This window comes from Lactuca sativa, chromosome 5 (genome assembly GCF_002870075.4).
Source record: "Lactuca sativa cultivar Salinas chromosome 5, Lsat_Salinas_v11, whole genome shotgun sequence".
NCBI lineage: Eukaryota > Viridiplantae > Streptophyta > Magnoliopsida > Asterales > Asteraceae > Lactuca > Lactuca sativa.
In genome coordinates this window covers 148,148,955-148,221,043 of record NC_056627.2, presented here as the reverse complement: position 1 = coordinate 148,221,043, position 72,089 = coordinate 148,148,955, and the positions used below count along the sequence as shown (strand labels likewise).

At 34.0% G+C, this 72,089-nt stretch overlaps 1 protein-coding gene and 2 long non-coding RNA genes across 8 annotated transcripts; 2 read left to right on the top strand and 1 right to left on the bottom strand.

Annotated features, from left to right (window-relative positions):
• The first annotated feature begins 26,951 nt into the window (after window positions 1-26,951).
• LOC111909148 (uncharacterized) lies at window positions 26,952-28,840 on the top strand. 6 transcript variants are annotated; one of them, XR_002856107.3, is made up of 4 exons: window positions 26,958-27,336; window positions 27,598-27,921; window positions 28,010-28,108; window positions 28,576-28,840. It is a non-coding gene; the product is annotated as an uncharacterized LOC111909148 (long non-coding RNA). The 6 variants fall into 6 exon arrangements; XR_002856105.3 differs by lacking the exon at window positions 28,010-28,108; XR_008224367.1 differs by having other exon boundaries at window positions 28,010-28,840.
• An 11,979-nt stretch (window positions 28,841-40,819) lies between these two features.
• Window positions 40,820-58,407, top strand: LOC111909147 (pollen receptor-like kinase 4). The gene is made up of 2 exons (XM_023904937.2): window positions 40,820-41,630; window positions 58,112-58,407. The coding sequence occupies exons 1-2, from the start codon at window positions 40,961-40,963 to the stop codon at window positions 58,249-58,251; spliced, it is 810 nt and encodes a 269-aa protein (XP_023760705.1). The 5' UTR covers window positions 40,820-40,960; the 3' UTR covers window positions 58,252-58,407.
• An 8,499-nt stretch (window positions 58,408-66,906) lies between these two features.
• On the bottom strand, window positions 66,907-68,077 carry LOC111909146 (uncharacterized). Its single transcript, XR_002856099.3, has 2 exons — window positions 67,775-68,077; window positions 66,907-67,707 (listed from the first exon to the last, which is right to left on the bottom strand). It is a non-coding gene; the product is annotated as an uncharacterized LOC111909146 (long non-coding RNA).
• Between the last annotated feature and the right edge of the window lie 4,012 nt (window positions 68,078-72,089).

Sequence of the window (72,089 nt, the reverse complement as noted above, 5' to 3'; positions counted from 1 at the left end):
TCAACATTGCTAATAAAAGAAATATATAAACACCAAGTTTCCATAAATTCCATTGCAAGGAAACACAAAGTAAATAAAGAAATTTTATTAATAATCTTTCTAAATATTCATAAGCAATCTATCATAACTCCTAAGCAACAGCTCAAAAGTATGATCCTCAAACCATGCGATCGAAATTCATCTCTTCACAATCAGATTCAACATGCTCTTCTTTTAAGCTTCCTTATTTCTCTTTGATCCTACAAAACATCAAAATGCAATTTTATCACATCATGTATTAAGAATCTATAAATAGGAGCTTAATAGAGTTAGATAGGAGATATACCTGAAATAGAGTCATACAATCTGACTTTACCATCCTTGCGATCTTTCAGGTAGATACAACAGCTTCGCATCCAATTCCCCTTTTCTTGGCAATAGAAACAAGTGGACTCCTTTGGAATAGGAAGATAAAACTTTTCTAGACTTCTAATGTTGCCACTGTTAATGTTCATGGAACTTTGGGAGATTGATCCTTCATAATCTTTTGCTTCACCAGTGCTCTTCAGCATTTCTGTTTCAATAGCAATAACCAATTCCGTTAGATCAATAAGGGTCACGTCGTGATCTGTCATATAGTATTCCTTAACAAAATGACCATATGAATCGGGAATTGATTAAAGAACCAAGTCAACAACCAACTCCTTTGAGAAAACAACACCTAACATTCCCAGTCTGTCAACGTGCGATTTCATGTTTAGAACATGTGCACATACAGAGTTTCCATCTTTATGTTTGCATGCCAATAGGGCTTGAGTAACCTTGAACATTTCAATTTGACGGAAATGTGGGTCAGGGAGGATCATTGGAGGAGGTGGAGGAAAAGAAGTATGATTTCCAGTTCCACCAATGCATGAAGAAGGGAATAACCTTTCACCTTGTTCGACATGTGGAAGATCATCTTCAGATCGAAAGCTTTTTCCAAAAGATTGAGGAAGACCATAGTTTTCAAAACTAGACATCTACAAAAAGGAGAAATTCAAGTTAGTTGATTTAATCCTTGATATATCACCCAAATGAAATATGAAGGCTACGACCCAACAGAATAATTTACAATTCAGAAAAGGGATGTCATAATCCAATTGCAAATTATTTGAAGGTAGGTAAATGACGATTTACCAATTCCACCATGAAAACGAAATTTTAAATGAATTAGGTTTTAAATGAAATTCCTAGATCTTTTTTAGATTCATTGAACTTTTCAATGACATGTTTAATCTAGATTATGTCCTTCAAGTTTGTGACTTGGATACCGAGGATCACAAACAAGGTGTGAATAGCCATGCAAATTAGCTTGGTACTTTCGATGTCATTTATCACCTAATCAATGTGACGGTTAACCACACACGCTCCATTGATCAACGATAATTTACAAGAAACCCATTGTCATCCTTCATTACTCCACATTAGTGTGTCGGTTAACCACACACACTCCACTAACTGACCAATAATGTGCATTGTGCAATTTCATGGGTTAGCATCAAATTCATATTTTCCTAAAGTAAGCAAGACTTGAGAATTTATAAAAGCATTTAGTTACTTTATTATACTTTTAATGAGATATTAGTGTCCTATCCTACACGTTCGGCTAACGACCCTCCACTAGTCAAGAGTACGGTCACTGTTTTGAAAACCGGACCGGACCGGCCTGTTCGACCCGGAACCGGTTAGGTTACTGGTTTTTTAGAGGCAAAAAACAGTTTTTAAACAAACCGGAAAAAACTGGCGGTTCAACAAAAAGTTGGATAAAACCGGTCTAGTCAAACCGGAATAAAAACCAATTTATTAAAAAATTAAAAAAATTTTAAAAATTATACTAAGAGACCACTTTGTAGCTGGTATCACGAAATACAAGGATACCACAACGTGGACCAAAGCTTCTTCGAGACGTTGATGCTTGGGCTTTTGATACGCTCCATTGGTTTCTTTATATACAAAAAACTTAACCCTCATTTTCTATACACGAGTCGATGTGGGATAGGCTTCTCAAATCAATATACATCCTCTCTTCTTGTTCAATATTTCATTGTCAATTCTCAAATGAATTAACTTTTATGCTTTTACACCCATATATATATATATATATATTGCGCAGAAACACTTATATAGTTGAAGTCTTTATAATTATATGGTTTTTTGAATATAACAATAACGTTGTTGTTAAATTTGATATAATAATTTCTATATACTATATTGATATAATATATTTATTATTTTGAATTATATGATAATACATACATTTATTATAACTTCATAATCTCAATCGTTTGAATGACTTCTACCCGCAAGTTACACATGAATAAAATTAAATATAATATATGATTTGATGTTATTTATAGTTGTTTTTATTGTTAATTACTTTTTTAAAATTTATTTGCTTAATGTTTTAATTTCTATCATTATCATTATTTAAAACATCAAACATTGTTTTTTATTTTAAGCTAACAATATAATCATTTATATAGAGTTGTTTTTAACTATTGTTATTGTAAGTTATTTTAAGCTACTTATTTGGAACCTTTTAACGATTATAAAAATATATTTAAGAAATATTTTAGTTAAATTGAAATTACAATTTAGTTTTTGCTTTTATCACTACAATTTATCACTTTTAACTATTTACAAAATATTCTTTAGTTTTTTTTAATGGAACTGAAATTTATATTTGAATTGACATTGTAATGCGTAGAAACACCTATATAGTTGAAGTCTTTACAAATATATATTTTTTAAAATATAACACTAACGTTGTTGTTAAATTTGATATAATAATTCGTATATTAATTTCATATAATATATTGGCTATTTTGAATTTTATGATAATATATAAATATATTATAACATCATAATCTCAATCGTTTGAATGACTTCTACTCGCGAGTTACACATCAATAAAATTAAATATTATATATGGTTTAATATTATTTATAGTTGTTATTTTTAACTAATTTTTTAAAATATATTTGCGTAATGTTTTAATTTCTATCATTATAATTATTTAAAACATCAAACATTATTTTTTGATTTTAAAGGTAACAATATAATCATTTATATAGAGTTATTTTTAACTATTGTTATTATAAGTTATTTTAAGCTACTTATTTGAAATTTTTTAACGATTATATAAATATATTTAGGAAATATTTTAGTTAAACTGATATTACAATTTAGTTTCTTGCATTTATCACTATAATTTGTCACTTTTAACTACTTACAAAATATTATTTGGTTTTTTTAGTGGAACTGAAATTTATATTTAAATTGACACTGTAATCTTATATTTAAATTAACAATTTAAGTATTTTGTCTAAACTGTTCAAAAATTGTAGCTTTAAACTGCTAATGGTTTACATGCAACAACATTTTTAATCTAATAAATTAAGTATAATATGTTAAAATTTAATGAAATAACTTTATAAATATAAGTAAAGATATTATTTTAAAATTGAAATTTAGTCTATTTATGATTACACTTTAGGTTTGATATTTATTTAACCTTATTAACCAACTTACAATCATTATTAGAAAGACACTACAATTTATCACTTTTAACTATTTATAAAATAATTTTTGGGTTGTTTAAGTTAAATAAAATTTATATTTAAGTTGAGCCTATAATGTTATATTTTAATTAATAATGTAAGTACTTTATACAAATTGTTCAAAAATTATACATTTAAAATGATAATGGTTTACATCCAACAATATATTAAAATTAATAAATTAAGTATAATATGTTAAAAGTTAAAAAAACATAATTATATAAGTAGAATTAAAGATATTATTTTAATATTGAAATTTAGTTTATTTATGAATACACTTTAGATTTGATATTTATTTAACCTGATTACCAAATTATAAATATTATTATAAAGAAATTGAAAAGTCATGGGAGTTTCAAATGAATGTGGTGAAAGGAAAAAAGAATGGGGGTTTCAAATGCATGAGATTCAAGAAAAAATGTTAGCTTTATAAGTATACTAGGCGAATGCCCGCGCGTTGCGCAGAAGCATCTATATAGCTGAAATCCTTACAAATATATGTTTCTTTAAATATAACAATAATTTCGTTAAATTTGATATAATAATTCGTATACGAAGTTGATATAGTATATTGATTATTTTGAATTATATGATAATATATACATCTATTAAAACTGCATAATCTTAATCTTTTGAATGACTTCTATCTGCGGTTACTTATGAATAAAATTAAATATAATATATTGTTTAATATTATTTAGAGTTGTTGTTATTGTTAATTCATTTTCAAAATTTATTTGGTTAATGTTTTAATTTTCATCGGTGTATCATTTAAAACATTAAACATTTTTTTTTTAATTTTAAAGGTAACAATATAATCATTTATATAGAGTTATTTTTAACTATTGTTATTGTAAGTTATTTTAAGCTACTTATTTCAAAACTTTTAACGATTATAAAAATATTTTTAGGAAATATTTTAGTGATTTGATATTATAATTTAGTTTTTGCATTTAGCACTACAATTTATCACTTTTCACTATTCACAAAATATTCTTTGGGTTTTTTTTAAGTGGAACTGAAATTTATATGGAAGTTGACCCTATATAGTTATATTTAAATTAACAATTGAAGTATTTTGTCAATACAGTTCAAAAGTTGTAGCTTTAAACTGATAATGATTTACATACTATAATATATTAAATCTAATAAATTAAGTATAACATGTTAAAAGTTGAAGACATAACTTTATAAGTAGAAGTAAAAATATTATTTTAATATTGAAATTTAGTTTGTTTTTTATTACACTTTAGGTTTGATACTTATTTAACCTTATTAAATAATTTATAATCATTATTAGAAATACACTACAATTTATCACTTTTAACTATTTACAAAATATTCTTTGGGTTGTTTAAATTGAACTAAATTTTATATTTAAGTTGATCCTGTAAGCTTATATTTAAATTAACAATTTAAGTATTTTATACAAATTGATCAAAAGTTGTAGCTTTAGAATGATAATGGTTCACATACAACATATTAGACTAAATAAATTAATTATAATATGTTAAAAGTTAAAAACAAACTTTATAAGTAGAAGAAAATATAAATTTTTAATATTGAAATCTAGTTTATATATGATTACACTTTATGTTTGATATTTATTTAACCTTATTAACCAACTTATAATAATTATTAGAAAGAAATTGAAAAGTAATGGGAGTTTAAAATGAATGTGGTGAAAGGAAAAAAAATACTTGGGAGTTTCAAATGAATGTGGTTCAAGAAAAAATGCAAGTTTTATAAATATATAATGATATGATATGATATGATATATACTCTTCGTTGTTAAACAAAATCAAGTATTTATTTATACCAATATATACTCTTTGTTGTAAACAAAATCAAGACTTTATTAGTTCTTCATTGTGCAAATATACTCATCGTGTTCCATATTATTATTATTATTATTATTATTATTATTATTATTATTATTATTATTATTATTATTATTATTATATATATATATATATATATATATATATATATATATATATATATATATATATATATATATATATATAGTCTGGTTTTAATGGAGTCACAAACACTCAACACAACAAGGATGAGAAGGAGAGAAGAGAATTCGGTCAGGGTTCTTTCAAAGACAACGATTGGCTGAAAATCCCAAAGAGAGGCCTTATTATATACTTGCGGTATTAGGGTTTTCAAGTGGAAACCTTAATTTCCTTGCTTAGGGCCAAAGAAACTCCTGGACACCCCATTAGAAGCCCTTGGATGATATCCCAAATAACTGCAGCCCTCTGCTCAGCAGAGTATGCTCTAGAACTAGGAAGCTCGACCAGCTCCTCCCCTTGTCGTCATTACAACTGTTTAAGCTGCCACGGAAACCGTCTCGGTAATGGCTGTAGAGCGCTCGTCGAAATACTCAACCATGGCGGTCTTAATAAACCCGACATCTCCGGAAACTACCCCTGGACAATCTTGATCACTAACACGATCCCCTGAAAATGCTAGCCTATCATGGTTGCCCGATCCCGATCCTAACCTGGATCCGATCTCAACACGTCTCGAATATTCCATACCATAACTGGGAACTGACTCCCAACCCAACCCTAGGGTTGTGACTTCCTTGATACGCATATGGGTCCTGTGGTTTCAGTAGTACGGGCCCATACTACCTTCCACACCTACCCATATTTGTCTCAAGTATCACCACAACACTCTACCATATACATATACATAGCGAGCGATAAATCCTCACTCCTAGAGGAAGGCTAAATATCTCATAACTGGCCTCCCAGCCTCTTACTACCCACCCATCCGTGAAGCTTCCACCAACCCCTGCAGCACTAGTGTATGATAACCATACATAATGTAGGACCCTATAAACTTTCGAATATCCAATCCTACCCTAAGCCCTAATCAATAAGAACAGAACATAAGGCCAAATCAAACATTCTCAGGCTATAAGATCTTAATTATATACAGTTGTGATGTATACACAAGTAACTACAATAATGATGTCAGTCTCACATAAGGAAAACCCTAGGCTAACATGCATCATGTAATCAAGCAATTCTACCATGCAATTCATGAAGATCCCTAGCCTAGTACTAGCATGTTCTTCATATCACAATATCAAATAACCATATGGTATTTTGGGGTCTACTTACTGGCTCCGGCTGATCGTACACTTCGCATCGTCTTTTACTTATTTTGAAAACCATTTAAAATCATTTTGAAAACCTTTCCTTGATTTCAGATTGGATTCACACGAGTGTTCCTCCAATTCACTCAAACCAAGGCTCTGATTCCAACTTGTAACTGAAGGGTTTTGGACATAAGAACATCCTATGTGCTCATGCAAACCCTAATGCTTGGATCTAGGTTTCTCTATTGTACATGCAATTCATCCAAGACTTTAAACCCTAGATCTAGCATGTGATAATCAATATTAACATAAAAATGGGGTTAAATCTTACCTTGATTGTTATGTAGCAATAACAAACTCAAATCCTCCTTGTAATGGCTTTAGAAAGCTTAGAGTCACAAGTGTCACTCCTCTAATGGCTCACAAACACCAAGAGCAAGAGGATGAAGAATGAGAAGAGATGAGGCACCCAAAAACGTGTTGAAACCCTAAGGAATCAGTTAGCCACGTTTTTGGTGCCCTAGGGTTTCTTAAATATGTGAGGCTATTAGGGTTATTTAATAAGGAAACCCTAATTTAACTGCTTAGGCCCTAAGCAACCCATGGACTCCCTCCTTAGAGGCCTTGGACGATTTCTAATGGGTTTCCCCACAGAATTCGCCCACTCCATCCTCTATGGAGTCCATTAGCCCAGTATTCAACTAACACACAATTGACAGTTCTAGTCCCCTTTATTTAATTAATGTCTTTTAGCCATAAAATTAATTCTTAATTAATTATTGACTAATATTAATTAAACAATATGATTTTGCTTTAATATATTATTCTCATAATATATTAATAAATCATAATTAATCCTCTCTCTCCATAATTCATCCTATCAAATTGCTTTGATGAAGGCAACCCAAAAGGACCATGCAGCATCGGGTCAAGTACATACCAAAATAGTTATGGACTTAGACACTAATCCAACAGTCTCCCACTTGGATAAGTTTAATAACTATTCTGCGTATGACTTCAGATCCTGATCCGCAATCGTAGCTTTCAAAAGCCGTTGTCAACTCCGATCTTATCAGATATGCGTCGTTTAGAAAAGGGATCATATATTCCTCCATTCTAGATATCGTATAGACTGAGACATGGATTTAAATCATTCTCTCTGTCTATGTGTTGTTTCCCGATTTCCGATTTATGACTACTGACAACAGACTACAAGTGAACGCATCAACTTAGTCTCGGCTTGGCCAAGTGCTTATGTGTCATCACTAAATCATCGAGGGGCCCACATATATCGCTTTCATCCCACTTTGGATAAAAGGAACGGATAAACTTTGATTCAATGCTTGCTTACACCCACTCATCGAATCACACACAACAATATGTTTTATAACACCAAGTTACTGGTGCGTTTACATATTATCAATGTGTAACCGATTCGCAAGATACAACTCACACATCTCGGTTTCAAGAATATAAGATGTTATCGTCTCACCAATCACTCGTGATAAAATCCATGAAGTGATCCAAGTGAGCATGGGTTTAATCCAATGCTTAAATCATATTCATAAGCACTCATGAACGTTGCAGCAAACATTTGCTTATGTCTAATATGTTGGAATAGTGTCTAAGCCCGTAACTATATTTGGTATGTACTTGACCCGGTTGTGCATGGTCCTTTTGGGTTGCCTTCTCCAAAGCAACTTGACAAGGTAATTTAAGGAGAAATAGAGAATATTATGATTTATTAATATATTATAAGAATAATATATCAAAGGAAAAATCATATTTATTTAATTAGTATTGGTTATAAATTAATTAGGAATTAATTTGGTGATCAAAAGAGATTATATGAATAAAGGGGTATAAACTGTAAAATGTATGATAGTTGAGTTTTGGGTTAAGGAAACCTAATGGGCTTAAGGGGGAACGAAATTATGATGGGTATCCATCATATTTTCATCCAAGGCCTTATTCCAGAAGGTTCCTTGGGCTGCTTCGTGGCTAAGTTGTCCATTAGGGTTTAGACTGAAACCCTAGTAACCTATAAGTATAAATATGATCCCTAGGGCATTGAATTCGGCTACCACTTGATTCTAAGATAACCTTAGGCCGATTTCTAGCCTCTCTCTCCCTCTCTCATATTGCCTTCTTGCTTGTGGGGTTTGTGAACCATTAGAGGAGTTGCATTTGTGACTCTAAGCTCAAGAGAATAAGAAAAGGAAGATCTAAGCCAACATTTGAAGAGGTAAACATCTAGATCTGATTCTACATGTTGTTTTTGTTATTTGTATGCTAGATTAGGGTTTGTAAGTCTTGGAATCAAAGCATGTTCAATAGAGAAACCTAGATCCAAGCATTAGGGTTTGTATGAGCACATAGGAATGTTTCTTATGCATAAAACCCATCAGTGGTATCAGAGCCTTGATTGGTTTCAGTTGTATGTGATGCTTAACTGTTTTGTTTGCTAAAAATTGAGTTTTTGGCCTTTGCCCGACTCAACTCAACGAGTTAGTATCTGGACTCAGCGAGTTGGCCCCTACTCGGCGAGTCCAGGTCCTGACTCGGCGAGTTCGAGCGTCAGACAGAGGGTATTTCGGGATTTAGCTGCTGTTTTGACTTGGATTTGATGCTTAAATTGTTTTATGAAGTTAAAATCCAAATTTTATCTTAATTAAGTGATTATCCTTGCCAAAACAATAGATAATTTCAAATCTTTTAAATATTGGTTGTTTATGTGATAAATATGGATTATTTAAAGTTATTTGGTAATTATCTAATGACTAAAATAAGATTAGGTCAAATATAGATAATTATGAAATTAATTGGTTAATTTGAATTATTTGTTATTTGATCCCTTGTGCTTTGAAAAGTTCAATACTTGCCCTCAAGTTTTGAAATTTGAATTTTTGATTAAAAGTTTAATTTTGAGTAATTTAAATTTGAAACCCTTAGAATTTTACAAGTTCAAAATTCAACCCTATACTATTATATATTATTACAAGTTTAATTAATATATATATATATATATATATATATATATATATATATATATGTATAACTTAAAATGCTAGTCTTACCGTTAGTAGGCCTCATTCACGAAGCCAGTCTATAAGGTGGGTATAAGGTTGCTGCCTATAAAATGGCACTTAATGGGTGTACACTCACATCTACCGCTTGCTTGACTGGTGGAGGATCGTTAGCCGAATGGGTAGGATAGGGCAACCCTCTCCTCATTAAAAGTATAATGTTAGATATAAAGTAACTACATGTTTTATAAATTCCCATTCCTAGTTACTTTAGGGTAAAATGTGAAAATGAATCTAATCCATGAAATTACACTTCGTACCCTTATCAAACGTTGATGGAGCGCGTGTGGTTAACTGGCACATCAATTTGGGGATGACATTGGTAGCGGAGGGTGACTCGATGTTTGTCATAGATCAATGGAGCGTGTGTGGTTCACCGGCACATTGATTAGGTGATAGAGACATTGAGTGCACCATGTTGATTCGCCTAGTTATTCACAAATTTGTTTGCGATCCTTGGTATCCCAGTCGCAAATTTGAAATACATATCGAGATTTAAACTTGCCATTGAAGAGTTCAATGAATCTCAAAGATCTAGGAGTTTTCAATACATTTAAAACCTAAATTGTCCTTTTCGTTTTTCATGGTGAGAATTAGTGAATCGTCATTCACTTACCTTCAAATTATTTACTTTTAGAGTACGGCATCCCTTTCTAAGTTGTAAATAATGTTGTTGGATCCTAGCCCTAATTCCTCATTTGGGTGTTTAATTACGGATTCAATTCTAATCAAACTTTGTTCCTTTCCTTTTTTAGATGTCTGCAAACAACAACAACAACAACGCTTCTGGGTCATTCTCGTTGATGAACTTGTGTCAGAAAATGACATTTGATGGTTCAAACTTCAACGAGTGGATGAGGTATATTCGCATGATCACACGCTACGAGGACAAAGAATATGTCCTCGATGAAAAGCTTGAGAAGATCATCCCAGATGTTGCTACTCATCATTTGCTACTTCATGGGTTCTTGATACAAGGTGTGGTTACCACATTTGTTCTGACATGCAGGGCCTAAAAAGAAGTAGGGAGGTAGAACATGGGAAGATGAACCTGATAATGGGAAACAAAAGATCGTCGCCTGTTACCAAAGTCGGTGTTTATTCTTTAGTGTTAAGTAATGGGTTAGGGATAGATTTAGACAATTGCTGTTATTCGCCAGATATGGCAAGAAACATTATTTCATTTCACGGGTTGTTTAGACAAGGTTTCAGATATTCTTTTGATAATAGTAATGGTTCTATTAACGTTTATTTGAATGGTGTCTTTTATTTCAATGCATTACCTTATAATGGGATTTATGAATCTATGATGATTGTTGATAATTTAGGAAATAATGTTTTGAATATTGATTCGTCTACTAGTCTAGACAAAGCATGCTTGTGGCATTGTCGCCTTGGCCATGTCAACAAGAAACGCATAGCCCAACTCCAAAAGGATGGAGTGTTGGAATCATTCGACCTTAGGGACGATGACACGTGTGAATCTCGTTTACTTGGGAAGATGACCAAGTCACCCTTTACTGGCACTTGTGAAAGGGTTGAGGGTTTATTGGATCTCATACACACCGATGTGTGTGGGCCCTTTAGATCCACCACAAGGGATACTTGCCGCTTCTACGTGACTTTTACAGATGATTATAGCAGATATGGATATATCTACTTAATCAAGCAAAATTCGGAAACCTTTGAAAAGTTCAAAGAGTTTAAGAGTGAAGTGGAGAATCAGCTGGGCAGGAAAATCAAGATGCTTCGGTCAGACCGAGGAGGAGAGTACCTAAGTCTTGAGTTTCACGACTATCTAAAAGAATGCAGAATTGTTTCGCAATTGACGCCTCCGAGGACGCCGTAATTGAATGGTGTGGCTGAGAGACGTAATCGGACCTTGTTGGACATGGTTCGTTCTATGATGAGTCGGACTTCATTACCTATAGCTTTCTGGGGGTATGCCTTAGAGACTGCCGCCCATACACTAAACTTAGTTCCCACCAAGAAGGTTTCCAAGACTCCTCACGAGATGTGGACAGGGAAAGCTCCCTCGTTGGCACATATCAAGGTTTGGGGTTGCGAGGCTTTCGTAAGACGAGAGACTCACGACAAGCTAGAACCTCGTAGTGAGAAGTGTTTTTTCATCGGCTATCCACAGAAGCCTTTTGGCTACCTTTTCTATAGACCGAGTGACAATGTTGTTTTCGTTGCTAGAAGAGGAGTTTTCCGAGAAAGGGAATTGATAAGCCAAGAAGACAGTGGGAGGCAAATTAAACTTGAAGAAATTCAAGATCAAAGCGATGAAGGAGCCTCTGACATTGGCACTCAACTTGAGGAGGAAACTCCTGTTGAACCTGTTGACGAGTCCTTACCTCTTCGATGTTCCATTAGGTCTAGTGTTCCACCCCAGTTTTATGGTTTTCATATTACTACTAAAGGGGATACATTTATTAGTGATAGTACACTAGTAAATTTGGATGAACCTAGAAACTATAAGGAAGCCATGGCAGGCCCGGAGTCTGCGAAATGGAAAGAGGCGATGGACAGCGAGATTCAGTCCATGTACGACAACCAAGTTTGGAATTTGGTTGATAATGTACCAGGTCGTAAGACAGTCTGGTGCAAGTGGATCTTCAAAAAGAAGACGGACATGGATGGGAAAGTGCATACTTATAAAGCGCGATTGGTTGCGAAGGGCTTTACTCAAACCCCCGAAGTTGACTATGATGAGACCTTCTCACCAGTTGCGAAGATAAAGTCTATTAGGGTGATGCTTGCAATAGCTGCATTTCATGTTTTATGAAATATGGCAGATGGACGTAAAAACCGCTTTCCTTAATGGAAAGTTGGCTGAGGATGTCTACATGAATCAACCAGAGAGTTTTGTCGATGTGAAGCATCCAAATAGAGTATGCAATCTTGAGAAATCCATTTATGGATTGAAACAAGCGTCTCGCAGATGGAATCTTTGTTTTAACGAAAAGGTTAAAGAGTTTGGCTTTCTGCGAAGCGAAGATGAATCTTGTGTGTATGTCAAAGCTAGTGGGAATATAGTGAGCTTCCTCGTTTTGTATGTTGACGACATACTACTCATAGGAAACTATGTCCCAACCTTGCAGGAGGTCAAGTCCTGGCTTGGGAAATGTTTCGCTATGAAGGATCTCGGAGAGGCTGCTTATATTCTAGGAATAAGAATACTAAGAAACAGGGAAAAGAGACTGATAGGACTCAGTCAGGATACATACTTGGATAAGGTACTAAAGCGTTTTAGTATGGAAAATTCCAACAAAGGGGAGTTGCCAATCCAAAGCAATACCAAGCTGAGTAAGACTCAGAGCCCGAGTACAGAGGCAGAGATAGCTGATATGAGCCGAGTACCTTACGCTTCCGCAGTGGGCTCTATCATGTACGCTATGACTTGTACTCGCCCTGATGTGGATTTCGCTTTGAGCATGGTCATCAGATATCAAGGGAATCCTGGTGGAGCTCATTGGGTTGCAGTTAAGAATATTCTTAAGTACCTTCGGAGGACCAAGGAATGGTTTCTAGTCCTCGGTGGGAGTGATGACTTATGGGTACGAGGGTACAGTGACGCTAGTTTTCCGACGGATCGGGATAACTTCCGATCGCAGTCAGGCTGGGTCTTTACCCTAAATGGAGGAGCAGTGACTTGGAAAAGTTCCAAGCAAGAGACCGTAGCTGATTCATCGTGCAAATCAGAGTATATTGCGGCGAGCGAAGCATCAAAGGAGGCTATATGGTTGAAGAACTTCATTGGAGACCTTGGAGTTATGCCATCCATAAAGGAGCCGATGGAAATTTTCTGTGATAATGAAGGAGCGGTTGCCTTGACCAAGGAACCTAGAGATCATGGTAGATCTCGACATATCGAAAGAAAATACCATTTTATCAGACATCGGGTAAAAGAGGGACTCCTCGTTGTGAAGAGGGTATCATCAGAAGAAAACCCAGCAGATCCCCTTACGAAGGGACTGAGTAGGGTCAAACACTTGCAGCACGCTAGGAGCATTGGGTTGAAGGATGATATAAGTTTAGATTAGATAGGAAACGCGTAATAGATAGTTTGTACTTGACATTTGATGAATAAATAAAATTGTGTTATTTATGAGTAAAGCTACTATCTTGTGTTGGTTATTTATCTATTATTTCCATTTTTGCATGTTTTGACTTCCTGAATGATAGGATTATTCGAACAGTCCACATTCAGTCATATTTTGGAAGTAGATATGAATGAAGATTGTCATGAATTGTTTGTAGATTGTCTAAAAGGTTTTGGACATAGCAAACATTTGCTGCAAGTTCATGAGTGCTTATGAATATGAGTTGAGCATTGGAATAAACCCGAGTTTGCTGTATCACTTTGTGGTGTTTTACCTTAAGTGATCGCAAAACGATAACATCATATAGTCTTAAAACTTAGAGATATGGTTCTTGTTTGCTGGTTGGTTATACATTGATAATGTGTAAACGCATTAACTTGATGTTATAAAATGCATTATTGTGTGTGATTCAGTTACTAAATAATAGATGCATATGAGTCGAAGTTGATATGTTCCTTTTATTCTATGAGAATAAAAGTGATATATTGGCCACTTGATGATTTGGTTTGACTTATGTGCTGGGCCCGGTCAGGATAAAGTTGATGTGTTCAACTAAATTCCATGTCGAACAAATCAGAAATCAAGGAACTCCTGCTGGACAATAAGCATTGTAAGCATGATATCCAGAACAGAGGATTATACGATCCCTTATCTAAAGGACACATTGATTAGAGTTAACAGTGAAGTATAAGAGCTACGATTGCTAATCGGTTTCGGAAGTCGTATGTGAGATATAGTTACTGGACTTATCCAAGTGGGAGACTGTTGGAATATCGTATAAGCCCGTAACTATATTTGGTATGTACTTGACCCGGTTGTGCATGGTCCTTTTGGGTTGCCTTCTCCAAAGCAACTTGACAAGGTATTTTAAGGAGAAATAGAGAATATTATGATTTATTAATATATTATAAGAATAATATATTAAAGGAGAAATCATATTTATTTAATTAGTATTGGTCATAAATTAATTAGTAATTAATTTGGTGATCAAAAGAGATTAATTGAATAATGGGGTATAAACTGTCTAATGTATGATAGTTGAGTTTTGGGTTAAGGAAACCTAGTGGACTTAAGGGGGAACGAAATTATGATGGGTATCCATCATATTTTCGTCCAAGGCCTTATTCCAGAAGGTTCCTTGGGCTGCTTGGCGGCTAAGCTGTCCATTAGGGTTTAGACTAAAACCCTAGTAACCTGTAAGTATAAATATGATCCCTAGGGCATTGAATTCGGCTACCACTTGATTCTAAGAGAACCCTAGGCCGATTTCTAGCCTCTCTCTCCCTCTCTCATATTGTCTTCTTGCTTGTGGGGTTTGTGAACCATTAGAGGAGTTGTATTTGTGACTCTAAGCTCAAGAGAAGAAGATAAGGAAGATCTAAGCCAACATTTGAAGAGGTAAACATCTAGATCTGATTCTACATTTTGTTTTTGTTATTTGTATGCTAGATTAGGGTTTGTAAGTCTTGGAATCAAAGCATGTTCAATAGAGAAACCTAGATCCAAGCATTAGGGTTTGTATGAGCACATAGGAATGTTTCTTATGCATAAAACACATCATAATACACTTTAGACAATCCACACACCAATTCACGACAGTCTTCATTCATACCTACTTCCAACATATGAACAATTGTGGACCGTTCGAATAATTTGATTATTCTGAAATAATTTAATTATTCATGAAGTCAAAACACGCAAATTGAAACACAAGAATAATACTAATTTCATATGGCCCTAAACTCTGGGTATAAATAAAACATTTTATTTAATCACCATATTGATTACTTATTATTTGTTGTTTCGGGTAATCAACTTCTTACTTGAATTATAACAACAATTGTCCCATGCTCTTAGAATGCACACTATCTTTACCTATGGTCCTTACTTTATGAAATAGTATAATTGAATAACATTTTCAATCACACTCATTTCACAATTGCTAATCCATTACTGTAAGAATACAAAATTATCGCCACTACTAGAATATGTTAGATTCTAACATTTTATGCAACGGTCATTTCGTAATGTCACAGCATAAAAGTCACCATGACTCGGCCAAAAAAATTACAAAATGCTCTATTGGAGATTATTACAAGACAATTCCATAGTCATGAAGTCTCATATTTAAAGTACATTCCTTTGAACATCCTTCTTGCATAAAAGTTTCTAATCTAGACATTGATTCTCGATATCCAACTTGCAATATGGAAATATTTCCATATTTTCCATATGACAACTCATTCTATATAGAATCTTATCTATTCATAATAATGTCAATATGGTTCATCCATGACTATACTTTCAACTGTCCACAAGCGACCAATCCTTGGCGAACCTTAGATTGTCCTTGGCAGTTGTTTAATTATTTTAGTCAAAACCGGTTCTATTTCCTTTTTCCCTCTAAATGCCCCAGACATTTGGAAAATTTTAGAACGGTCGAATACTATAGCATATGCAATTGATCCTATACCCGAAGCGTATGGGATGCAATTCATAATAAAAACATGATACTTTACCAGTTTCTTACTATAATATCGTCATAATATTTCTCTTTGTCGTGCTCTCAAAAATTCGAACTATGAAGAGGGATGTCGTAATCATAATCATATTTTGAGAATGCAAATAATAAATATACACTTGACTAAATACAATTAAATTTCTCGATCTAAGCTTTTAGATTGAAAACGAAGTATAACATTCTCTCCCTTAATTATAGCGAAAACATCTCTTCAACCCCTGCAACCTTGCAAAGTGAAACTTTTGTTTTTCTATAATTAATATTGCCAACTTGCAATACTTAAATAATAATCATGCTCCCACGAACATGATGATTATATTCATTCCAGCATAACCCTTATGCTCATAATAGCTTTGACACATATTTAGGAACCAGCTAAACTTCTAGGAATCAATACTTATTGACTTCCAAGGTTCATTGTTTCCAATACGATATGCTTCGATAAGCATTTATCTAATCTTCTTAAACTCACACACCTTTCCTTAGACAGCTCATATGTGTGTCTAAACTAATTCAGAACTTATCTTACTAAGTCCTAAATGTTTAGACTAATTTCCAAATCTTACAATTCGAACTATGAAAAGGGATGCCGTAATCATAATCGAATTTGAGAATACAATTTACATAGTTGCTATCTCCTTAAAATATCTCTTAGTGAAATCGTTTCCTCACAATCATTTTCATGAAGGAGAGAAACCTTATGACACTTAGATTTTATGGTGTATGTGTTCCTATCCATGTGAATTTGCCATTACCATAATCAAAAGATAATGTTTGTGGCAAATTCAAACTCTTATGGACAGAACTTGTTCATTCTTAATTTCTTGCCATCAAGGGTCCCACCATTGCTTCCAAGTTATCTAGCAGCTCACCTATGCCAGTCAATGTACTTTTATTGAACAAGGTGTTTGCCCTTATGCAACCTATTGAGAACTCGTAGAACTCTTATGAATAATCACTCAGCTAGATTGGCACAGAAAAAAAAATTGTCAACACGATAGGTTACAAACCTTAAGTCGTGTGCTAGTGTTTAATAGGTTTACTCTTGATTAGTTCTTGAACATTTTCAAGTTCTTCAGACTCCCACTAACCTCTTGACATATTAGATTCTCTTATCAAGAAACATTTCTTAATAAACAAATATCTAAGAGTTAGTGTGTGTCTATATCAACACAAAACGTTACACACATATGGTCTTAGTTGGTCTTTGTCTTCTCCAAGACATCATAACTTACCAATTTCAAACGTGCAAGAGTAAGAAAAACAATTTTCTACTTCACGTTTGATGAGTGTGTGTCACTCAATTCACAATCTTGGAATACAATTCTAAGACTTGATTTTGGAACGAAGTATGACTCATCCTTTTGATTTAACCATTTCAACAATTTCTCATTCCTCTTCTTAGCCATACTAGTGCACTAAGATGTCCTTAGAGGATCAATTGTGATATGGTTCTTAATAATTAATATGATCATAAAACCGATACAAAACTACTCTCCCTTCTTCTTAGATTGGAGAAACTTTTATCTTTCTGCCTAATTGATTCTTCTTATTCGTTCTGCCATTAATTAAAACGTTTTCAATGATTCAGAATTCTACTTAATCTTGTAAGCGTAACCACATTTACTAGAATTTTAGTAAATTATGACGAATAGTTTTATTGTTATTTATGGTGGACTTGACTAGTGCACATCATTCACATACTTGTGTGATCAAGGAATTAGTCTTAATTTCCTAAGTACCAAGATTTCCATACATCACATCATTCAATTCATATGATTCCAAGTTTCTGTCCAATTGAAACTTGGGTGATGGGAATCTTTCGTTACTTAGAAAATTTTGACACTACCATAAATAACATAACTAAGAATCGCATCCATTTATAGAAATACACAAACATCAATTTTTTTCACAACGATTTCATTGCAAGGATATACACAAATAAGATAAATCAAAAATTATTTTATTCATAAAATCAGCGGAAAACATGTCCTTGCAATGAAAAATCAACTGAAAAACTATGTAATCAAATATTCCTAACAACTCTATCATAACGTTCTAAGCTCAAAATCTGATCTTTGAATCCATGCGATCGTGATCCATTTCTTCGTGATCAAACTCATCTTGCACTTCCATCAAGCTTCCTCTCTTTTCACTGATCCTGCAATCTTATCACATTATGTATTAAGAATCAATGAATAGGAACTTAATGGAGTTAGATAGTGGAGTTTACCTGAAGTAGAGTCATACGTCTTGACTCTCCCATCTCTTAGATCTCTCAGGCATACTGGGCAGCTTCGTCTCCAATGCCCCTTCTCTTGGCAATAAAAGCAAATTGACTCTTTTGGAACAGCACACGGAACTACTTCAGACTTTGCCTTTCTCTTATGATCAAACTTCTCGACCATGGCATGCCTTTCATTGCCATTGCCTATATCCATAGAGGTATGGAAGGCAGATTCACCAATCAACTTTGCTTTTCCAGTGTGCCAAACCATTGCTGATTCAGCAGTAATAAGCAAATAAGTGAGATCGATGAGGGTCATGTCGTGGTGTATCATATAGTACTCTCTTATGAACTCACTATATGAGTCAGGAAGTGACTGAAGAACCCAGTCAACAGCCAGCTGCTCATAGACAACAAATCCCAACATTCTTAATCTATCAATGTGTGACTTCATCTCTAGGACGTGTGCACACACTGACTTTCCTTCTTCATGTTTACTTGCCAAAAGGGCTTGAGTAAGTTTGAACTTTTCAAGCCTTTGAACTTGTGGGTTAGGGAGAACAATAGGAGGATGTGGAGGAAGTGAAGCATGATCTCGTGTTCCTCGATTGAATCATGGAATATCATCTTCATGTGGAAAGCTTGTTCCACGGGATTTGGGAAGACCATAGTTGTCATACTTTCACATCTACAAAATGGGACAAAATTCAAGTTAGTTGATTGATTGAGTCCTTAATAAATCACCCAAATGAGATATTAAGGCTAGGACCCAACACAATATTTCACAACTTGGGAGAGGGATGTCGTAACCCAAATTGCAGACTATTTGAAGGTAAGTGAATGACGATTCACTAATTTTCCACCATGAAAAACGAAAAAGAGATTAGGTTTTAAATGTATTGAAAAACTCCTAGATCCTTTGAGATTCATTGAAATTTTCAATGGCATGTTTAAATCTCGATATGCCCCTCAATTTGTGACTGGGATGCCGAGGATCACAAAACAGGGTGTGAATAACCATGCAAACTTACATGGTACCCCCAATGTTATAGTCACTTATTCGATGTGCCGGTTAACCACACACACTCCACCGAACTATCACAAAAATTGAGTCACCCTTTGCTACCTTTGCTTAGAACCATTTAGTGTGCCGGTTAACCACACACGCTCCACTAACGTCTTCACAAGGGTATAAAGTGTAATTTCATGGAATTGCATCAAATTCACTTTTGCCTAAAGTAACTAAGATTGGGAATTTTGTATAAAACATTTAGTTACTTTATACTTCATTATACTTTTAATGGAAAGGGTTTGCCCTATCCTACCCGTTCGGCTAACGACCCTCCACCAATCAAGGAAGCGGTGGGTTAGAGTGGACAACCATTAAACGTCCATTTTATAGGCCATAACTTTATACCCCCCCCCCTCTTATAGATCGGCTTCTTGAATGAGGCCTACTAACGGTAAGACTATCAGTTTAAGTTATACATATATAATATTAGACTTTTAATGTTATACATAGTATAAGGGTGTATTTTACACTTTTAAAATACTAGGTGGTCTAATTTAATAAATTATACTTTTAATTTAATTAAATGTAAACCATATCACTATTGATTTATTAACTCTCTTTTAATTATACACTTAATTAATTTAATAAAACCGTAAGTGTGCAATTTGAACTTTTCAAAACTTAGGGTTTTAAAATTTAACATTTTAAAAATTAAACTTTTTAATTAAAATTTAAATTCCAAAACTTGAGGGCAAGTTTTGAAACGTTTCAAAACTATCTAGATCAAAAACAAATAAGGCAATTAAACAATTAATCGGTGATTATCTAGTTTTGATCTAATCCAATTTTATGCAAGATAATTGACCAAATAATTAAAATAATTTAACATTTATCAAATAAGGCAACAATTATCTAATTAGATGACAAAAATCTTTTATTTTGAGAAGGATAATCATAAAGAATCAATAAAAATCGTATTTTATTAATTTGAAACAATTATGGCAATTATCCTAAGTCAAAATAGGCAGAAATCCCGAAAATTCGTCTGTATGACAGCTAAACTCGTCGAGTCCACTTTGGAACTCGTCGAGTTCAACAGGCAGAAAGCATAAAAATCGATTTTAAAGCTTGAACAAATAAACAAGACATCAATACAATAGAAACCAATCAAGGCTCTGATACACTGATGGGTTTTGGCCATAAGAACATCTTATATGCTCATGCAAATCCTAATGCTTGGATCTAGGTTTCTCTATTGTACATGCAATTCATCCAAGACTTTAAACCCTACATCTAGCATGTGATAATCAATATTAACATAAGAATGGGGTATAAATCTTACCTTGATTGTTATGTAGCAATAACAAACTCAAATCCTCCTTGTAATGGCTTTAGAAAGCTTAGAGTCACAAGTGTCACTCCTCTAATGGCTCACAAACACCAAGAGCAAAAGGATGAAGAATGAGAAGAGAGGAGGCACCCAAAAACATGTTGAAAACCTAAGGAATCAGTTAGCCACGTTTTTGGTGCCCTAGGGTTCCTTAAATATGTGAGGCTATTAGGGTTATCTAACAAGGAAACCCTAATTTGACTGTTTAGGCCCTAAGCAACCCATGGACTCCCTCCTTAGAGGCCTTGGACGATTTCTAATGGGTTTCCCCACAGAATTCGTCCACTCCATCCTCTATGAAGTCCATTAGCCCAATATTCAACTATCACACAATTGACAGTTCTAGTCCCCTTTATTTAATTAATGTCTTTTAGCCATAAAATTATTTCTTAATTAATTATTGACTAATATTAATTAAACAATATGGTTTTCCGTTAATATATTATTCTCATAATATATTAATAAATCATAATTAATCCTCTCTCTCCATAATTCATCCTATCAAGTTGCTTTGGTGAAGGCAACCCAAAAGGACCATGCACCATCGGGTCAAGTACATATCAAAATAGTTATGGACTTAGACACTATTGAAACAGTAACACCCATAAAATTCGAACAAAATTTAAAACTTTTTAAATCATTTGAAACCATTTAATTATTACGGCTTGTTTTCAAAATAGTATATACATCAGAGTTCCTAGAAATCAAAATCGTCAATCGAGGAAGTGTACGGTCATGCCTTCGCCTACCTGTGGCCATCCGCTGAACCTGAAACAATGTACTGAAATTGTAAGCCCGAAAGCTTAGTGAGTTACCCCCAAAATACCGATACACATACAATCCACAACAATATCAGCAATATCATAACATAACAAACTGAACAACATGCAATGGGTCCACAACTTTACAGACTGGATTACCTCTGGGCCCACAGTGTGAGTCTGGATTGCCTTCCGGTTACACAGCTCACATCTGGATCGCCACCAAGCCCACAGTACGAGTCTGGCATGCCCTACCCAGCCCTCAGCTCCTATCTGGAATGCTCCTTGCAATGCCTTGAACCACGAAATCATGCTCCTGAAACACTGCCCCAAACTCCAACACATATAACCATCAATGATCCCATTCATAAATATATGCGTACAAATTATCCTCAAAAGTCAAAACGGTCAACCCTTAGTCAAAGTCAAAGTCAACTATCTTGGTCAACAGTCCATGTTGACCTTAATTCATCGAATACCCTCAGCTACTCACCAAGTTTCTGGCATAACTTGCCAACTCGTCGAGTCACCATGCCACTCGCCGAGCCGAAGGCAATCTTCATCTGACTCACCAAGTAATTCATCCAACCCGTCGAGTTCATGACCATCTTCATATGACTCGTCGAGTCTACCATGTGACTCACTGAGTCCCTTCAGTCCTTCATCCATACAGATGCTTTTTAAGCCATGCTAAGGCTCCATACTGCAGATCCAAGTTCCCAAGGCATGCTTATCACGTAAAGTTGCAAACTTTACGTGCATGTAAGGCTCTAATGACTCAAAATGCCAAAACCAATCTTGAAATGGGGTTTTACACTTATGAGGGGTTCATGCTTGCCAATGCTGATAGCTTTATGGATTTACAAATCAAAGAGAGTTCAGATCTGAAGTTACAACTTCAGATCTAAGCTTATACCCAAGAATAGCTTCATAACCAAGTCAAGAAGCCCTAACTTCATCCAAAGATATCTAGAAAGGAATGAGGCTAAGATCAGGAATTGATACCTCAAATGAAGCTAGCTGAGATAGACTTTAGACCCACAAACATTCTTGCCTCCAACTTGTTGATCTTCAAGTTTCTTTCATCAAGGTCTTCTTTCCAAGCTTGAAATTTACACTATTATGGAGCACACACACGAATTAGGATTTTTGGACTCTCAAGAGGCTACAAAAGAACTAAGGGAGGCTAAAGATCCCTTAAATAGGGTGTCGAACCCCGGAAATTAGGGTTTCACCCTCCACCTCCAACTCGTCGAGTCACTCTTCCGACTCGGCGAGTTGGTCACCTAAAAATGTGGTCCAAACCCGTTGCTACTCAATGAGTTAGGCAACCAACTCGTCGAGTAGATCTTGAATTCATCAGAATTTATAACCATAAATTGGTATTCGAGAATTGGGGCATTACAAGGACGGGGTCACATTGGATGTGTATAGACTACCGGGAGTTGAACAAGGTAACGATGAAGAACCGTTACCCACTCCCGAGGGTTGACGATCTCTTCAACCAGCTTCAAAGGGGCATCTTTGTTTTCCAAGATCGATTTGCGTTAAGGCTATCACCAGATGAGAGTAAGAGATGAGGATGTATAGAAGACTGCTTTCCGAACTCGCTACAGTCATTACGAGTTCGTGGTGATGCCCTTTGGGCTCACCAATGCCCCTGCCGCGTTCATAGACCTCATGAACCGCATATGTAGACCAATGTTGGATCAGTTTTTGATAGTCTCTATCGATGACATATTGGTTTACTCCAAGACGCAGGAGCAACACGAGGAGCACCTGCGGGAGGTGTTGGATACCTTGAGGAGGGAGATCTTGTATGCCAAGTTCTCCAAGTATGAGTTCTGGTTATGCGAGGTGCAGTTTCTGGGGCACCTTGTCAACCAGAATGATATTCTGGTCAATCTGGCAAAAGTGGAGGCCGTGATGAGATGGGAGGTTCCAAACTCTCCATCTGAGAGTCGAAATTTCCTCGGGTTACCGGGCTATTATTGGAGATTCATTCAGGATTTCTCCAAGATAGCGGTACCCCTGGCCCGGCTAACAAAGAAGGCTATTGTCTTTCGTTGGGGGCTTGAGTAGCAGGCAGCGTACGAGACTTTGAGGCAGAGGTCCTGTGAGGCGCCGATCTTAGCCCTGTCAGAGGGCGTTGGGGATTTTGTAGTGTACTGTGATGCATCCATCTCGGGTTTGGGTGCAATGTTGATGCAGAGGGAGCACATCATCACCTACGCCTCAAGGCAGCTGAAGCCTCACGAGGCGAATTAACCAACGCACGACCTAGAGTTGGGTGTGGTTGTTTTTGCCCTCAAGATTTGGTCACACTACCTCTATGGGGTCCGTTATACCATTTACACGGACCACAAGAGCCTTAGGTGTCTGATGCACCAACCAAATCTGAACATGAGGCAGCGGCGATAGTTGGACGTGGTGAAGGATTATGATTGTGAGATCCTCTACCACTCAGGGAAGGCCAACGTTGTGGCCGATGCACTTAGTTGCAAGGCATTCTCTGCCTCGATCAGATACATCTGCCTAAGGATGACAGTAGTGACTCCGCTTTTGGAGCAGATCTAGGAGGCTTAGTAGGAGGCTATGAAGGACGAACACTAGAAGAGTGAGCATATCGTGAGACAGATTTCCTCCTTCGACTATGATAGCCGTTGGCTGTTGACACTCCATCGCAGAGTCTGGGTTCTATACGCGGGCGGTGTGCGCCAAATCCTGATGGAGGAGGCGCACAAATCCAGATTTTCCATCCATCATGGGGCGACGAAGATGTATAGAGATCTTCATCTTGATTACTATTGGCCTTGCATGAAGAGGGATGTAGCTTGGTATGTCGAGAGCTGCTTGACCTGCATGAAGGTCAAGGCCGAACACCAAACACCTAACGGCAAGACGTAGTCGTTGGATATCCCTGTATGGAAATGGGAGGATATTACTATTGATTTCATCACAAAGCTTCCCAGGACCGCACGGGGAGTGGATTCAATTTGGGTCATCGTGGATCGGTTGACCAAGAGTGCCCATTTCATTCCGAATCAGGAGAGAATTTCGTCCGAGAAGCTGGCTGACATCTACATCAGAAAACTAGTAGCTCGACACGGGGTGCCAGTTTTCGTGATTTCTGACCGAGATGTACGGTTTACTTCCAGATTATGGACGAAATTTCATGACAAGTTAGGTACTTGCCTGCTCTTTAGCGCAGCTTTTCATCCGCATACGGATGGTTAGAGCGAGCGGACCATCCAGACCTTGGAGGATATGTTGCGGGTGTGCGTTCTTGACTTTGGTGGTAGTTGGGATACCTACCATCCCTTTGCAGAGTTTTCCTATAATAATAGCTACCACGGAAGCGTCTACCGTCCTCCCTTCGAGATGCTTTATGGGAGGAAGTACAGAACCCCGATATGATGGGGTGAGGTTGGATGGAGCGTCATGGGGAGCACTGAGGTGGTGCTCAAGACCACGGAGAAGATCCAGCAGGTCCGGAGTACACTGTAGACAGCCCAGAGTCAGCAAAAGAGCTATGCCGACACACTCGATTAGACCTGGAGTTTCAGGTAGGAGATATGGTCCTCCTGAAGGTGTCGCCTTGGAAATGTGTCATCTGGTTTAGGAAGCTGGGCAAGTTGGGCCCCATATACATTGGTCCGTTTAGGGTATTAGCCCGGGTGGGCTGGGTTGCATATCGACTAGATCTTCCAGCCGAGCTTAGTTAGATTCACAACACCTTTCATGTCTCCCAACTGCGGAAGTGCTTAGTAAATGACTCCGCAGTGGTGCCTTTAGAGGATATTCAGGTGGATGGCAGCCTGAATTACATCGAGAGACTAGTAGACATCCTCGATAGGAAGATGAAGGATCTGAAGAACAAGAGGGTAAAGTTAGTGAAGGTGCAGTGGCAGCACCGCAAGGGCTCAGAATGGTCATGGGAGCCGAAGGATGAGATGAGGGAGCACTGCCTAGAGCTATTTCCGGATGCAACAGACTTCGAGGACGAAGCCTCAACTCGACGAGGTGGAAGCCCCAAACTCCTTGAGTAGAGATGGATTAGGACACGGGTTAAGAAGTCTACTAGACTAGTTAAGAAGCCTCAACTCGACAAGTAGGAATGGAAGAATGAAACCCTAATTTTCAGGGTTTTGCACCCTTTTTAAACACCTTAACCCCCGTAAGTTAGCCTAATATATAGCCTCCATTGTCCCAAACCCTAGCCACAAAACCCTGATTCAGTTTTGAGTGTTTTGAGCCATTTTTATGCATTCTTTGTGATTTTGAAGGAGCAAGAATGTGTAAGAGGAGAGTAGATCCAGAAGTTGAGCTTCATTTCTGGCTCATCTAAGGTATAAAGCTCCTATCTTGTCTATAGTATATTTAGATCTAGTTTTAGGATGTTTTCTCCATATTTTGGTCCAATAATGTTGGTCTTTGCGACTTGGACGTCCCATGTGGGCAAACCTTCCAGATCTAGGGTCTTTAGGGGACTTCATGGCATAAATGTGCCAACTTTATGGCCATGGAAGTCCTATGCAACTTGTGGACCATCTTTTTGGCCTTTTGAGCCAAGTAGTTTATGCATGGAAGTAAAGATAGGAACTTTACATGACCAAGCGGTCCCTAGAGACCCGATCTATGACCCCTTGGTTTTTCTTAAAGTTTTGATGGCTTTTGGAGTTGGATCTAAGCCATTTTGAGTTAGGGTTAGACTTTTAATTTTATATACTAACAGTAAGACTGACTTTTCTTATATATATATATATATATATATATATATATATATATATATATATATATATATATATATATATATATATATATTAGACTTTTAATTTTATATTAGGGATGAGCAGTGGAAGCGGGTACCTATTTTCGGAACCAGAACCGCCTCAAAACTGTTGGTTCTGCAACTGGAACTGCCTTAGGCAGTTTTGGTTCCTATTCCTAAAGTCTAGGAACCGCCTTAAGCGGTTTCGGTTCCAATTCTCATTTTTACAAAACCGATACCCGCTGGATAACTGTCGGTTCCAGTTCCAATACCGGGTACCCGGAACCGGTACCGACGGGTACCCGCCTTTTTATAAAACAAATATATTTAATTTTTATATTTTGGTGCATTTGTATTAAAGAATTAGGGTAAAGAACTTATACCGATTACCTTAGACCTGATTCGTTTTTAGGGTTTATGATTTTCATTCCAAAAAAAACGTCGTCTTCTCTTCTCGTCACTCTCCTCTCTCCCCTCTCAAACCCATCCTTTAGTTAATCGAAGCTTCAATCGCTCCAGACTCCAGTCATCATTCTGTTCAATCCAAGCTTCAATCGAAGGTTCAGTTTGCACTTCAATCTCCAAGCTTCAATCGAAGCTTCAGTCGGCACATCAATCTGTTCCAGAAATTGAAATTCACTTGTCTCCCTCGTCTCTATGTCTCTCAATCGACACTTCAGTCGACACTTCAAGGTGGACCATATCGCTCTGATCATCCATATTTATGCTCTCCCTCGTCTTCCTCGTCTCTCTCATCTTCAAGGTTAGATTCTCAATCATAACTCTAAAATATGATTGTATCTGTTGACTGTGAAATTGGATATCTCGATTATCGATTTCTTAGGTTGTTCAACCTCCATCTATGAATCTCGATTAGATTATTAAACTGTTAGTTTTGATCTTTTTGTTAATTTGTCGAGTCTTTAGGCTGAATCTTGATTTCCATCTGTTAATTTTTTTTTATTTCCATCTGTGAATCTTGATTCACTCTTAATCACAAATTAAATATGTTTGATGTATGCAGGATCTACCGAATTAACATACGGTTGATTATCCAAGTCTCCAATGCATGATGATGAAACTGGTTAGCAGGTGAATCGATCCAAGAGCAGGTGCAGGTGCACTCTCAAGGATGACATTATGCAGGTTGCTTGGAACACCAACAGACCAGTAGGTTACTTGGTGAGATACATATTGATATTTAGATATTAGTTAAATATATACTCATCTTTACTTGATTTTGGATGGTTGACTATTTTTTTGATTTCAGTCATCATATGGGTTTGTGCCTTTGCGGTTTGCTTTGATTGGTGTTTCGTTGTCTTGCTATTATGACACTTAATGGAAGGTATTTGTACATACAAAACCTCGATTATACTTTATGTTCTATTATTTTTATTAGTCATTATAAAAATATATTCTATTCTTGTTATCAGTCATTACAAATTGGCTTTGACAACTTATAATTACATGTTTGGGCGGCTTATTAAAAGTTAACTAGGCATATGCGTGTACCTAGAATGAAGATACAGCAGGTTCGTTAATATGATGTTAATCTTTAAATTATTTGGTTTATGAATTGGTTTGTTATCTGTTTTCTAGTGGACAGATTCTAGTGTCTCACTAGTGATGGTATGTCAAATTGGCAATTGATTTTTGTATTAAATCTAACATTAGTTTATCTTTTCATCCAAGAAGTCATGTCAGAATATCCAATTTCTATATTTTTTTTTACTTTTCAAATGAACCGTTCCAATGTTCCAATCTATGAGATATTGTAATCTCAACAAAATGATTTGTGAATCACATACTAAATCTAATCTTATATTCGTTCAGTTTGAATTGATTTAACTAACAAATAGTCAAGCATTTTTGAGGGTTTATATTAGTATCTGATTGATAAATCTAATGTTATATTCGTTAACTTCTGATGGTGTTCTTCTATTTACCTTTACAGGAATCTTAACAATCACATACTAAATCTTATGTTATATCCATGCAGTATACTGTTCTCGACAGATGAGTCGACAAGATCAATGAATCCAATTCAAGGCTATGATGTTTTTGATGTGTTGTTTTCATGTGGTTGTTTTATGTTTATTGTTCGTAATTTGTCATTTTTGTCATCTCTACTTATTAAATTTCACTTGATGGCAATTGTTTTCTATGACGTTTTTTAATTGTGAGAAGTGTTTTTAAAGTTTAATAGGTGGTTATGTAAAAGATCAAGTTTTTATAATTGTTTTATATTCATAACATTTCTAATTCGGATGTTTGTAAACGTTAATATCCATGCCATGTAATCTATAATTTATAATTAAAAATTTTTATATTTAAGAAACTGGGTACCCGGAACAGGAACCGGTTCCGATGGTTCCGGGAGTACGATTTTCTAGGAACCGGTGTATGCGGTTCCGGTTCCAATAACTTATGAACCGCCGGTTACGGGAGCGGTTCCGGTTCCAGCTAAAATAGGCAGGTATCTGGTTATGCTCATCCTTATTTTATATAGTATAAGGATGTATTTTAACTTTTTAAAATACTAAATGGTTTAATCTTTTAATAAATTAAACTTTTAATTCAGTTAAATTTAAACCATATATGGACTTATCAATTCTCTTTTAATTAAACACTTAATTAATAAAATCCATGAGAGTGTATTTTTTAAACTATTCAAAAAACCAAGGTTCTAAAATTTAAGATTTCAAAATTAAAACCTTTTAATCAAATTTTAAATTATAAAACCCAATGATGTATTTTAAAACTTTTCAAAATATTAGGTTAAATCTAAAATCAAAATAATCTTATTATTATCCAAATTTAACCAAATCTATTAATTTTGATAAGGATATAATGTAATCTTTCAGAAAATTTGATTTTAGGCTTTAAAAAGGAAATAAGGTAATTATCCTAATCAAGACTAAATATGAAAATCAAAATTTTAGGCAAGTGACGAGTCAACTCGTCGAGTTCAGCCTCCAGACAACAAAAAATTGTTTTGTTGTTCTTTGGACGGTTCACTCTTGCATCAATTCAATTGAATAACATCCTAGGCTCCGATACCACTGATGGGTTTTGAGCATATCTACATTGCTATGTGATCATGGAACCCTAATTTCTTTTGATCTAAGTTTTTCTCTATCGAACATGCAAATAGATCTAAGCATTGGCAGAAATTCCAAGTGCTTAGGGGTCTTTATAAAGTTGTGGGTTGCTAGGGTTTCTGGAGGAAACCCTAATTCCTGCTTAAGGCTTAAGCAGCCCATGGACTCTTAGTTATGAGGCCTTGGAGGAAATCTATAGGGCCTCCCTATATTATTTCATCCACTCCTAATTAAGGAGTCCAATAGCACAATTCTGCAACTATCATTGATTAACCCTTCAGTTATTAATCAGTCCCTTTCATCCCAAAATTAATATCAAATTAATTTCTGATTAAACACCAATTAGTAATATGATCTCCAAATAATATATTAATCTTATGATATATTAATAAAATCATTTTTGAGTACCAATTTATTATTTCAAATAATAAATCCTACTCTTTCTCCACCAGTCATAATGTCAAGTTGCATGAGTGAAGGCAACCCAAAAGGACCATGATACAATCAAATCAAGTACATACCAATTATAGTTTTGGGTTAAACACCTAATCCAACAGTGGGAGCATAATTGTTATGTTGATATTGAATGCTAACAATACCATTCATAGGGAACAATGTCTCTAGTTTGTAAATTTCAAAAGTTAGGGAACTGTTTCACAATGGTGGACTTAAGGGAATAGGAACTCATAGTTCATAATGAATCTAAAGGTTTAGACCGTATAGTTTAATAGAACTTAGTCAAAATCATATATGAATAATGAGTTGAAATGTTTCAACATAGATGATTCTATATGGAAGTATTATAGCAAAAGATTAAACATATATCAAATCCTTATATATGATATAATGAGTCGAGTCCCATATGCTCTAGATATAGGTTCAATTACATATGTTATAGTATTCGCTTATTTAAAATTTTCAAATGCACTAAGAATTGTGAGAAAATGGACTAGATTTTTAAGTGACTAGAGTTATTAAGCAAACTGTCAAGAACATTATGAGGTGTATTGATGATTGGTTGCTTGTGGACATTTGGAAGTATCAGTATTGTTTTGAAAGGACCATAGTGACACGTTTTGGATTAAGATGATTCTCGATCATAATTGATGGTCATATGGAAATATGGAAATGATTCCATAAAGGGAGATGAGCATATGGAAATGTTTCCATAATAAGAGTTGGTTATAAAATCTATATATAAGTTGGAAAATTTAATGAAAGAGAAGTGTTCAAGGAGTTTGCCTTGAATTTGAGACTTCAAACCACGAAATTGTTCTGAGTAACAAGTTCTAGTGGAACACTGTGTAATATCGAAGGCTCGGTTTCTATGACTTTAGAACTAGGGATGGCAATGGGTACGAGTATACCGGGTTTCGTGTTCCCCATCCCCATACCCGAATCTCGATCCCGATCCCCATACCCGACCTCATCCCCATCGGGGATTAGAAATCTATCCCCATCCCCATCCCCAATGGGTAATTGGGGATTTTCCCCATTACAAATTTTTGAACTTTTATGAAAAATAACTCATAATTATATATTAACCAAAAAAACAAAAACTAACAGAACTAATATAAAATACTATAATCACTGAATGTCTTCAAACACGAATAATAACATTCAAGGTTATAAATTAAATCATTTTTTGCAAAAAAAAAAGACATTAAAAGTCTTCCCAAAACTATACGTTTGATTATTAAAAAACCTTACTTTGTCTACTGAACATTTGCCTATGCATTATTAAAAATAAAAACATAAGTAACACTATATATATCGGGTACCCATCGGGGCCGGCTTCGGGTACGGGTATGAGTACCCGACATGTAGAACCATCCCCATCCCCATCCCCGGTCAACTCGGGGATTTACCCGGTCAACTCGGGTTAGGGTTTCGGGTACCCATCGGGTACGGGTTTTTTTGCCATCTCTATTTAGAACCTTTATATCTCAGAAGGTTAATGCATGTAAAGAAAAAATTCCACTACATCTTAGATAGCAATGAGAATTAGGAATTGTGAAATGACCATCATTGGAGTAATGTCTAGTCAAGGAAAGGCTATAAAGAGACATAGTATGTGTGTTTATAACATGACATGACTGATGTTACTTAATTTAAGTAGTTAATTCATTGCACGGAACAATCTACAATAAATAAATTTGTAATTGCTATGGTGATTAAATAATAGGGATTTATTTATAATCAAAGTGTTTGGTGTCATAGTTGATTAATTTATTATTGTGTTTCACTTTTCATGTTTTACTTCCTGAATATTTTTTTTATTCAAAATTCCACAATCATTTATATATTTGGAAGTAAGTAGTGAATTAAGACTATCATGAATAGTTTGATGATTAAGATTAGACATTGCATGGGGATTGCTGCAAAATTCATGAGTACTTGGGAATGAAGATTTTATGTATTGGATAAACCCATGATTACAAATTACTTCATGGATTCAACCGCAAGTAATTCTAAGATGATAATATCTATTATTCTTAAAGTAGAGATATATAACTCACATTTTACAAATCAGTTGCGCTTTGGTTTACTTAAACGTATCTCGTAACTGGATGTTATAAATGGTTATTCCATGTATGATTTGGTGAGTAAAAGGTATGACTATATAGTCAATATAATTCATTCCTTTTGCCAGAATAAGGAAAAATGATATATTTGGGCCCCTTGGTGATTTGAGTTGATCACTAAGAACTAGGCCTGAGCCTAAATTGATGTGTTCGCTTTTGTATTCTAAATTTGATCATTAAATCGGAGACTAAGAAACAAACAAATGAACATGATGTTGATCATTTAATCCATGACTTTGTTCATGTGGTATCTTGAAGAATGAATGAATAACTAATCACTTATCTTATGGCTGACAATTGTTTTCAATCAGAGTTTGGTAGTGGCTTTGAAAAACACTCTTTGTTGTTTGGTTATACTTGTAATTGTAGTTATAGACTTATCCAAGTAGGAGACTGTTGGATTAAGGTGTCTAAGCTTATAACTAAATTGGTATAAACTTACAAATAGAAGCTTAGTCCTTTTTGAGTTGCCCTCATAATCAAAAATAGCTAGAAATGATATTAGGAGAGAGAAAAAAATGATCTCTTAATTTATTATGTGATTAATATCTTAATTGGAAATAAATAATTAATTTGTTAATTGTTATTTGATTAATAAATTAACATGAGATCACTAGTTAAATAATTGATTTATTAATTGATAAATTAATGATAAATCAATAATAATTAATTCATTATTAATTAAAATTAATCTGAAATTAATTTTAGATTAATTGGAGTTAGATATGATGTGCACCAAATGTAAAAAAAAAAAATTGTTTAATAGTTGAACAAAAGAAGCAATGCTAATACCATCCATAATATGGATGGTTTTGGCTTCATTCATAGGGTTTCTAGAAGCCTTCTGGATGCAGATAAGAAAATGATTTGGATTAAGATTAAATATATTATTTAATTAATTCAAATTTGGATTTGTCAACAAATTTTGTTCATAACTTTAGATACAAGCTTGGGAACGAAATTCCTATCGCTCTCCTCTTCCTCATCTTCATTCTAGGGTTTCTAGGGTTTTGGGTGTGAGACATTAGAGGTATCATTTTTTTTATGCTTGTTGTCTAAAGACACAAAATAAAGGATCAAAGATTTATTCGCTATAATAAATTTAAAGGTATGTAAACCCTAAATTCATGAATTTCGATTCTCATAGAGTTCCTTTAGGGTTCGTGAACTTCATAGTATGTTGCTATCAATTAGAGAAAACATAGATGTTGCATGTGAACTTAAGTGTTAAAATTTTTTGTTTTACATGCTTTGATAACTTATAATACCCACAACGATGTGCCCTGGACGATCGTCCTTATCACCCACCGTTTACCGTCTGGACCAAGCCTACCGTGTCCATGAACAACCTTTGATTTAGAAAATATATAGAGATTGTTTTATATTTTTTAGATGGACACCTTTAGTAATTTTTTAAATACACACTCTTATAATTATTAGATAAATATTACTATAAATTTTCAATTAAACTAAATCACTATAAATTATATCAATGATATGGTAAACAAACAAATTTTTTTATTATAGATATCAAAAAGTACACTAAGGTTATAATCATTTATGTTAACAAAATAATAAAAGGTAAAATATGAAAAATGAGAAAAAAAAGCTAAAAGGAAATAGAAAAAGTCAAACCCTAAAAATAACAAAAATAATATTAACAATTGTTGATTGAAATCACGTCTTGAACACCGTAGAACATTGACTAAGGGGGTGTTTGGATAAATAGTTTTTAGCTTATTAGCTTATTAGCTTATTGCTTATTTGCTTATTGTGGTGAGAATAAGCATTTTTTTTAAAATGTGTTTGGATTAGCTTATTGGGGTGTGAATAAGCAATAAGCAATAAGCATTTACGTGTTTGGCAAAAGAAAACAACTTATATGACTAAAATGACTAATAAGCAATAAGCATTCCCCCCCCCCCCCCCTGCTTATTAAAATCAGCTTATTTTGCTTATTACTACCGCAATAAGCTGATTTTTAAAGACTCCTATCCAAACACTTAAATTTGCTTATTGCGGTGGGATTAAGAAATAAGCAATAAGCAACCTATTTTTTCCCTATCCAAACACCCCCTAATTGAGATTTTTAAATACGATTAAATATTTGATATCGAAGTTATACTTGTCTTGTACGATATTAGTGACAACCAAACTTGCTAACCAACTTTTTTCAATTCATTAGCCTTGTCACGTGCATTGTACATTTATGAATTTGAATCCTATTTGCGCCACTATCATTTGGGCTTGTTAGTGATTAGGGTTTAGACCTAAGATCTTTAGGGTTTACATTAGGTCTCTTATGTAATCCTATTTATATGAGGTTTAACTTCACTATTTATGAATGAAACAATCTATTATCTTACATGGTATCAGAGCTCTAGGTTAACACCTTATTTCTGACCACAGCCCGTATCCGCCGCCGTCCACCTCCGACAACCTTCTCTAATAGTCGTTAGAGGTGCCGTCATTATGTTCCTTATTTTTCTGTATCTACTCTTCTCCGCCTAAATAATAAAATAGGTGGATGACACCAAACTAGAGCCCTTTCATCGGCTTCTTATACTGCCTTGTCTACTTTTGCCTCCTCCTGGGCTGGCCACTTCTTCTAATCTGTAGTCTTTTCTTTCTCTATCAACATTGCAGTCGTCGATCTCGTCAGTATTGGCTCCGTCCGCCGCAGCTCAAGCCCTCTTTCTTTTTCGCTACCTTTCTCCGGATCCCTCTGCCACCGGTTGCATGATCGTTATTGCCGCCGCCGCTCATCTCTTCTTATACAAAAGAATTGCGGTTGTCCGTCGCTTCTTCTCTCTCCTTATTCGACAAGCAGTTGTTAGATGTCATCGTTATAGCTCTGTCACCGCCGTTGTCACTGTCTTCATTTATGTTTTTTTTATTTTTCTAGTTTATTCGTCTCCGATCGATCAAACTGCGGAAGTATGTTAGTAATTAGGGTTTAGGCCCAAACCTTTTAGGGTTTACATTAGATCTCTTATGTAACCCTATTTATATGAGGTTTAGCATCACTATTTATGAATGAAACAATCTATTATCTTACAGAGCTCTCCTAACAAAACAATTAACTTTATGAGGGATAAAATAGTTTCATTTGAATTTTTCGACATCAAGATCACATAATCTTTTGCTTAATCACATTGATATTGACCACAACGAACGAACTAGAAGTAGCAAACGACCACAATAAACAAACTAGAAGTACCAATTAACCACGATCATGTATAACATTGTGAGGAAAAAGTCAGATCAGTAATGTGGGCTAAACAGTCCAAAAGTTTGGCACATTCATCAACATGTTTAAGAACGTGTTTGACATAGAGCAATTATGAGTTTTTAACTTTTAGTTTTTTTTTTAAACAAAAAAAAAGCTTTGGCAATAAGCTTTTAGCTTTTATTTCAAAAAAAATTGAATGAAAAAGCTACTTCAAGTAGTTTTTGAGAGCTTTTAACTTTTAGTTTTTAACTAATTTATACATTAAAAAATTAATAATTACTTTTGTCTTATGTATTCAATAGTGGTGCTATAACGGTTAGCGGAAGTAAGAAAACGTTATTTTAAAATAGCGGTGGCGCTATTAGCACCGCAATTTACCGCGATTATGGTCACCGCTATAGCGGCGCTATAATCGTATATGAATAAATTCCATTTTTGGCCTATTTTACATAAAAAAACATTTTTTTGTATCATTCCATTGAATAAAATTGTTTGTTCTTAGCCCAAACCAAACCTTTTGTGTCATTCTATTGAATAAAATTGTAATTTTGTGACTGTCATGACTTCCATTGAAACCATGTATGTGTTGTCTTGCTAATTGTGTCGAAAACTTCAAGTACTACATTATGATTAACTATCAAATTACGTAATCATTTCATTTGATAACTGTAATTGTGTTAAAGTATGATAAAATAGTAAGTAGTGCATATGTTTTCTTGTTGACTGTGTTGAAGTATGACTAACTGGGGCATTGATAACTGGTTTATGAAGTATGATTTACTAATTATGATATGTGAAGTATGATCAACTAAATATGATATGTAATTATGATTTACTGATTAACAAATTAACTGGATTACGTTGAACTTTAAAGTATGATTTACTGTTTAATACTTCAATATATATAAATTCTAAATAATATAAAAAATGCTATATTACCGCTATACCACCGCGAGAACCGCGATTTCAAATAGCGGCTGGTGACCGCTATTATATTTTTGACCGCTATAACCGCTTAGCTTTTATCAAACATTTTTATATAAATAAAAGTTATAGCTTTTAACTACAAGTTATCAACTTTTAGCTACTGGTTAATTTTGTTAAACACTTAGTATGTGTGCCAATTCAATAAAATTGCAATTTGCAACAATTAGAAAAGACGGTCATCAGAAAATTGCCAATTATCAATAACTTGCACGTTGTTTCTAACGAAAAGAGAGACAATACTAATTAGAGACTTTAATATATTGTATATGCAGCGTATCTTGTTTGACTTTAATATCTTGGATATGCAACTTATCTTGTTTTCATTAAATTACAAATACCAACAAAAATGAAATCCCTTATGACGATTAGGCCAACCAACACAAGAATCAAAGGACAAATTAAAAGAACAGGAACATTAATTGCTAACATCAATCACCAATTCTACGTAAAAGTTGTCTAGACTTTGTTTAGATCGTACGGTGTGGGGCGTGTTATTTTTTGTTGTGGCTGAATTGACAGCCCATAACGCCGTTATAACATCAAAAACACCGCCCTCTTCTTATTGCATCTTGTTGTGGTGCTTTTTGTTATCTCCATGACAAGAAGAAACGTGATCATCTATTGGCTGCCAAATTATCTCTCTCTATCTCTCTCCTCTTAACATGGTGTTATAACACAATGAACAACACCCCCTCATCTTGTTGTTTCTTGTTATAACACCACTTTAAATTACCCATACAATATGCTCTTAACCATGCATTTCATTACGTAAATCATGAACCGAGAGCCTAGGAGGTTAATCAGTAGTATATTATACCGTGGACAAATATGCCTTTTATTTTATGTTATAAATAACAAAGCACACAAACTCTTGAGAGTTAAATGAAACCTTTATCGATAACTTTTGTTTAATCTGTCCGTTATTTACATTGATGCATCATTCTACATAAATTCAACTCTATAAAAAATACTATATAATGCATTAAATCCTATAAAGTTCGATGGAATATAAGTATACTAGTCGAATCTCGCGCGTTGCGTGTGAATATAATTATTTAATTAAAATAATAGCTTTTAAAAAAATATGATTTCATATTTATACATGTAAAACCAATATCAATAGCAAAACAAACTCTATAGTTAACATATTAGTTTTATTAATTTTAATAAATTTATATTATTAGTTATTTTCTCTATTAATTAATAGTTTTATACATTGTTTTATGTTGTGCGAATTATATATCAAACATATATTGATTCCTAGATATAAAAAATCAAATTAGTATGAAAAAAATAAATACTACAATTTTTGATGAGTTTATAAAACGTTTTAAGTTGTGAAATTATATATAAAACGTATGTCGGTTTGTATATATAAAACAAATAACGAGTAGTATGAAAAGACTACGGCTTTTAATAAAATAAAAACACTACAACATTATAACATTTACATTAAACAAAACTTATTAAACACTTATAATTCATTCAAAATGAATATTTAAAGATCAACATACATTTGATATATAGAAACATTGTTATAAAAAATTTGTGTTGAAATAACCATTAATACGATAAAACTTATTTTTTTCAACTCTTTCATTTTGAATCACAAATTTTTTCAAACATATGATTTTTTTAATCAAAACTTACATATATACTATTAATATAGCTATAATGTGTATAATAAATAAGTGGAAAATAAAAAAACATTACACATTAATATCCATAAGTTTAAAAAACTTTTGAATGTGGTGGAAAATATAGAGGCAAATTACATTAAATTTGAAATCATAATCACATTTAAATAAAAAAACAATTGAGTACGTTGTGGTTGAAGTTTTAAACTCTTGATTTGTGCCCAATAATGTAATATAAATATTAACAATTATATGTTATAAAAACAATATTATAAGTACATTGAAATAATAATTTTTATACTAAGTTGTAACTAATATTATAATAATTTTAAGTATACGATAAGAAATATATAAAAAATTGTGTTTGAATCAAACTGAATTAAGTTTTTGATTTAAAATTATTTTAAACTATACTTATTTTAACTAATTTAAAATTTTGATTTAAAATTATTTTAAACTATACTTATTGTTAGCTAATTTATAAATAATTTATTTGAATATTTTTTTATTCCCTATCTTATTATTATTATTATTATTATTATTATTATTATTATTATTATTATTATTATTATTTCAAATAACAATAATTTATTAATATAATATAATATATTATTTAGTTTTACGTTATTTTAAACAATTATTACTTTTTACTGATTAAAAACTACTTATTTGAAAGTTTTCATTATTATATTTAAACAAATCTATCATAATTTTTTTTATTATAATTTCATTTTTTTTCTTAAAGCTATGAAACAATGGAAAAGAATGAACTATCCAAATAAAATGGTAATTTGAATTTCAAAATTATAGTAATTGTTATGTACTGCGACATATCTTAAAAAACAATATGTTAAGAGTGAGTTAGGGGAGGAGGAGTGTTATACTTGAGGTACATTTTGATCACTAAAACTTTCTAATGAAAATATTAATATTTTATTTATTTTACTTTTCCTTTACGATAAAGAATGAATAGAAAAAAGGAAATTGACAAATGTAATAAGATAATTTATTTTTATTACTATAAAAACATTTAAAATTGGATACATCCATATAAATTTTGGTAGAACTTAAAAAATTCATTTTTATAACACACATAATTATTGATTTTCAACAACAGAGTCATATCATATTAAAACTCATTCGTTCTAATTCATCTTTATCACCAACAATTTAGAATAATAATTGTAAACTCCTTTCATCAAAATCAATTATAAAAAACTTCATCAATGTTATTTACAAAATAAGCGATAGAAACTAACTTAGTATATACATAGCATAAAATACATGTTGATTAATGTTCTCTTATACATAAAATATATTTTCTTAACATAAAAAGAGAGAGAGACAACATAAAGATACATATATGTTAACAAAGTTAATTGCTCTAACTTATAAATAGCTTGATGATTGATTTACCAAAAGCTCTTGAGAAGTAATTATCAATTCCACTTCATTATCCTATGAGTATAGAAAGATGCATAACACATAAACTTAAAAAATGATCCCAAGTATACATTTACAAACATACCTAAATTTGAACCTTTGCTAATATCTAAAACTTTACCTGCACCAAATTCGAGTTTACATTAATTTATATTTGTAAAAGTTACAATTGCTTTCTTACATCCATGGAACCACTCATATAACTCTTCAAACCCTATAAATATAATATATCATTTTGTGTTGACATACATGCAATATGTAATCTATAAATTTCTTATATAGCTATGCTAAATATTTTATTTAACTCATCAATTAAATAGCATGATTTGAAGAGTTTTAAGAGTTACAAATCATAATACTTCAATTAATCATAAATTAATTTGTATAAGTTGAATAGTCTTGGGAGTTTCAAATGTATTAGGTTAAAAAAAAATGGTCTTGAGAGTTTCAAATGCATGGAGTTCACGGAAAAATATTAGCTTTATAAGATTTATAGATAATCCAACTTATAACATGTTTAATGGTTAAAAAGTTTCATTTTCCATTAAATAGTTCAAGAGGCGTTGAACTTTATATTCATATCCTCCTTAATAAATGAAAATAATTTTGTCATTTGTCATCCTCTTATGCATTATGACACATGTGATTTTGTGGTAAATTAGATTAAAATATATTCATGTGTCACTTTATGGTTTTTTTCAATTTTATTAAATTTCATATAATACTTAAATGTAATAAATGTATATCAAATTCATTAATTCAACTTTCCTTATAACTCCTAAATTTCTAAATTGAATCCAATTATTTTACTTGTTTATTTAATTAATTTATTAGTTTAAATTTAATAGATAAATAAGCGTTTCAATTTTAATAATTAATAATTTATTTTTTTTCTTATAAATTAAAAAATTTTAAATTGTTAGATCTGTTTATTTTTTTTAAATAAACTCGTGTAATACATAAATGTCACAACTAGTATATATATATATATATATATATATATATATATATATATATATATATATATATATATATATATATATATATATATATATATATATATATATATATATATATTGAAAGCCAATACATCTCACAATGATAAAGTTATTTCATTAAATCTCATTTAGATATTTCATCTAATTGGACTACTAATGTAGGTATTTTGGATGCCATTAAATGACATAATTAAGATATATGGCAAAAAATGGTTGCAGGCCTTCAAGAAACTACTCAGAAGAATCAACCCTTGTCTGTGGTCCCATAAAACCATCATAATTTCAGCCGTTCCACCATTCATCTTCATTTGTTTCCTATTTACACAGTATTAGTTTTATCGCTCACCAGAAAGCACTTAAAACAGCCTAAATATCTTTTGTTCCTCTTGAATTTGCCACATATGGCTTGTTTCAGGCCACCGTATTGGCTTACACTGCTCACGATTCTCATTTCACTGACATGGTCACCAGCTATAGCAGACCAGAAAGACCCCGCAAGGCTAATAAAGTTTAAATCTTCTCTCTCTAACGTCGGGGAACTGAGCAACTGGAACGATACTGTTCCACCATGCAATGGTTTGAAAGAAAACTGGAAAGGAGTGATCTGTGACAAAGATGGAAATGTGTTCGGGTTATTACTTGAGAACATGGGCTTATCAGGGACGATAGATACGGACACATTGGCTGAGATAACAACTATCCGAACGTTAAGTTTCACTAATAATAGCTTTGAGGGCTCAATACCTAACCTCGAGAAAATGGTCCCGTTACGTGGGGTTTTCTTCTCATATAACAAGTTTTCCGGGGAGATAGGAGGAGACGCTTTTTCGGGAATGAGTGAGTTGAGGAAAGTTGAAATGGGGAATAATGGTTTCAGGGGTAAAATTCCAATATCTCTTACACAGTTGCCAATCCTTGTGGATTTGCAGCTTCAGAACAACGCGTTTGAAGGAGAGATACCAGATTTTGAGCAGAAAGATCTATCAGATCTGATAGTGAACTTTGCAAATAATAAACTTGATGGTTCAATACCTAATGGGCTCAGCAACCAGGATCCAAAGTCGTTTGCAGGTAAGTCAAAATATTCTTGATGTATTTTCTTCAGTATTTCTTTATTATTAAAATTGCATATGAAATTGTTTACATTTTGCACGACTAATACTGACCGGAAAATAACAGTAGAGGATATGGTCTCACGACGGACAGTAATACTTCAATAATGTGGTTTTGTGTCTGCTCTATATTTTTAACTTAATTCCATCTTGTAAAAAGAGAATTTTATTTAGTTTATACGTATGAAACAACTGCTTTTCGACTCCTTTGTATATTTTTAGCCAAAACGAATATGGCCAATATCATCATCAAATAGACAGAAGTCCATATTTGTATGTACGTAAATTCCGAATAAAAGTAATTGAAAGAATCAAATCTTAACTTTTGGTAGACTTATTCAAGTTTTTGATTTGCACGCTTATGTTGAAGGTCATCACTAGCCTGATAGAATCATGTTATTGTCTAGAAGAAGTTAGCATGTTCTAGAATGATCTGGAAGATTCTAGAACATTATGAAATTCTATGGAGAAGTCTAGAAGATGCCAGAAGATTCTAGAATACTCTAGAATGAGATGGAAGACCCTGGAAGGCTATGGAACATTTTAGAACACTATGGAAGGCACAAGAATGTCTATACTTATCTAGGACATTATAGAATATTCTAGAAACATATAAAAGCTTGTAATTGATATAGAATATGGTAGATATTTCTAGAATAGTCATGAATGTATGTAGATCTAGAAGCTTCCTATAAGGAGGTGGAAACACCTATAAATAGGTGTGGAGCTCATTTGCTCCAAAACAATCCCAACATCCAAGTATCCAAGAAAGCCTCAAAGAAAGCAAAGTGTGTAGTAGTCTCACAAAGTGTAAGTTCTCCTTAAGTGTCTTAATAAAAGTCTTGTTGTTTCCCATATAAAAGAGTCGTGTTCTACAATCTGGTATCAGAGCAAGGTTTCTTGATAGTGAGAACGAGTGATTCTCGTTGTATCGTGAGTAGTTTGTGACTCTGCAAGTTTAGTATCGAAACTAGCTTGTTTGGTATTACCGAGGTACTGCCAACACGATGGGTGATCTCCAAGTCGTCGGAGGAATCAAGAAACTCAACAACAACAACTACAAAACGCGGGAAACATGTATGAAGTCCTACTTACAAGGACAAGATCTATGGGAGGTCGTTGGTGGAAGCGAAACTACGCCACCAGAGGAAGACGTTAATGGTGCTTTACGTAAATGGAAAATCAAAGCAGGCAAAGCAATGTTTGCCTTGAAGACCACAATCGAAGAAGAGATGTTGGAGCATATTCGGGATGAGAACACCCCGAAAGAAGCTTGGGATACGTTTGTGACGCTTTTCTCAAAGAAGAATGATACGAGACTACAACTTTTGGAGAACGAGCTATTATCAATCTCACAACGTGACATGACGATTGCTCAATATTTCCACAAGGTCAAGTCGATATGTCGGGAGATTACTGAATTAGATCCGCAATCCGTCATTGCAGAAGCTCGAATGAAGAGGATCATTATCCATGGACTGAGGCCGGAATATAGAAGCTTTGTTACTGCTGTACAAGGATGGCCCGCTCAACCATCACTTGTAGAGTTTGAGAATTTGTTGGCTAGCCAAGAAGCTATGGCTAAGCAAATGGGAGGCATCACGCTGAAGAGTGAAGAAGAAGCACTCTACACAAGTAAAAGTCGGAGGAATTTCAAGCCACCTTCTAAAGAAGGATACAAAAATGCTGACAAAGGGAAGAGTCAACCAGGAACCTCACAACCATGGAGATCTCAAAAGACCGACAATAAGAGTTCTCGGGGGAGGAGGTTCGAAGGCAACTGCAACAATTGTGGAAAGTGGGACCACATGTCCAAGGATTGTTGGTCAAAGAAAAAGTCTGTGGAAAGCAATGTAGTAACTTCCAAAAAGGAAGTAGAGGATGAATGGGATGTTGAGGCACTATGTGCTATAGAAGAGAATAAGACTAAAAGAGGAAGACTAATGTTCGTGGATGCCAAGGTAAATGGAGGATACACCAAGGTTTTGGTAGATACAGGTGCATCCCATAATTTCCTTGCTAAAGATGAAGCTAAGAAGTTGGGCATCAAATACATAAAAAATCCAGGCCGATTGAAAGTCGTAAACTCTTTATCCAAGCCTATTATTGGTGTTGCGTATGGAGTACCTCTTAAGATAGCAGAATGGGAAGACACCATAGACTTGACAGTGGTGCATATGGATGACTATCGTATGGTATTAGGAATGGATTTCCTAGACAACGTACGACCCTGGTAGATGATATCATGCATATCACCAAGGGTTCAATAATTCACATTGTACCCTTGAAGAGAAATATGATTGGATCCCGAATGCTATCAACTATGAAACTCAACAAAGGTCTCAAGAAGAGCGAGACAAAGTTTATGACAACTTTGGAGGAGGAAGACGTTCATTGGAAGATGGATGCTCCGAAGGAGAATAATAACATGACATCACTAGAGTTGCATAAAAAGTCTCATCTTAGACGAAAAATGGAACATGTGATGGAGAAACTGGATAAGGCGAAAAAGAAGAAAAACACATTAATTCGTAAGAGCAAAGTAGAATTTCTCAACAGAGCAACATCTAAACGAGATGAGCAGATCAATAAGGGATCACGTCATAACATGTTAATATTGTGGGAATTTTCCAAGGCTTGTAAAAGGGACAACTCACATGCTTACAAGTTTCTCAAAGGGAGGCATAAGAAACTACACAAGACAGTTCAACAAAGTCAGGAACAATATTATGTTGCAAGAAAATGCAACCACGAATGTCGTTGTCAACTACGAAAACAATATACGAAGAAACGACTACAACAACTAAGAAAAAAACCAAGCATGTGGAAGAGAAAAAGTTTTCAAGGAAGAAGTCAATATGCAACAGATCAAGACTGATAAATAAATAGCGAAATTATTCACCAAAGAGCCGAGTAAAGGAAAAAGTGAAGGTTTTAGATGTCAGCTCAGCATGATACGAAGAATGGGGGCTAGTGCTGAGGGGGAGTGTTGAAGGTCATCACTAGCCTGATAGAATCATGTTATTGTCTAGAAGAAGTTAGCATGTTCTAGAATGATCTGGAAGATTCTAGAACATTATGGAATTCTATGGAGAAGTCTAGAAGATGCCAGAAGATTCTAGAATACTCTAGAATGAGATGGAAGACCCTGGAAGGCTATGGAACATTCTAGAACACTATGGAAGGCACAAGAATGTCTATACTTATCTAGGACATTATAGAATATTCTAGAAACATATAAAAGCTTGTAATTGATATAGAATATGGTAGATATTTCTAGAATAGTCATGAATGTATGTAGATCTAGAAGCTTCCTATAAGGAGGTGGAAACACCTATAAATAGGTGTGGAGCTCATTTGCTCCAAAACAATCCCAACATCCAAGTATCCAAGAAAGCCTCAAAGAAAGCAAAGTGTGTAGTAGTCTCACAAAGTGTAAGTTCTCCTTAAGTGTCTTAATAAAAGTCTTGTTGTTTCCCATATAAAAGAGTCGTGTTCTACAACTTATTCAAAATACATGACAATTGACAATATAATGCCTAATTAATTATCTTTTCTTAAACCGATATATTCAGCTTTCAACTTAAAACAGCACTTAATTTGTTTTGTGTAATGAAAAAATCTTCCAACTTGAGTGGTTAATTTAGTCATGATTCATGCTACTTGTGATCTATATTAATTCTATTTTATATGTTTGTCACTAAAGTGCTCCTAAAGAAGTGTTAACATAAATCAATATGCTTAGGACTTCATGTATAATTGGACTCCTCGACAATTTGATTACCGAACTATACTATTTGTGACCAAAGTTAAAAATATAACAAATTTTTATGTAACTTCATGTAATTTTATGTATATGGGTAAACACTCAAATTTCTTGTAGTGCTTGTTGTTGCTTCTATAAGTTATATTTTGGTGGCTAATAAACACAAAACATGTTACCTTTGCTAGCTACTTCTCTTATCATTGATATTAATTAGGATTATGGTTGTGTGGTTATCCAAATTAGTTCACGCCCTTTACCTATCTGATAAAATAGTCTATATTCACAAGTTCCCTTTAGATAACACATGATCCATTTTAGTTCTTAGAATTGAAGGTATTTTGGATTACTCATGAATCCACTTAATTACTTGGCTCACGCTATACATAATGTCTAGCCTAGTAGACATTTAATTTCTTGGATCATGCTTCTATCTATTTTCTTGCAATGTGTATTGTATAGAGTATACTACTTGCCTTGCTCAACTAATTACTACCAAGAACCATTAGCACTACAAGAAAAAAGGTAATTAGCAGCGAAAAAAGCCGCCGCTAACGAGTAAAAAAAATCACTGGCAAAGGTAATAGCGATGACACGTCGTTGGTAAAAAGTCGTCGCTACTGCTCTGTCGCTATTGATCAAAATCTCGTCGGTAAAGACATTTGTCGCCATTAATACTATTGTCGTCGGTAATACTTCCTGTTGCCGCTAATATTTTTGTCGCCGATAATAACATTTTTAATTTTTTTAATTTTTTTTAATCAACAATTTTTGATGCAAAAAACCGATACATAACAACATTAAATGCAGGGAAAAAAAATTACATAAGAACATCCAATTAGATACCAAATACTGTTATAATTAATTTCATACCAAAATAAACAACCAAAGTTTTACAATTCTAACAAATAACAAAGTGTCACAACAAGTGTAACATACAAAACATAAATTAATTATCCGATGAACCATCATCTCCGTTCATGTCGTTTCCTCCTTGATCTTTCCTCGATTGAAAAAACGCATAAAGCTCCTCCCAAAGTACATTACTATTTCTTGCATTGCCGAAGATTTTCCAACTACATAATAAATAACAACATATATAAACTTATAAGTTAAATTTTCAAACATAAACAAAAACTACCAAAGTACATTACTATTTCTTGCCCTTAAATACAAGATATACCAAAAGTAAATTGCTATTTCTTGCACTTGGGACAAAAACACAATTACCAAATCAGCATGCATTTATCGATGCCAAAGTACATTGCTATGTTTAAACTAAGACAAATAACAAAAGTACATTGCTATTTTTAAACAAGACAAAAAACCAAAGTACATTGCTATTTCTTGCACTTTGGACAAAAACACAATTACCAAATCAACATGCATTTTATGATGCAAAGTACATTGTTATTTTTAAACTAGAGACAAAAGACCAAAGTACATTTCTATTTGTTGCACTTAAAATATCAACACAATTACAAACATAATTACCAAATCAACATGCATTTATTTATCAATATATAGATACATGAAACTTTAAAATTAAATAATATGCTCTATTTGTGCTAAAGAACCTTAAATACAAGAAATACCAAAGTACATTGCTATTTCTTGCACTTAAAATACAAGAAATACCAAAAATACATTTTTATAACTTGCACTTGGGACAAAAGCACGATTACCAAATCAATATGCATTTATTGATGCCAAAGTACATCACTATTTTTAAACTAAGACAAAAAAAAAAAAAACCAAAGTACATTGCTATTTCTTGCACTTGGGAAAAAAACAAATTACCAAAGCCAGACACCTTCAGCCATGACATTGGCCACCCTACGGTACTCAATCTCAGCTGAGGAGCGAGAACAACATGTTGACGCTTAGATGAATATGAAACAAGATTAGTGCCAAGATAAGCACATAACCCAGATGTAGACTGACGGGTGTGAGGACATACGTCTCAATCCACATCAATATAATAGACCAAGCAATCAATGGAGGAAGGTTTAATAGATAGACCATGAGAGAGGGTACCTTGTAGGTAATAGGGAATTCTTTAAGAGTTAGAAGATGAAGTTCACACAGATAATGCATGAAAAGACAAATTTGCAAAACGAATATGTAATATAAAGACAAGTGAAAGTAAGATATTGCAAAGAACTAACAAGACTCTAATAGAGAGTAAGGTCAAAAACAAGAGGACCTTCAGGAGAAAGTTGAGATTTAGTGTCAGAAGGGGTACTACATGAATTCCAAAAGGACATGTCAGCACGAGCAAGAATTTTCTTAGCAAAGGAAGTCTAGGGAAAAACAGGTTGTTGACTGATCGAGACACAACAATGCCAAGGAAGAAAGAAAGAGGACCCATATCATACATTGGAAACTCACATGAGAGACGAGAAATGATGTGAGTGATGAGAGTAGAGGAGGAGGCAGTAAGAATGATATCTTCAACATATAAAAGATCAATATATTCTCAAACTAGAGTGGTAAGTGAACAAAGAACAATCAGAGCGGCTGATGGTAAAGTCGAGAGTGGTGATGAAAATAGAAAAATATTGGTAATAGGTTCTAGGAGCCTATTTAAGACCATAAAGAGCATTGCAAAGACAACAATTATGATGAAGAAGAGTGGGACTAACAGATCAGGATGTTGTTTCATATAGACTTCCCCATAAAGATCGCCATGAAAGAAAGCATTATTGACATCTAGCTGATAGATGGGCCATTGCTTGGATATCGCAATAATCAGAACAATATAGATTGTAGCTTGTTTCACCACAAGACTAAAAGTATCATCAAAATCAAAACTAAGAAGCTGAGAGAAACCCTAGGCAACAAGGTGACCATTATAGCGCTGAAGGTTACCTTTGCTGTCAAACTTGTAGGGATAAAGCCAACGACAACTGACAATGATGGCTTGGGGGCAGGGGAACAAGATCCCAATTGTAAATGGAGGAAAGAGCATGCACTTCTGAATCCATAGCCAATTTCCAATTGGGATCACACAGAGCTTGATAAGTATATTAAGGGACAGGAGAGATATCGCAAATGACAGACAACTTGAAGATTTGTTTAGGTATTAAAGACATCATATAACATCGAGTGACCATCGGATGGGCCGAATGAAGGGTAAGGGAAGGAGAAGTGAGAGGTTTATAGGTAGAAGTCGGATGATCATAATTGCTTTCAAACGACATATGGGGAGTAGAAGGCACTGGGAATGTTCTGAGTGAGGATAGGAGGAAGGACAAATACCAAACCGCGGGGGGGGGGGGGGGGGGGAGGGGGGGAGGTTCCTCAGAAAAGAATATATCATAATCATAGGTGGAGGGTTTGTCATGAAAGTTAGAGAAAGAGAAGTGATCTTCATCAAAGATGACATGACGAGAGATAATGACTCGTTGGGAGATAAGATCCAAGCATTGATATCCATGATGATCATGGGATGGTCTGAGCTATACACAAGAAGTGGAACAAGGAGAGATTTTATGAGAAGCCACGGAGAAAAGGTTTAGGTAACAAAGGCAACCAAAAACCCAGAGATGATGGGAAGATATAAAGTTTCCAAATAGAAGCTTAAAGGGAGAGAGAAACAAGAGTGTGGAGGTGGGAACGAAATTAAGTGTGTGAATAGCAGTAAAGAGAGCTTCAACCCGGAATCTTGGTAGTAGAGAGGCTTGAAACAAGTACGAATGATGTTGCTTATGGTATGTATAGCATGCTCAACCTTGCCATTTTGTTGAGATGTATATGGACATGAAAAAAAAACTTTGATGCCTTTATTAGAAAATAAAGAGAAGAGAGATGTATTATTAAATTCACGGCCATTATCACATTGAAAGAGTTTCATGTTAGATTTAAATTGAGTTTGAACTTATACATGAAATTTACAGAACACATGAAAGACAAGAAATTTAGCACAAAGAGGAAATAACCACAAGAAATGTGTAAAATCATCCAATAAAGAACATTGTACTTGAAACCAATCATGCTAGTAATAAGAGATGTCCATAAATCTAGATGCACTAATTTAAACATACTAGTAGTTTTCTTTGTAGAGGATGAGAAACTAAGCGACATTGCTTCCTAAGCTGACAAGCACGACAGTGGGAAGTTTATTAGTAGTAATATAAATAAACTTCCAGGAATGTAAAAAACTTCAAACAGAGGAGCCAGGATGTCCAAGATGTTGATGCAAAGTGGGAAGAGAAACAAAAACACATGCATTGTCAGAGAGAGTAGTAGCTGACGAGGGAGGATATGATAGATATCACCGAAACTGTCACATCTTTGAATAAAAGCACTCTTTTTAAAGTCCTTCACAGTGAAACCAAAATGGTTAAAGGTAACATAAAGAGAGTTATCGACAGTGAGCTGACGAATAGAGACAAGATTTTTAACATTTTTATTCAAGACAAGTACATCATTTTAAGCTAAACAATTGTGTGAATGTAGAAAAAAAAAGTTTGACCTATGTGAGTGAAAGAATGTATAGCACCATTACCAACCATTATAGATCTAAAAGTACATGGTGTTAAGGAAGGCATGTTACCTGAATTAAAGGACATATGACAGCTGGCACTGGAATCCATGTAAAGATTGTTGGCCTTTGGCGGTTGAACTAACATGGCTTGAAAAATGGATGCTAGATCGGTGAACTAATGAGGAGTCAATTGAACATGACCACAAAAGAGGGCCCATTAGAAGAGTGTTGTTGCCGAAATTGGTCCAATGGTTGTTGCAAAAAGATAACTGGAAGGTGCCTGATATAGTTAGTTGAGAAAGGAAGCCTAAAGAAGGTGTTACTGAAGACTAACCCACAGCAAAGAAGGGTTGTTGATGATAGATGGTTTGCTGAGCAGGAACCTACGGAGCTGCTGGTAATAGAGAAAGAAGTTTCTAGTTCAGAGAGAAGGGAACCTATGGATAACCAAGAAAAGGTAACAGGCCCGTATGATGTTAGGGTTGCTGATGCAAAGCGACTAGACCAACTACCACTTGACCGGAGGTAGTAGGTTTCAGGGGTAGCGGAGTGTTTCCCAAATTTTTTGAAGTATTTCTAGAATTCCATCGGTGTTTAGACCACCGATTTTTTTTTATTTTCCCGTATTGTTGGATGAAGAAAAGAGAGTTGCACTTTAGGACATGGATGAGTCAATAAAGGAATCGGAAGCCGCCTCTCGAGACTCATGCATCAAAAACATGTTTTTAGCCTCAAGAAGAGAGGGAAAGGGGTTTTTTTTGCTAACATCACCAATACTATGATAGGAGCGGTAATTGGCACAAGATTTTCATTACTAGCTCAATTTTGGTGATGGTTGAATGAACATGTTTAAGACCATCGGCAAGGATTTTGAATATGTGAAAAAACTCGGTAATTGAGTTTGACCCATTCTTCATATTGAAAAATTCATCCTACAATTTTAATATTCGAGGCATTTTGTTGTTCCGAAAAAGTTCATCCAATTTGTCCCAAAATCTTTAGCGGTACAATCATCACATGAGATGATTTGAAGTAACCCGACATCACATGACTATAAAACCAAGATTTGATGCATTCATCAACCGAATACCATTCCTCATCATCATCCCCAGTTGGAACCGATTTCCCTAAAATATGACCATAGGACAAAGTACCTCTACACATGTTTGAAAAATTTTAACGCAACAATTTATATTTTGATCCATCATCATTCAATTTTAAACTAAATTGATTCTAAAAATGGGTTAGGGTACAAACGAGACTTAGCTTCGATGGAGTGGTGGTAGAGGAAGAAATGGGAGTTGACACGGAGATGAAACCTTAGGGAGAAAGAGACCTAATAAATGAGAAAATTAGGCTACAAGATACAAACACAACAGGTAAACCCAAAGGAAAACACGCAACATTAGATCGATTGTTGATAAGTAAAAATCACTTCCTGGTGTAGTAGTCGACAATCACAAAGGAATGAATGACGCAACAAAATATGTGATTGAGATGGAAAGAACATAGTAGCAATAAACAAATTCTATTAAGTAGCAATCATCGATCATAGAGGAAGGCAGAAACAAGCGTGATCATTGATCAAAAAGTCAATACCATGAGTAGAAAAAAATCAAACTGTATGTACTAATTCATGGTAGAAATCCTAGCTTGATACCATACTCATTGTAAGAAAAGCCCCATTAATTAGAGGCGTATATTGAAGACTATATTTATACAAAGAAAAGTTACAATAGGTCCCCTATACTATACAAATTGCATAAACTTCAACTAACAACCATAATTATATTTTTCTATTCCAAATAACCTTTAAAGGTTTTCCATTTACTTCTTTCGACCCACCAATATACCATCCACTTTCTATGTAACTTCTAGACTGCTAAAGAACTTTATTTTACCTAAGTGGGTCATAGTAAATTCAAGCTTTATACCCCTTGTAAAACCCATGATCAATGTACCATTATTTATTGTGCAAATTAGATCATGTGCATACAAACTCACTACCAAGATTCCTTTCTTCTCCAGTTTAGAGACGCAAGTAGGTTCAAACATGCAATCTTTAAACCTAAGACTTAGAAATTAGCCTTTAAGGTGATAAATGTTGCCAAAATCGTTAAGTGGCACCAGGTCAGTTAACTAGGACTAGCTATGCACTAGTAAGATTATTTGGAGACTATAAATTGTAAAGCAACTAATTTTAAAAAAAGTTCAAATATGAAAAATAATATACAACAAAGTATGTCTATATGACAAATGCAATACTGATTATACCTTTAAAGTTTTTATTGATCTAGAACTTCTTCAAGATGTTACGGAAGAAAAGGAAACGATTTAAAGGATTAGGTGGTATAAATTTCACATCTCTCCCCACAAAACCATACACCTGATTTTAGGCTAATTAAAAAGGAAAGCAAACAGAATTACCATCCTACCCTTAGCATTTTCCTATATATTAACCAATGATGGGCAAAAATGTAAAATTATCTTTCTCTTTTCCTTCCTTTCCTTTCAAATTAAGAACATAATGTTCCTTCCACCTTGAGAATACAAGTAATTAATTTAATTTTGCTTCCCTTTAATTTACTTTCAATTTTCCTTTAATTATAAAACTCGAGAACTGGTATGTTTTGTTTTAACTCACCACTCCCTTATGCATCATTTTTGTTGTCATTCAATTCGAAGACATTTTGATATCTTGCAAATTCTTTTCCTAAATACCAATTTCCCAACCTAAACTCATCTTTAGTTATTAGAATTATAAATTCGATATGTAGTTGATTTTTCACTAAAACCTAAAAAAAGTATACTACAATTATCAATATTAGTTCAAGAGTTTTCCATGACTTGTATGTGCTTAACCATATAAAAGTTATGCATATGAAGACTATGAATCCTTCTATTTTTTACTTCAAAGTATGAAATAAAAGGATACACATCCTTATGACTATACCACAACGTCTTGATCTTTACTTCTAGATTTGTATTATATTCATAACAAAATTTTCCATAATTTAGAACTTATGGCTATAAAGATTTCAACATATTTTTTTCTTAACATCATGCCTTAAACCGTATTCATAATGTTCTAATTTATCCGATCAAATATACCATTATGTTAAGGTGAAAATATTGTTGTAATTTGCACTCTTATCTCATACTTAGCACATAAGAAAAAACTTGAATATTCAACCAACACAAGTCTCTTTAGCCTAATATGTTCGGTCTATTTAGAAAAGTTTAATGTTTACGCCCGCTTCATGCTCTTGACTTTTAACTCCTTATGAGATGAAAATATTTCGAACTTCTCATAAAAAAACCTATCTTTTGATTCGTATCGACGATGAATGTAGTAAGTACCTATTCATACAATTAAAAGCTAGTCAAATAGATTTATAGAAACACATATATTAGAGTGAAACAACTAAAGTAGCGACTCTACTCCCCCTTAAACTATTAATAGGAAAGAAATGTATTTTTTGAAATCTAGAAAGACATTCTTTACGTACTCATGATGGCTTTTCCAACTATGATAAGCCCAAAATTTTTCTCCATTAGGAGAAGTATGTCTAGTACTTTAAAGGTCAAATGTCTTAATAGATAATGCAAAAGCTAACCAATATCTTATTCCACCATATTCAAGCAAGTTGTATAATTTGGTAAAGGGTCTATTGTGATACTTGAACATCCAACTAAAAGACATTACCGGCTTATCAGTGTGTTCTTTATCAAGATGATAAAGCTTTAATTTGTTGTGTTGAACAATCACATAGAGAATATTTTTGTGTAGTTTCCAAAATTTAACTTAACAAGTTATTCTTAATTTTAGGAACATAAAACTTGTATTATAATGTGGACTTTTTTGTTATTTTGTAGCCAAACGTTCCATTTTTCAGTAACCATCAATCTTATGTTGTTTCCTAGCTTCACCTTATCTTAAAACTTTGCATCAAGTTATGCAAACTATGGTTTTATAGTTCACTTTTCTTTCGTTGTAATTAGAGTCCAAATTTTGCCCCTCATCTACATATCTTTTGAAGCCTATATTCAACTACATTATTTTCTTTCACATTGTCACTATAAGTTTCCTCATTTTTCACAGTCGAAGCACTCAAAAAACAGTTTCTCAAAGTTAAACATTCAATATATACGACCACATACTCGATAACCTTTGCAACCCATTCCTCCAATTTTTAAAACCTTTTTGTGTTCCCTTCAAAGCTTTTTTCTCATATGTAATACTAATAATTTGCTCATAGACGAGTAACCTAATTTTGATTCATCTATAAATATTATTCTAGTGTCTTGTGCTTCCTCAATTGAACACCCAATGTAATTGAATTTCAAAGTTAGAAATTGCAAGATATTTTCCATGAGCATCGTGTCATCTTTTTCTACACTCAGATCCTTCTTCTTTTTATAATTATAAGATTATTGTGAAATACTTATTCACTGTTCTTATTCTTATGCAATGATTTGAATTGTTTCTTCTTATCTCTCTTCAAACATAAATATTACTACACTATAAATTCCCAAAATCCATAGTTATATCCTCTAAATAATTATCTCAAGATTGACTTGATCCAATGCTTGAAAAGGACATTTGTTTTCCTTTAAATCCTTCAACCTTTTCTCACATATAAGTTTATTCATTGTGCTCTAGTAATCATCAATCGAACAAATGAAATAGGAAGTCCATGTTCCACCATGTTCCAATTTTCTTTTGGATAGAAGGAATATTCCTTAATACTACATGGTGGTCATATCTACACTCAAACATTGAAATTTTGGAACGTCACTACTCAACATCATTCAATTTGACTTGGTTTTGATGGGTTCTATTACACATTGCCAAGTTGGTTTCATTAATAATTACAACGCCTCCTTAAAGTCCAACATGAATTGATGAGTGTATTTTTAGTAAAATTATTCAAAAGAAAGAAGTACACTTCGATATGGTTGTTAGACATAAAGTTTTCTTTTAATTGTCTTTAAGCACCACATGCTCAAGATTTTATTAAGTATTTTTGTATGGATGATCTTGGTCAACATATATCACTAGTGTGCATCATACCATCCTTAGGTATTGGCTCATGATTCCATTATTTCTAATTGTTGGAATGTGCCTAGTTTGTCATACAATAGGCTTGGACTATTTTTTTGGAGAATATAGAACGTTAGAGGGAGCCGATGGGATTCAAGTACTTCTTTTAGACTTATTTAGGTGTGTTGAGTTTCCACCAAGAAAAAGGAATCTACGAACTTCTTGATTAACCCAATAGAAGGAAGATTAAAAGTTACACTGAATGATGTTTTAGTTTTTGGATGGGTAGGGAAACATATAGTCTGCTTTGAAAGTTGACTCATGTAATCTTACAAAACTTAAAAGTATACATGGATAATCAACGTGTTTTTATATAATTCTTGTTTGTTACATTTGGTTTCCTTGTGACAGATGTTGTGGAGATCCTTAATACAGTCCAATAGGTTATCTGGAGTAATGTAATGACGTTAACATCTATGTATGCGAATTCAAAATAATTAGTTTTTTCACTTGAAAGGTTTAGTGGCGCAACTTGTTTCCCATCTGAGCTCTACCTTGATGTATAATTTTTGAACCAAAAGTTAATAGTATTTTACTAGTATAGATGTTAGGAAGTAAAGTAGATAACTAGCAAAACCAAAAAGTACATAGGACACAACATTTATGTGGTTCAGCCAATGTGACCTATGTTCATGGGTAGGAGGGGAGTATACTTTATTTCTAAGTTCACAAATAGACGTTACAAGTATAATTTCATAGAGATTTGCCTAAAACTCTAGAATACAAGACACTTTAAATGACTTAGCATGCATCCCTATTTGTACTTGAGGGATCAGACCTATACCCCTAATAGGCTAAGCCTATTGCCCCATAGGCCCAAGAATGGTGTCAATTAATCACAATCCGTAGTGTAGCAGTTTTTGTAAAATTTATCCATGACATAAAACACATAAGTATCAGCAACGCACATGATGGAGCACCATGTGCTAAAGTGGAGCATTATGATGCACAAGTGCAACATCATAAACACTAATGGCTCAACATTCATTATGGTGGCACAACGTAGTGTATTCCTTGAGCATCATCAACTTCTAAGCATCATAGGGTACTTCAGAGTACATGTGGCTCATCAAGCGCGTCTTGCATTAAGGTGACCCATCTCATGCAAGGATGGCACAACATCCTCCCATTTGGCGCGACTCTCTTCCATTTGGTACAAATCCCTCCCATTTAGCGAAACATGCTCCCATTTGACGCAACATCCTCCTATTTTGTGCAACATGCTCATGGATGTCTCAACTTCCACTTGCATGGCGCAACATGTTGCTCCATATTGCTCTAGGTTACTCCAAGTGCTCCAAGTTGCATAAAGTTGCCAAGTGCTCCATATTGCTCTAGGTTACTCCATGTGCTCCAAGTTGCATAAAGTTGCCCAAGTTGCTCCAAGTAACTCAAATGCTTTATGAAAATGCTCTAAATACCCATGTCACATTTAACAATAGACTATTAAGAGTATATATATATATATATATATATATATATATATATATATATATATATATATATATATATATATATATATATATAAAATTGACAAGGCATTTAACTCTATAAAATTAAATACACTGTCACATCATCATTCTTCTTCCTATACAACTTTATCATTTTAATTTACAAAGAATTGAACGCTACAAAGATTCAATTCAATATTTTTTCAAACAAAAATATTTATTTTGTTCATCATTTTATTTAATATATTTTTTTTCGTTTAATAGTTCAAATTGTCACCTTAGTATAGTTGAATTTAATCGTTGAATGTAAATTAACTATTTAACCTGCCTAAGTCCCTTAAACATGTTGGAATCCTAAGTCGATGAGGACATGGAGACCACACAATCTAATTTATGGAAAGTTTAGTTTATGGCAAGTTGGTCATAAGTTTCCTAGTCTAATACAAGTTGGTTTGTTAGGCTATATATACATGTTCATGATTGAGTTTATGATTATGAGAACAGATTGTAAAAACATTGGTTTTGAGTGATTTTCCAATTAATCAAAGAGTTATTTTGGTTATTTGTTTTGCATTCTTGTTTTCAAAACTTTAATTGGTATCGGAGCGAGGTGAAGACGGTGCCGGTTTGAGAGTCGGTTTCAAGAATACCGTAGCCTTTCGCTGTGGGGCAGACACAACAGGAACTGAGTTTGGTTTAAGGGGTGTGGATTGTTTTTGAGTGCAAGTTGAAGCATCTCAACAACAGCCTCAATTTTTCTTGATCAATCTTGTTCTAAGGTAGAGCGGCTAACCGGAAGCGCGGAATAAACGGACGGGAAGACATCAAAGTGGGTAACTTTGATTCGGTTCGTTTTGCGGGTGACGGAAGACGGTAAATGTGGTCGTGACCTAGTCTTGTTGTTAGGTGGAAAGTTGCTCTCAGAACAAGCTTGATAAAGAGGTCATGGTGGTGAAAAGAGATAATAGGTTATTGATCGGGGTTGAAGAATTCTCTAGAAGGACTTAGAGATTCGGGGGTGATTGTTGGAATCGTAAGTCGATGAGGACTTGGAGACCAAACAATCTAAATTATGGAAAGTTTAGTTTATGGCAAGTTGGTCATAAGTTTCCTAGTCTAATACAAGTTGGTTTGTTAGGTTATATATACATGTTCATGATCGAGTTTATGATTATGAGAATAGATTGTAAAAACATTGGTTTTGAGTGATTTTCCAATTAATCAAAGAGTTATTTTGATTATTTGTTTTGCATTCTTGTTTTCAAAACTTTAAAACAATGCATGGTTTAATACATTATTATTATGGAGGCTCTCACTTGATGTCATGCTTAATTAGAAAGATATTTGTAATCTCAAAGAAATCAAATTCAAACAAGCTATTTGATAAGCTAGCTACATGCCTAAGAAAAGGAAACATGTCATAACTTGTAACTTTTGGGTTGGAAGGCTGCTATTATTCAAAATTCTCAACAATAGCAATAATTACCTAACAGAAAGTCTTCTCTGTTAGTACTATATATCTTGTTCTATAAATTCAACAGTAGAGTTTATTTATTTATTAAATGTTTGAGTTTTAATCTATTGCTTGGAATTTCATTCATTAACAATGAAAACTATGATTTTGTACATGCAGGAAACAACCTTTGTGGTAAACCTCTTAGCCCATGTGAGATCTCAAACTCCACTGGTTCTAGCTCATCAAGGAGAAGTTCATCAAGGATAATTATTATATGCTCCTGTTTCATAATGGTTATAAGGTTGCGATACATGTAATGGAAAATGTATTTTGTTTCATTTTTGGTTTGAAGGAACGAAATGACAAAACATGTCTAGTGTTTGATGTATTTGTACTAGGAACATTTCTAGTAATATTTATGTTTAATTACTTAATATCCCTATTTTAATAAAAAAAAAAGTAGTTTTATTGTCCTTTTAACATGTGTCACCATATTAGGCCTCATAATTAATGTATATTTTTTTTGTCATATGTTGCTTTATTATGTCTCCTAATTAATACATATCACTTGTCAACCTATTCATTCTACATTTCAAATTTCAAAATTTAAATTTCTCACTCTAATTACATTAAATTATTAACATTAGAATAAAAAATGTAAATAAAATTAATACAAATTATAAAGTGATATAATTTTACATATTTATTTATATCAATGATTGTAATTTTATATAACTAAAAAAATCTCTTAATAATTTATTTAAAATAAGTGTTTAATAATTTAAAGTTTAATTAATTTTGTAATTGTGGTTCCCACGGGTTATAAACTAATTTTTCTAATAAATTAATAACCCTTAAGAATTTAGGTTTCCGGCAACCGCGATAAATCTTCTCCTGAGGTTTCGTCGTGATAACTAATTAAATTTATTTTTATTTTGTATCAATTTTATATTTTATGAATTAGTTTGTATTTATTTTAAAATAACAAAATAGATACTTTTTATATATGTATTAGTTTTTTTAACTAAAAAAATATTATGTTTTATATTATTTTAATTTTCTTATTTAATTAATAATAATAGTAATGTGATAAATAAATTAAATGAGTTGTAAAATGTAAAGTTTATATATTGTAGGTTGGAAAAAATGAAATAATATAAAAAAGAAAAGATGATATGACATTCTTCTTTTCTTTCTTTCTCACTTTTTTTTTGCATCTTCACTACCTTTCCACTATTATTATTTCTACAACCTAGTGGATTGGTTTAGAGTATTGGATGTGGGCAACTAGATGTAACATTATTTTGGAGCCACCTCACATGTCATATCACTAATAGTGTTATAATACCAAGTGGGGAAATTGTTACCATGTTGCATCTTGTTATAACACCAACTTTTTTCCATTTTATATTTATTTTTTGAATATCTTTTTTTTTTTAATTTAGACAAATATTTTTTAAATATAACATAACAAATAAAACATAATGCTTAAACATTATAAATAACATATAATAAAAACAATTTTTAGAGATTAAAATTAACATAGAAATTAAATTACACATAACATCTAGATTCCGAAAAAAAAATACAACGCTATTCGTTAAAAAAACATTTTTTTAAAAGCTAAACACTATTCGTTATCGTTATTGTTACCATAGAATATATAATCCGTCAAGTCCTCTAGAAGTTGTCTGTGTTTATTTGCATCCTGAATGTCAACAACTCGATGCAAATACTCTGATGTTCCTGGTTGAAACTGAACGTGGTTGGGCTCCATTGGGATAATATGAAATATTTCGCCATTTATCTTCTACTACCATGTTATGCATTATGATACATGCATACATGATATATCGTAGAGTTTCTAAATCCAATGGTCGTGCTGCATGTTCAACTATATGTCACTTCGCCTTCAGCACTCCAAAAGCACGTTTCACATCCTTACGTGCTCCTTCTTGTCTTCTATTAAAAAAATTGTCTTGTTCTTCAACCGGGTGGCGGAATGCCTTCACGAATATGGAATACCGAGGATATATTTCATATGTAAGGTAATACCCATATTTGTATTCGTTTTCATTCACCGTGAAAGGAGCATCCAGGGCCTTTCCATTCAAAAGATCGTCGAATATTGGCGATTGATAAAAAAAAACGTTAACGTCGTTGTTGGAACCCGCAACCCCAAAAAATGCATGTCAAATCCATAAATCTTGAGAAGCAACAACCTCTAAAACCAACAAAGGTGATTTATGATGACCACTTGCGTATTGCCCTTTTCATGCTATCGGGCAATTTTTTCAATTCCAGTGTGTGCAATGAATGATTCCGATCATTCCAGAAAACCCATGACGTTCTTCATGCGCCACATACAATTCTTGCAAATCATGCAACGAAGGTTTCCACAAATACACGTCTCCAAATGTATTGACACCACCTCTTGACAATGTATACAAACTATCCATTGTGGTTCTTTCGGACATTCTCATATAGTCATCCATGGTGTCGGGTGACTCCCCCATAGCCATCAAACGAATGACCGCAACATATTTCTGCAACGTTGTAAACCCTCGTCTACCTCTAGCATCATATCTCAATTGAAAAAAATTCATACCTAACTACAGTTTAAAAATATATTGCATATGTTGTAAAATTAAAAAAAAAACATGTACTAGATTTTTATTTATTTTGTATAAAAGTATAGTAAAGAAGCGATACCGGCTTTTTAAGGCATTAGCGATCCGTAGGAACACATTCCTACTCAAACGAAATCTTCTTTTGAAGCCATTCGACCGGTATACACAATTATCCGCAAAGTAATCGTGATAGATGTTCGTGTCCTTCCTTGCGATTTCTATTTAACATTACACGTCTTGTTAGTAGTGCAGCTGAGTCTGGTTGTAGCAGGTCGGTAGTGTAATAATGATACATCATCCCGAAGAAAATATCGTCATCTGAATCATCGGACGAGCCGAAAGGGTCCATATTTCATTTTTGTAGATAATTGAAAGTATGTAGAGAGAAGAAGAGAAATTGTGTGAAATTTTTAATAAAATTGTAGGTATTTATAGGGTAAATGATTTTTTTAATAGTTAATTTTTTTTATACCATTGCAAAGGAACGTTTTTCAAATGTTCAAATTTTGTGTGTTTCATCCAGTCGTGACGCCAACGAGTTGCACTCTCGACGAGCAAAAACGAGTAGGGGGCGGTGTTCCCCCGTCACGACGTCGTTAAGGCGCGCCACCTCAACACAACGAGCACACACAATCCCATACCGTCTCGTCTTAAGGGTTCTCAGCAAGTCACCAAGTTCATTGAAATGCTTAGTAAGCCGTAAATGTTGACGTGACATTGACAAGGCAAGTCACGCCAACAAAGTTATTTTACTTAAAAAAAGATTCAATATAGATTTGAGGAAGGGAATATTAGGTCTCGAACTCGTAACCTCTTGCAAAGGGGTTGTCCGCTTGAACCTCTAGGCTACACATATTTTGTTAATTCGTGTTATCCACCATGCTAAATTAGGACACCGAGCTTTAACATATTTAGCTAAAGGAAAAATTGATGACATGGCTTGCCTAGTTATCTCCACGCCAACATTTATGTCCTAGTAAGCAACTTATATGGCTCGGTGACCGTCTGGAACCCTGGATAAAATAGTATAAATGACAAAAACTATCAAATTCGAGGCATAAATAGACATAAGTAACCACTTTCGGTAAAACCAACAATCAAATTTAGGGGCATTTATGACGTATTGCTTATCATACAATTTCCACAAACGAATTAAAATCATACAAACAAAAATTTAAATAAATTTTAATGCATGAAGTATAACTTATCAGACACACAACACACACACACACACACACACACACACACAGAGAGAGAGAGAGAGAGAGAGAGAGAGAGAGAGAGAGAGAGAGAGAGAGAGAGAGAGAGAGAGAGAGAGAGAGAGAGAGAGATTACTTAACCCTCAAATTGCTTCCTTAGGACCGTCTTCTGGTTGGAATCAAGCCCTAGGCGGAACCGTCGATCCTAACTTAGAACCCGCTAATGATTACTAAAAGAAGGAAGATGATTACTGATGTAAAAAAAAAGGAACACATGTTATTTATTTTTTTTTTCAAAACAAACTTAAATATTTGCTTAGTATTTTCTTGGATCATTTTCAAAATAAATATTAATATTCCTCAATTTACTTTGATAAAGTTTTGTTATAATGAAATAAAAAATGTGTATATAAATACATTATATTCATAAACAAACTTTTTAGCGAACATATTTATATTATTATATAGACTTTATATTTATAAATAAATTGATTTAAAAATAAGTTTAGTACATTTCATTATATCCATTTCCTAATAAACCGAGTTTGGGTTCATAGCCATAAGAAATTACATTTAAGTTTTTTAGTTTTAGTGAGAGTTAAGATAAACTACAGATGAACGTGGTCTATGGATCGGACCAAAACCAAATAAACGTTTCTAGTTGAACCGGAAACATTGGTCACCATATCGGTTTAACTAAAAAACCGGAACCGATTACCGTCCAATTTTTCGGGACCAAATCAATTTTGGACTAGATTTTTGAACCATTAGCACATTTTATTTTCAGAAAGAATTACGTTTCCGACAATTTTTTACAACTTAGTTTTCTAAAACTTTGTAAAAAATAAGTTTTTACAGTCTTACATGCATTTAAATTAATAAGTAAAGAAAAGTTAAAAAACGAATTTGTAAAGAAAAAAAAAGAATCTCTAATTAAATACTAATATTTAGGTCGATTTAAGGTTTAATCCCAAATTAAGATTTGTTTAAAAAAAAAACAGAAGGCTAAAACTTTAGAATAACCCTTTGTGGCCGGTTTCACATATTTAGCCGATATCCCGGCTTTTTTCATTAATTCGTTAAAATATTGAGACTTTTTCGTTAATTCAGCTAAAATTTCAGAATAGGCGTTTTATCAATTTATTAAAAATGGTTTATCTTTTAATTGAGTGAATTTTTTTCATTTCTTTTTGTACAACTTTATATATTCAGTTTTAAAGTCACGAAATTTATAAAAACGTATCTATACAATCTAAAATACTAACAAACTTCATAAATTTGTCTGAAAAGCTTTACCGAAGATAGAGTGTTCCAGGATTTCAAGATGAAATTCAAAAAAAAAGATTGTATATTTTCTTTTGATTTCAACATTGGTTTAAGTATTGAGATAACCACAAAACATACATAATAATACTAATCTTAAATCTATCGGATAACCTTTCTCGTTAATAAACATTTTCTTCTTCATTCTGTTGGTTGTTCAAAATCTTAATCCATCTGCCATCTTTCTCCCTCTATTTATTTCTGTCTATTGCAAAATTAAGAAAGACGCGATAAAGGATACATACACACACACACCCCTCAGATAGATCTTTGTCTTTCCTTTTTATGTGCGGGCACACATAAAAGTTTCTGATCTGGAACGCGTGTGTGCATGTTTGAAATGAGGGTATCAAAGTTCAAACGAATATGTGTGTTGTGGTCTATCCAAGGCAAGACTAGCTGCTACCAAGATGTTGCTACTGTTCTTGGCAAATTGAGGTACGAGTTTAACATGAGCATGTTGAAGTGCATGATTCAACATGCTTATTTTTGTGTCAATCAATTTATTTTCATGTCAGGTTGATTGGTTTAGAGTATAGACCTTAGAAGTATGTCGTTTCATGCTAGATTAAAACACTAAATAAGTTGAAAGAGTACAATTTGAAGAGGTGGATAAGAAAAAGTGAAAAACAGAAAGGAGTAATAGTTTGAGACGCGGATGACTGAAATTCACAATAAGTTTAAGGGTAATTGATTAATTAACAAAAAAAGCTCCAAAATTTTAATCAATTAACGAAAAAACTTGGTATATTGGCTAAATTTGCGAAACCGACCACGAAAGGTTATTCTGAAGTTTTAGCTAGTATTCTATCATTTTTTTGTAAACAAAATTTAATTTGGGATTAAATTGTAAATTGCCCAAAATATTGGGACTTTGTTGGAGATTTCACGAGAACAAAATTATAGGGTTTATGCCACAAAAGTCACTATATATACAACCTTATTTTGTTTTATCCCCAACTTTATTTTTTATTCCTTAGTTGCCATACTAATTAAGAAACCATTTCATTTTCGGGCCTTTGAATGGTCACCAACAGGTCATAATGACGTGTCGGTTTCGCATTTTTCTCGGTTTACATTTTGCCCAACATTTACGCATGAGTTTGCATTTAGCCCCAACATTTATGCATGAGTTTGTATTTAGCCCCACCATTTTTTTGTTCCCTATTTGCCTTTACGTTTTAGAAAAGTTTCATTTTAGCCATTGGTCAATCATGAGTAAGTATTTTAAAATGTAATAACTTAAAATGAAAAAGGAAAGAAAAAAAACAAAGGAGGAAAGAGTCGAAACTGTGACTTCTCCTTAAGGGTGAGGCATGTTAGCTCGTAATTTAATGATTCTTCTTTTTGTATTATCCGTCTTTGTTGTGATCGTTGTATTTAATGTACACATGTAATTTAAAATGAAAGAAAAAGACCTATTGTAAGTCTCAAGTCCAATACGTCTAATAAATGATGTGACATATTAATTTTTAAGTCAATCAAATGGTTATTTCTAATAAAAGATGTAAAATATAATGCCTCTCAATGATAAATATTTGCTAATTCTTTTGTAACTCATATTATTAGTTATTTCTAATGACTTATTTTTTGAGAAACCAAATATTTCTAAAGAGTCAAAATTGCGACTTCTCCTTGAGAGACGAGACGAGTTAGCTAGTAAGTCAACAACTCACTTTTATATATTATGACTGTTAGTTGTATTTAATGCACATGTATATTTTAAAATGAAGGAAAAAGACCTAGTGTAAGTCTTGAGTTTGTAACATCTAATAAACAAGATGAAATTCTAATATTTGAAATAATCAAAATTGTTAATTCATTTGTAACTCATCTAAGAAACAATTGGTTATTTCTAATGATATTTGTTGAGAAACCAAATATTTAACAGACCTATTTGTTACTGGCCAATGGCTTAAAATGATTTTTTTTTTCTTAAAAGTAATGGTAAACGGGGAACAAAAAATATTGGGGCTAAATGCAAATCTCATGCATAAATATTGGGGCTAAATGAAAACTTATACGTAAATGTTGGGGCAAAATGCAAACCGAGAAAAATGAAAAACCGACACGTCATCATGACCTATTGGTAACCAGTCAAAGGCCCAAAAATGAAATGTTTTCTAAATTATAATGGAAAATGAGGAACAAAAAACAAAGTTGGGCAAAAATAGAACAAGGTTGTAAATATAATGATTTTTGTGGCATAAACCCAAAATTATAAATAAAAATCCAATTTTTGATAAGTTAAATTAAATAAAATACAAAACTGCAAAATTGGTCCCTGTGGTTTGGCAAAAACTATGGATAAGGTCCAAAAAATTTTCAACTTCCATGGAATATCCAAAATTAAGAAAAATTTGTCATTTTGGACCTAAGAAAACTTAAAAAGACTGATAGTCCTTTTTAATTTATTTATTACATTTTTATATTTATTTTATTACTATTTAAATTAAAAAGTTAAAAAAAAAAAGAGTATTTATCCCACCCCAACCCTACCGGTGCCCTCTTCTCCCCGCATTCTCCCTCTCTCTCTCTCTCTCACTCATTCTCTAGAATCGAAGCTCCCAAGAACTCCAACTGCAACAAAAAAAATTGAAGACCTTTTCTTCTTTTCAATCGACCTGTGCAAGTATGAAGTCAGGTTCATTAGCAACCCACAAAAATATCGACCCCTTCTTCCCTTTTAATTCTGATTTGTAGCTTTAAGAAAAGGAAAAAAGATGAACTGGTCCAAAGATGGTGATCCTATGGTTGCAGGAAAATGGGTGCCTAGAACAGAGGTTGTTGGTGGTGGTGTATGGTGATGGATTGATGTGTTTTTCCCTCCCACCTGAAATCACACATTCATTGGAATAAGTGTGTGTATGTATGTGTGTTCATCTGCAAATCTCACCGTCTGGTTCTTCTTTTGTATTTTCCATTGAACCACACGATCTAATAAAGTTATAACGTCTGATACAAGGAACAATGGTAAATTGATATCAGACCAAATACAAGATCTCAGAAAAGTTTATGATGTTTTGGTTTCGACGCACTGATGTTTATTCTTGATGATGTCTCTTAATGGTGATTCTTGATAACGACTCTCCTTTATCTTTAGATTGCAGGTGGTGGTGTTTCCTCTTCTCTTTGTTCTAGGATCTTACAAAAAACAAGATTTTTGGTCTCCCAATATTTACACTCTACGAAATTTATGAATAACTAATAAACTCTTTCAATGAAATTCACACTCTAAGAAATGATTAAATTACACAAATCGTCCCTCGTGTAGGTGCCAAAAGGCACGTTCAGTCCCAATTTTGAAAAATTAACTCGGACCGTCCCTAACATATTTAAAAGTTGCACGTTTTGTCCCTAATTTCATTAGCCTGACCTAAAAAGACAAATTTAACCTTATTTATTTATTTTATTTATATTCTTAAATAATTATTTATATTATTATAAAAGCTTATGGGTCCCACCTCTAATTATTTACCCTCTCTTTAACAAGATAAGCAAGTTTTTAAAACCCGAGTCGACCCGGCCGGTTGGACCGTGACCCGGGGTAAAAGGCGGGTCAATTAAGACCGATTTTTTGTAAAAATATGAACCGGATCAAACCGGCCGAGTTTCCCCTAAACTGCGGTTCGACCGCTTATGTTGAACCGGTTAAACCGGATTGACCCGTTTTAATAGGGTTTGGATAGTTGGACACAAGTAGTGAGCGCCAAAACAACGAGCCGTTTACGGTTTTTTAAATGTTTTTCAATGTTTAAACTTTGTGGACATCAAATTATTGGTTTTATATGATTATATATTATGCATGAAAGTAAAAATATATAGAAATAGAAAAAGATCATAAACTAGGTTGACCAGCGGTTCAACCGGTCGACCCGTGAACCGGTCATTACACCGGATCGACTAAAAACCAAGGTTTTAAAACATTGAGGATAATACTCTCCTTAATTTCAGATATGAGTTTCAGATTGGAGTTTCTGATATGGGTTTGGAATCAAAGCAACGTCAGAGTTTCAGAACGGACAACTCACAAAGCATAACATTTCTTCTTTTTGTTGTTAACCTCTCCAATGAAGAGAATAACCACATCGTAGGTGAATTGGACCATACCTTCTTCTGGTTGTTGTTATCTTCTCCGGTGAACGGAATAAATGCAAATTTGATGATCCGGTGGAGTTGATGGTGTTTAAGTGTGTTTCTAAAAAAATCCTCCTTCTTCCTTCATTAAAACCACTGGTCGAAGAAGGGGAGATAATGACATGGTTGACTTCTCTTATGTGCATTTAGAAGAGACACCGTCTCCATTGTTGGTCAATGGTTACTCAATTCTGGTTCATCATGTTACAAGAACTTCAGACACAATTTTCTGGAATAGGTTTGAATCTGAGTATGGGTTTCATCATTTGTTCATTCTAGAAGAGATATCATCTCATTATTGGTTAATGGTTACTCAATTTCCGATTCACTTACGATTCTTACCGGAGATGACACCTTCATCACCACTAACGCCATCATCTCTTGTCCCACCCCCGTTATCCATCCTTCATCCCCCCTCCCTCTCACCAGATATCCAACACCATAACCCTAAGATTTGCTATTCACTGTGACAACGATTGAGCATCTGTAAATTTAAAATCCACAAATCAATCAAAGGAAATGAAAGATTAGGGAGCTTGAGGAGTTCTAACCTAGAAATCGAGCATGTTGTCATCATGATGGCGATTTCTAAGTGATTAAAAAAGAAATCGATTTAACTAAGTGATTTAGGGTTTGTTCTAGGTGAGGGTTATACACTATTGAGAAATCAAATGTGGGTTTAGGTTTTACTAGTGTAACACCGATACAGAGGGCAAGAGAGATGGAGAGATATGGGGTGGCCGTAGAAGGTGACCGAAGTAGTATTAGAGGAAGATGGAGAAGAGTGTCGATCGTAAGATAAGGATAACTGGTGGATGAGGCATGGTGTGGCCTACATTTCTGTTAGAGACGAGTCTTTTACACATTAAATAATTTTTTTAGTAAATTATAAATAAAAATAAATACAAAAAGAGTAAATTACACGAATGGTTCCTATGGTTTCGAGTAATTTGCGTGTTTGGTCTTTAATTTATTTTTTTAACTCGGAAGGTCCCTACTGTTTGTTTTCGTTACACGTTTGGTCCCTACTGTTTGTTTTTGTTACGTGTTTGGTCCCTGTCTTACCTAAAAATATTATTATTTAAATATGAAAAAATAATGGGTTGTGTAAGGTAAGGCGAGGGGGTGGGGTTGGGGTTGGAGGTTTGTTTATTTAAATAAATTAAAAAATCAAGGACAAAAATAGTCTTTTTAGGTAAGAAAGGGACCAAGCACGTAACAAAAGCAAACAGTAGGGACCTTCCGAGTTAAAAAAATAAGTTAGGGACCAAACGCGCAAATTACCCTAAACCATAGGAACCATTCGTGTAATTTAGGCATATAAAAATAATATAAAAGGGTAACATAGTCATTTCATTTTTGTTAAGGACGAAGCGTGCACTTTTAAACATTTTAGGGACGGTCCGGGTTAATTTTTAAAAGTAAGGACTGAACGTGCCTTTTGGCAGCTACACGAGGGGTGATTCGTGTAATTAACTCTTAAGAAATTTATAAATAAGTGATCGAAGTTCAAAATTTCTCTCCCCATTCTCTTCAGATCCCCATATTAATGGTTTTTATTTGATATGATTTCAAAAATATTATGCCACAATTTTTTGAATACAAAAGTTTATATTAAATTACATATAAACATTTTAAAAAAGTCGATACACATCGACGGAAGGCCAATGAGCAACAAGTTGCACCGCTACCACAATCGAAGTTGAAATCGAGATAATGGAGGCTGATATCACAAAAATCATTAGAATGCGAAATTGTTAATTCATAAGTTTGAAAGGGGAAAATGAATTCAAGAAACTTCTCCCTTTTCAAATCTTGTTTTCGGAAGTAAAATTCCAAGTTTCAAAAATATTTTTTCATTATGTAATTTTTTCTAGGATCTTACAAAGAAAAGATTTTTGGTGAAAATTTCCATATACATCTAAATCTATTTTGTTGTTGATGCTTTTTTCAGGAGAAGATCATGGGGTTGATTGTTGAGATACTCATCTAATCGGCAACTCTAGTAAAATCTGGCATTAAACTAAGTATAAGGTTTAATACGATTAGTTTAGGGTTAAAAGTGTTAATAAGGATTTAGTTTAAGGACCATCCTTGATGAAGCAGCTGACGATGCAAGGAATCAGGAGTAAGGATGGATATATAGAGATCAAGTTATGAAGAAGCCATATAGATAGTGTCATATGATGTAGCCTGTTAGAGGCATAGTCTAGGGTGAACTTGAACACCCATGTAATAGTTTCAAGAAAAAATAAAATCTTCGTTTTGTTATCTGGTGTGTTAAATTGCTGTGTGATTTGCTGCATGGTGACTTGGGAAACTGCGGGACAATACTTGGGACGAGTATGAGTAGGTGTGAATGGTAGTAGAGGCCTATACTACCGGAAGCACAGGACTCACACTTGGATCAGGGAAAGTCACAAGCTTACCAAGAAGCTAGTAATTGATTTCGTTTTATTCAAGTGTGTCGTTACCATCGTTTCGGTAATTACTAAGAAGATTGTTGATATTCCGACCCTAGTGGTCATATCGAATTGAGTCCGACTACGCTAAGTATGCTATGTGGTTTAGAAAATCAAGGTCGATGTAGCGTCCGACTTAAACCAAACGATTGGAATCAAAACGATCAATATAAATATCGTGCTCGTTGTTAAAGAAGTTGGAAGCTAGAAATGCCTAATGTTAAAGTGTGATTATATCACATTAGAACATGAAGGAAGGCATAGTCTGTTTTAGAATTCAACTCTAAGAGACCTAAGTCTAAGTGTTGCAACATACGATGATAGGTCATTAGAACATGACACATCGATCCATAGTAGTAATAAACGAAATGATCTCAAGTTCGTATCCAGGGAGGATCGAGATTGTGACTTGAAGATCATAATTGGGAGTCTAGCCTGAGGTAGAGAACAGGTGCACGATCGAGTACTCATACAGCCAATGAGTTTAAGAGATAGACTTGAAGGAATGTAGAAGTTATAATTATTACCTATGATGAAGAGATGACGTATGGAGTCATTATACGACCCTGTTTTGTTGATGATTCCGGGACGTAATCATCATAAGGGGGAGATAATTGTAACGCCCGCAGATCCGGGCTAGTCAAATTAGAGGCAATAGGGGTCGAAAACGACTTTTCAACAAAAAGATTATTTAGAATAAATAAACCTAACCAAGTTTTAAAATATGTCTCAAGGTTTCCGTACATATAAAGAACGCCGAAATCCGAGTTATAACGAAGAAGTTATGGCCCGTCGAAGTTTTACGGCAAAACCGACACGACACCGGGAAGCGTAAATAGTGAATTTATGATAGATCGAGATTTAGCTTTAGAAATCTAAACAAAAGTTGTAGAATATGTGAAACTAAGAGCGTCGATAAAAAGAACGCCCAAATCTGACATCGTATGAGGAAGTTATGATTTTTCTAAGATTTGGCTTAGCAGTGCACGACCCGAAACTCGAATTTTAGTTCGAGCGGTTTTTGGCTTACGCGACCTAAATGAGAGTTGAAGATCTCATTAATAGGAACTCAACGGTAAAAAGATGGACGAAAACGGAGTTTGTATGAAGGAGTTACGAATTCTTCACGGTCATTTAATAGTCTACACGCCTCCTACTGTTAAATTTGAGATCGGTCGAGAATTAGCCGATGGAGTCTAAATGAAAGTTGTAGATCTTGATTTTACCTACGCGTGGATATAAAGAACGTCGAAAACGGAGCTCGTATGCGAATGTTATGATTTTTCTAAGATCGAAGGCTGATACGCGATAGGGGGTGACGTGGCACCACCAGAATTGGACACGTGGCACCACCAGAAGGCCACCACATGGACCAACTCGGCGAGTAGGTCCCCCCTACTCGACGAGTCCATCAGATTTTTGCACTATAAATAGAGGTGTCGGGTCTAGCCTTCTCTTCACACCTCCCAAACTCACTTTCTCTCTCTAGTTTCTCTCTCTAGCCTCCCTAACCCCCCTAAAAGCCTAGGTAAACCCCCTAGCACCCGAAGGAAGCCCTGAGGCTCCCGGAGTCCCGAGAAAAGAGCCTTTCGGCTCGGGAACGCTGCTCCAGCGAAGCCCGGTTTTCGAGAAAACCCGCTGTAAGTGAGCTACGCCTAACCCATCTTTAGTATAGCTTATGTTTTAATATAGTAACATTATTAGGAACTTATAATGAGTATTTGGGCTATTATTATGAGTTATATTGAGTGTTATTTAACGCTTATATAATAATAATAATAGTCAGACAATTAGTTTGTCGCGGTTATCGTTAGACTAAACCCTAGTGGTATTGATACTAAGTTTTATCGAAGGAAATTGTTTTGAGAGTATCGAAGCGCTGTTCGAGTGTTGAGTCACCACCTACTCAGGTGAATGCATAGTTACTTTCAGCTTACACATAGATATGAAGTATTTTATATAAATTATGTGTTGTGTGTGTGTATATTATCTGTATACTTGCTATCTATGTTGGATGAACGTTTTATACATGTTTTCAATGATTTAAACTGTATATGTATTTTATATCTACAAAGTGTGTTGGGTAAAACATGGGTAGATGTAATAGTTGCTGTGTGACAAAATAAAATAATGAGAGGACTCGTTATAGCTGTTCTTGATGATCTAGTCATCTAGCGGAGTATAGATGACGACCACGGACTACTCTAGACAGTCCGGTGGAACACTAGCAGGCTCGCAACCTGTAGGTGTTTATTTGAACTGTGTGTTTATTTGAACTGTGTGTTCATTTGAACTGTGTGAACTGTGTGCTCACCAGGTACACTCCATCCCAATGATAGTCCTTTGACTAAGTCCCTTGTGTTAGATGTTTTAGGGACGTAATGTGAGGATAACGGGAATGGGT

Coding starts and splice junctions, on each gene's coding strand:
- LOC111909147 (XM_023904937.2), top strand. CDS start 40,961: ATGGCTTGTTTCAGGCCACCGTATTGGCTTACACTGCTCACGATTCTC. Junction 41,631..58,111: donor GGATCCAAAGTCGTTTGCAG/GTAAGTCAAAAT, acceptor TTGTACATGCAG/GAAACAACCTTTGTGGTAAA.